This window comes from Tachypleus tridentatus, chromosome 4 (genome assembly GCF_004210375.1).
Source record: "Tachypleus tridentatus isolate NWPU-2018 chromosome 4, ASM421037v1, whole genome shotgun sequence".
NCBI classification, from domain to species: domain Eukaryota; kingdom Metazoa; phylum Arthropoda; class Merostomata; order Xiphosura; family Limulidae; genus Tachypleus; species Tachypleus tridentatus.
The window spans coordinates 109,265,472-109,336,195 of NC_134828.1; the positions used below are offsets into that span (position 1 = coordinate 109,265,472).

A 70,724-nucleotide genomic window follows, 5' to 3' on the forward strand; every position below is an offset into this window, starting at 1 on the left:
ACAAACTAGTGACTATTGTACCTCAACTTTTAAATTGAATGTTTAGAGTTTACGTACCGTTACCACATAGAATTGTTCCATAAACATGGTGGTCAAATCGCACCAAATCATTCAGACAAGAGTAGCCGAAACATTTGGTGGTAGAAGGTATTGTTCAGTTACCTTCACTTATAGTCTATTAATAAATTCTAAATTACAAACTACTGTGCGTAAAATTTTAACATGAAAACCTCTTTCATGTATGTCATTACATCAAATCTATTTACTTTTAATTTAGCGAATCCAGAATCAGTTTAACTGAGGTCTGAACTGACATATCTGTTGATTTTAATTTCATATTAGGAAGCTAAGTACTAGCTTCAGAAACTAAAATTACCCACATCTATTAATAGCAACGTTCACATTTAAAATGCTTTTCTGTACTCGTTTGAATTCAACAAGTGGAATTTCGTAGAGTTGAAAAGATTATTTCCAATCAAGTAAAACTAATGAACTATATGCTGAAATGTATTAAAAAATCTACAAAGAATTCAAAATAAACCTTTAACACAGGTGACATATCTGGCAAGGCGTACAAAGATGGGATCCTAATATCAAATCAAAATAAACCTTTAAAACAGGTGACATTTCTTGCCACACGTACAAAGATAGGATCCTAACACCAAATCAAAATAAACCTTTAACACAGGTGACATATCTGGCAAGACGTACAAAGATGGGATCCTAACACCAAATCAAAATAAACCTTTAACACAGGTGACATATCTGACCAAACGTACAAAGATAGGATCTTAATACTAAATCAAAATAAACCTTTAACACAGGTGACATATCTGACCAAACGTACAAAGATAGGATCTTAATACTAAATCAAAATAAACCTTTAACACAGGTGACATATCTGACCAAACGTACAAAGATAGGATCCTAATACCAAATCAAAATAAACCTTTAACACAGGTGACATATCTAACCAAACGTACAAAGATAGGATCCTAATAGCAAATCAAAATAAACCTTTAAAACAAGTGACATATCTGGCCAGACGTACAAAAATAGGATCCTAATACCAAATCAAAATAAACTTTTAACACAGGTGACTTATCTGGCCAGACGTACAAATATAGGATCCTAATATCAAATCAAAATAAACCTTTAACACAGGTGACATATCTGGCCAGACGTACAAAGACAGGATCCTAATACCAAATCAAAATAAACCTTTAACACGGGTGACATATCTGACCAGACGTACAAAGATAGGATCCTAATAGCAAATCAAAATAAGTCTTTAACACAGGTGACATATCTGGCCAGACGTACAAAGATAGGATCCTAATACCAAATCAAAATAAACCTTTAAAACAGGTGACATATCTGGCCATACGTACAAAGATGGGTTTCTAATGCCAAATCAAAATAAACCTTTAACACAGGTGGCATATCTGGTCAGACGTACAAAGATAGGATCCTAATACCAAATTTATGTGTGCTCGTATGTTAGTTCCGGTTTCACAGAGGCCAATAAAACAATGACTTGTTGAATGATGAAGTTATTAAAGATATAGAATATTCTAAACGGTTTATTTGTTTGTTTAGAATTAAGCACAAAGTTACATAATGGGCTATCTATGTTCTGCCCGGATTTTAGTGTGTAAGTTCACAGACATACCACTGTGCCACTGGGAGCATTCTAAATGGTTGCTAGACTTAAAACTCATAAGGCATGTCTTAGATGCTCCTGTAAATGTCTTTCAACCATTCAACATCTGTAAAACAATCTGAGGCTTTTATTAGGTTGTCCAGAAAAAAATGTCAGAATTCTCACAGTGACATTTAGAAGTGAATACTGAGTTTCTTATCCTTGGTTGGTTGGTTTAATCCAATGTTTGTTATTTACAAGGTGTCTTAATTGTCTGCTGTTCCAACTCCACTCAGAGTAAGTTTCACAACCTCCAAGGCAGCATGGACAAGAAGGACTTTCGTCTGATTTTCCTCTACGAGTTCAAACTTGGACTGAAAGCTATCTAAACTACATGGAACACCAACCAGGTATTCGGCCATAGATCTGTTACTGAACGTTGGAGATGGAAGTCTTGGAGACCATGAAGGCCGTGGAAGGAAGCCATCCTTAAATGAAAACACATTAAGGGAAACGCACAACAGCATATATGCTTGCAGAAAAGCTGGACACAGACAAATCAAGCATTACCAACCACTTGAGTGCGGCTGGAAATAAGAAAAGGTTGGATAAGTGGGTTCCGCATGAGCTGACTGAAGATCAACAAAATCAGCGTTATAAGACCTGTCAAGGATGACGCTCCAAAATTTGAACGAATTGGGAATGAAGATTTTGCCTCATCCACCTTATTCCCAGACTTTTCACCAACAGATTTTTATTTTTTCAAGCACTTTGACAACGTTTTGAGTTATAAGCGTTTTCAAAACCAGGCAGCTGCAGAAGAAGCTTTCAGGGAGTTCATTGACAATAGAAACTCTAATTTCTACAGCAGGGGCATAAACAGCATCGTTACACGTTGGCAAAAGTGTGTTGAAGCAACTAGCATTTACTTTAATTAAAGCATGTTTTACAACACTGGTTTATACTATTCCAAACTTCGCATTTCAAAAACGACATTTATTTCTAAACAACCTAACACATTACCTTAATACAGGTGCCCCCTAGTGGCACAGTGGTATATCTGCGGACTTATACACTAAAAACCGGGTTTCGATACCCTTGATGGGCAGAGCACAGATAGCCCATTGTGTCGCTTTGTGCTTAATTCTAACCAAACAAATTAATACAAGAATAGCCATATATTCTATAACTGATCAATGCATTAATTTAGAGTATGTCTTATCACTGTCTGATTTGAACTGCTTCCCAAGGAGACGACATTCTCTGTTTAAAATGCTTCTACTTAAACTAAGGGTTGAGAACATAATGTGGCCAATAAAGTGGAATCCACTGTTAGTTTAAATTGCACGTGACTGAAAGAGATGTGAAAATACGGTTGCAAGTTGTGTTTGCCACCAAAAAACTTTCTCTCCAGCAGGTGGGGCTTCCTACGACTCAAACAGAAAATTGGTATCCCTTGATGCAATAGTGAGCCTTCCTAATGAAAGAAATGGGCTATCAAAACTAACAAAGGTTATACAGACGCTCGAAATTAAGCAATTCTGCTAACTAGCGAATATAAAACCAAGGTATTTTGCTCTCCTAACCATATATCAGGAAATACAAATTCTCTAGACAATCAGAGGAGATCACATGTCTCTGGAGAAAGATACCTCAGCTTTCAGTTTGCTGGTAACGTACATTAACTACAATAAATTGATTGTTTTGAAATTAAGTAGAATAGTCAACAAACTTAACCTTTTAACTAAGTTGTACTTGGACTAGTTTTGCCTGGATTAGTTGAACTTGAGGAACTTTGATGTTGATTTGGAGTTTTTAAAATCGATGCATTCGATCATTTGGAATTAGAATAACTATACAAGTTCGAAAAATATTTAAAGTAAACTACACTGAAACTTCAACGAAGTAGAGAACAGAATCATGTATGAAGTAATGTTAGAAGCTTAAAAGCAAGGACACCAAAATAATTTGACCAATTATACATATGAGTTGTATTACTGACATGGTAAGAATTACCCAAACATGTTTTTAGCACATACTGCGAGACCTTCATGAAGAACCATGAAGTTCTACACGAATGTTTGAGCAACTGACTAAATGTATTTACGTAGCAATACGGTCTGAGACAAAACTAGTTACCAATAAGGGAAATCAATAGTTGTACCTGCAATAGTCCAACCTCAACAAGTTCGTGCTTCTGAGATCCAGTTATCTTGAAATACTTAAACACATTTTAAAACACCAATTGTTGCAGTACAGTTACATTGTTTAACTATCGTGACAGTGCTGTAGTTTATAACAGTATAAGCCTCACAGATCGCGCTTTGAGCGTGAGAAATATATGAAAGACAGTTGAATACAGTAGGAAAGCTGTTACGTATTATCGTACAACCATAGAAGTGTATTTCATGCTGACTTAGTTTCAGTCAACAACAAGAGAAGTGATGTCACATAATGGCTTCCAGTGCTTTGTCTGGCTTAAACTAGTATATCCGGGGATGGATACAATCTCTAATCTTGGACCCAGTCTGTTACCACTAGAATCAGATATCTTCTATTGGTTTACCGAATAAAAACCTAAAGACCTATGGAAAGTTTTTCTATGGTAAATGTTCAAAATTTTAAATCAAAGGATTATTAGAGTTGTTAGGTTTTTGTAATGAAATAAAAGGAAATAACGATGTTTACTTCTCTTTAGAAAATATCAACACTAGTATTTCCTATTGACAAATCAAATACTCAGAATAGGATGCATTATCTTACAAAGACATCGTAACCACCTCGCTCCTCATAAAAGAATCATCACATTATTTTTGAAAGATTACGTTTGTTTTTCTGCCCTGAAGGAAACAACCACGCTAACGTGTAGGTTAATACAGTTGTAAAAGATTTAAGTCGTATGTCATCTATGTACTGATTTTATTTAAACTAAGCATTCCCTGCTAAAATCAACACAGTGAATAGAAAATGTTCTTAAGATTTGTGTTAACTACACTTCTAAAGTATCAAGGATAATGGAAACATACTGTACACATACATCAGTCTTACAAACATTCACTTTCTTAACGTCTCTGATAATAAATAGAATAAGTTAAGAAAAAGTTCCTAATAGTTCTTTTGAAAGTAATTTGTTTAGATGTATGGAGAAACATTAATTTTAGTTACAGTGATTTTAGCGTAAAATTATTCATATATTTCTGTCCAAGGAACATTAGAAGTAACATACAGTTCGTAGTCTTTAAACCTGTTTTTTCCAAACAATATCTGTGGTTTTGTTAAACATTGAGAATAAATTCACGATCTGAGCAAAATTACGATTACTTTACTATTTCCCTTTTTGTCTAGACTACATGACAATAATTTGATGATGGTAGAACTAAACAGTATGAAAAGAGGCTACATATTTGATGTATAACAGAAAGAACAGAGGGGTGATTATGTTCTCCACTTTAACTAAATGAGTCCTGTTGTAAGTCACTGACGTCCGCTGGTAAAATATTAGTCTTTGCCTGGAGTGCGTTGCTGTTTTTTAGTTAGCATGTTAAATCACTACTATACGAAATCATATCACAAGAGTGAAGTCTCTGAACTTGGGCAGTACCTTAAGAATAAAGAGATCGGCTATTCTAGCGTTATTGAATTGCAAGAGGGTTGGGTTAACTTATGAAGTCTGTCCGTCCGGTCTTACGAGCCCCAACTCAGTGGGGTCCGTGCTAATTAAGAACGCCGATTGTTACTGTTTTTTGGACCACCGGGTGATGCATCTAATTACATCTTCTTTCTCTAGAAGGACCAAGAAGGCGGGTGTTGTTAAGTATTTCAACAGTAGATAAATAGAAGTTACGGAACATAAAAGAGTTTTTTGGTTTTTTTTTCCTTTGCTTTTACAAAGCTGGTGGGTAAATACCATTGCCAGAAAGTTCATTGTTGATGCGTAAAGTCCGTGACATCTAGCTAATTAATCTTTCATTAAGCTGTGTTAAAAGTTTTGATTAAAATATTTTCACAACACAAGAACCTGTAAGTATCAAAGAAGTCGAAGCGAACTGAAATGTTAACTTTTACTAGATAGAAAAAAACATAGTTTAAACATAATTTGGCATGTTATTATTTTGTTGTTGATAATCGTCTGGTTACAAAGACCATTTTATATCCACAGGGAAAGCCAAAGATCGTAAATCTTGTGATGTTAATATTGCAACGCATGAGCATAGGAATCGTTGAACTAAATGTGCATGACCAAACAACGTGTCCTAATATCTTTGTTTTGTACAAATCTACTCGCTTGAGTTACTAAAATTGTATTGGTACGTTTAGAATAGCTGACAGATGTCTTAACTGAAAAAAAACAAACAAACAAACCAGTTACGGCGTAAATAATTTGAATCAGAATCGACGAAATGCTTACGTATGTCTTGGTAGGCAGTTATGTGAAGACAGGAAGATTTGTGGAGATGTGGAACTCATTATAATCATTCGTGTTAATAGGCTGAACAGTATAAATCGCAGACTAATTTTAGCCAAGACTCGGTGGCGTGTAAGACTAGTGTAATCCACAACTCTACAGGAAAAGCTGATTTTCTAAAACTATAATTCTTTTGTTTAATGTTTAGGTTAGAAGTGAGAAAGGACTTCCTATGTTAACCGAAGAAAATGGAACGTATGAAAATCAGATAATTCAGTGATGAAAAAAACAAGATATTAAAGCAATTTACTTGTCAAGTATGTTCTGTTTGATGGACAACACTTTCAAACAAACTGCACCTGATGGTTATTTCTTGTTTCTTATTATATCTTCTAAACATATAATGATACTTATTAAGTGAGTAAGAATATAAATATTATGAACGATGTTTTGTAAGTTTCAAAGTGTCAAATATTTCGAGAAGCGATTCACAAGGATTATTTTTTTTTTCGAATGAGTCAGAAATAACAAAATTCAAAGCTGTCACATTTGTAGATAGAAGAAACAAGTGGTGTTTTAATTCGTGGAGCAATAAAAATATTAATACAATATTAAAAACAAAAACTCCTTTATTTCACGGTATTTACTGTTGCATGAACAACGTGTAAAAAATATATATTTGTTTGTTTGTTTTGAATTCCGTGTAAAGCTGCACGAGGGCTAACTGACTTAACCGTCCCTGATTTAGCAGTGTAAGACTAGAGGGAAGGCAGCTAGTCATCATCACCCACCGCCAACTCTTGAGCTACTCGTTTACAACGAACAGTGGGATTGTAGTAATGATATATCACTGATTAAATATACTGTTTTTACTTTATCTGTTTATAAAGATAGGAATACGTTATTTCGTCAGCTGGATGCTTTTATTGTTTTGGGCCGATAAGAGGAAGTTTTACCTTTCTGTATTGTTTTGTAGTTTGCCAAACTCTTTCTTTGTTCCTATTTTTATCGCACGGGTATGCAACAGGGAATCTACATATTGTCCATCACAAGGAGGCAAATCCTAGATTTTAGCATTTAAGTCTATAAAGTAGAAGCTTGAGGGGAGAGGTTGGAAAACGTAAATATAAGAAATGTATGACACAGTACTAGATTTTCAATAGGTTTAATTAAGTTTTCTTGCTATTTTTAACTATCAACAGCTTCGCGATACTAGGTTAAACTCAAGATAATATAACAATGGTTAATTTTAACCTTATATGTAACATTTTCACGGATGTAACCAGTAAAATGTTTGGTACCAGGTACGCAATGAGTAAAACAAACCGAAGATTCTGGCTTTGTTTAGTAATGATAAAAAAGCAACAAAATTTCATTGGCCATCGAGTGTCTTTAGTAAAACTTAGTTATTCCCAGAGGGTTAAATATAAGTCATTAGAGGGCGTTGACAGTCATGAACAACACACAACAGAAGATAATTAGAAGCATCACTTAGCGTTTTATGTTTTCTTGCTGTGTGCGTGCAGCTGGTTCAATCGATGTGTCTGATGTTGTAATTGGTATCACAACCCTACAAACGTCGTCCTCTCAGAATGAAATAGAAGGAAGTGTCAGTGTTAGTGGCCTGCTTTGCAACCAAGCCTATAATCTAAGAATCCTGATGCATTATGAACACCATTAAGAAGTGGCTCGCTGGCAGTAAAATCGTGAGTTTCGAAGCCCCTATTTCTGTCTTGTAGGTGAAGGGCCATCATCGGCGACTATCTATCATCACCTCCCATTTTTAATTTTTCGAGATCGACTCATTTAGTTACAGCAGTTTCAGAGCTCGTGACCCTGGGCAGGAGCCTTGCACGCTGATAACACTGAACCTTGAACTTTGAAGTTGTTCTCGAAGTATAACTGAATATTAGAATGTGTGGACCTATTAACCTAAAGATGTTACACGATTACTGCAGGTACAACTTCGTGATGTTTAAGGGCTTCCACTAGCGCAAAGTCAGGCTAGGAGAAAGAACTTTCAGTATTTTAAGGCGTTGAGGAATCCAATGTAAGCATGCTTGCATATAAGAAGCTTTATTTCAATAGATACATATTTTAATTTGGTAATACCGTTCTCAAAATAATGTTTGTGGTTGTTAAATGAACTCGAATATGCCCTAATGAATAATCAAGCCTGCTTGCTTACCTAGGCCCACATACTCGTCTGTCTGTTATTTAATACACATTCGCACCACGAGGTGGCAGTTGCTGAAACACAAGTTTCCAGTGGCCTCAGCTATATAGTATATTTATATAAAATCTCCTATTCTGCATTTAAATATATTTTGTGCTTTATTTGTTGTTAATATTACACCTGATTCTTGCATGACGTTCTGTTTGTTTGTTTTTAATTTCGCACAAAGCTACACGAGGGCGATGTGTGCTAGCCATCTCTAATTCAGCAGTGTAAGACTAGAGGGAAAGCAGCTGGCAATCACCACCCACCGCCAACTCTTAGGCTACTCTTTTACCAACAAATAGTGGGATTGGGCGTAACATTATGACATCCCAACGACTGAAAGGGCGACCATGTTTTTGGTGAGGAGGATTCGAACCTCGACCCTCACATTACGAGTCGAGTGCCTTACTCACCTGGCCATGCTGGGTCTTAGCCTAACATTCTACGTTTCCTGTTATTTACTGAAGTTTACATGACGGATAAATACAGGCATTAAACCAACTACAGAAACTCATTCGTGACGTCACCACCTACCCTACAGTATTAGCTTCGAAGGCCTAACTGTTTGAAAATACCCAGTTTTCAAGTACGATGATATGGTTATGTTAAGTCCTGTTTCAGATGAGCGTTAATGTTAATTTTATCTTATAAAAGAAAAATTTAAAATAACTTATTAACTGTATTCATTCTAGATTCCGCCTACCTTAAAAGGAAGTTCTGAGAAAAATGCTGTATTTATATATTTACGTAGTTTAACACGATATATATATGTGTGTAGACAATACATTGCTTTATTAATAGTTTATTGTAAAGAGTCCACTTCCCAAAAAATGAGAAAACTGAAACAGCGAGCGGTAAGACAAGTCTGTTATTGTGAGATTGTGTTTATAGCAGTGTACTCTTATGAAAAAATAAGAAAACTGAAACAGCGAGCGGTAAGACAAGTCTGTTATTGTGAGATTGTGTTTATAGCAGTGTGCTCTTATGAAAAAATAAGAAAACTGAAACAGCGAGCGGTAAGACAAGTCTGTTATTGTGAGATTGTGTTTATAGCAGTGTACTCTTATGATTAAACATTATTCACAAAAAATAAATTTACTTTAAAAACACAGCATGCTACTGAATATAATTTATAGGATAAAACGTAAACTTTCTGTTATCGAAATAATAAGGGGGCCTGGCATGGCCTAGCGCGTAAGGCGTGCGACTCGTAATCCGAGGGTCTCGGGTTCGCACCCACGTCGCGCCAAACATGCTCGCCCTCCCAGCCGTGAGAGCGTTATAATGTGACGGTCAATCCCACTATTCGTTGGTAAAAGAGTAGCCTAAGAGTTAGCGGTGGGTGGTGATGACTAACTGCCTTCCATCTAGTCTTACACCGCTAAATTAGGGACGGCTAGCACAGATAGCTCTCGAGTAGCTTTGTGCGAAATTCAAACAAACAAACGAAATAATAAAAAAACTTAAATGAAATTTACCAGTTTTCAATCTATGCTAATTATGAATTACATAAACTAGCTTTTTTTTCTTACACGGAGGTTATCTTTTTCCTGATATTTTTAATATATGTATAAACTTTTAAAATTTGAAGTTTTAAAAGCTGGCGAAGCAGTGTACTCCTTAGGCCTAACTATTGTGATAAAAAATGTGATTTTACCAACTTCAGATATAATTGTTTTCTTTCTTCTTTCTAGCTCTCTCCTTATTTAAATTAGATGGTTCCACAAAGTGTCTCTTTATCAGATATTTTGTAAAATCTTATAAACCAAAACTTCTATAAATACATAACTCAAATGATTAAAAAGATGTTTTTTTTTTCGTATTATTACTAAATATTTTATTAATATCAACAACAACAATGGAGTCCTTCGTTTAGTTCTAGTGATATTCTATGTATTATATTTTACACTTATGTACCAGATAAGAAGGACTTGAACTGTTTCTTTTATTTCAAATAATTAATATTTAGTTATTTTCATGGCTAATCGAAAACCAGCATTTTATCAAACTTGCTAGTCTAGAAACCCTCATATCACCAAGTTGAATCACAGCCTCTGGTTTGTCGAGTCTAGAGTTTCGTGGAACCAGAATAACATAATGTTTGTCCTTTTCACCATATGTCTCCTTCCCTTCAATAGGCCTAGTGATACTGTTGAAAAAAGAAAACTAAGTCACGAACTGACACAACAATTCCATTCTGAAGGAAATCTCAAGAATGTGACTTTTTTTGTTGTTAAAAGAAAAATGACACATTTGTTGGATAATAATGGCGTGACCTGGCGTTTGTTATGGGTAGAACATAATGGTATTAAAACTTTTTATGGCTACGCCTAAGTATTCAAACATAAACCTAACGTGGAAAAAAAAATTTAAACGCACCTCTAATATTTCCACGAGATTAGATACTCATAAAAGTATTACGAAGATTCCTGTTTAAGATTTAAGTAACTTATACTTTCTGACTAGTTTCTCAATAATTTTGGAATTTAGATAATTTCTAGTCGCTTTTTATTTAAAGCAGTTGGTTTTCTTTTTAGATCCAAAACAACATTCTTAGATTCTGTCCACGTTTATTATCATGGTTATTATTCACTGTGACAGATATTAAATGTCCTATATTTATGAGAGTACTAATAACATATTTACTTATTTTTTAAATAAAGTAATGTTATATGTCTGTATATCTTTCTCTTCACTTCTATTAAGCCTTATTTAACTTTTTTTTATATTATGTTGAAAGATGAAACCCTCTATAATATATGTCATTAATTGATTACACGATAAAAATATAAAGTATCTTGAAAATATTAAAAAAAGGTGTTAAATATACTATTAGAAGTTAACCACAGAAATATTTGTTTCTCTCCTGATAACTGTATTAAAACATGATATAAACTTTCACCCTGTAATGACCATCCTCAACACTATGCATTACACTACTGATACTTCAGCCTAGTCTCCTGACTCACCTAAAGGAGTCATAGACTCGTGTCTTATGTTATTCTTAGAGAGCCAGATGACTAAGCTTTGATACTCTAATAAAATTATTTGTTTGATAGATCAGGTGACTCGAACTCCACTCACTATTTGTAAGATGAAACTCTTTATCCAAGTCAAGCAAATCGCAACTAAAGTCAAATAACTCATCATTTGTGTTCAAAGACTGTATACTATGGTCAAATTATTCGTAAATGTGTAAAATGTAGATAACACGTACCCCGCTTGGGTTGTAAAGACCACAGTAAATCTGTAAAATGTGGATAACACGTATTCCGCTGCTTCTAAAGACCACAGTAAATCTGTAAAATGTGGATAACACGTACTCCGCTGCTTGTAAAGACCACAGTAAATCTGTAAAATGTGGATAACACGTATTCCGCTGCTTCTAAAGACCACAGTAAATATGTAAAATGTGGATAACACGTACTTCGCTGCTTGTAAAGACCACAGTAAATCTGTAAAATGTGGCGTACTCCGCTGTTTGTAAAGACCACAGTAAATCTGTAAAATGTGGATAACACGTACTCCGCTGCTTGTAAAGACCACAGTAAATCTGTAAAAAGTGGATAACACATACTCCGCTGCTTATAAAGTCCACAGTAAATGTGTAAAATGAGGATAACACATATTCCGCTGCTTGATTAAATTTAGAAAGAGTACTTATAATAATAAACGTGAGGACCTTCATTCTGGAGACATCTAAAGTATTTCATTCTTTCATAGTTATGGTCCCTTCACTCATACTTAAATAAGGTTTATGTGATGGCTTAAAAGTCAAATTATTTCAAAAGAAAATATTGTTGTAGAAGTCCAATTCTTTTACAATTGGAAAATTAAACCTTTATTAAAACGTACAATAGGTACCAACCTATAAACAACTGTTTTCTCACTGTTGGTAACACATTTGGAAACTTAATTGTTGTTTACATTTCAGTTTGTCTACAATAATTTTGTAATGAGGATAATTGGATAGGAAGATACCGGTATTTACAATGAGGTCATGACCTGAATGTTAAGATGATCCTCTTGCGGGTTCAAATTCCATCTCAAAATATAACGGTTATCGCAAAGAGACCTCGTGTAGCTTTTCGACAAATTTAACAGACAAATACTGCAAGACTGTTGCGGTTGGATATTACCCATCGTCACCATTAGTTGTCTGTACAAACACAAAACCCAAGTTGGTTGTTGTTGTTTTTTGCTGGTACACAAACTACCATTTAGTTCTGATCCTAATTTACGTCTGTTAATATTAAACTAATATTAAGGAGAAAAAATTGGTAAAGAAATAATTTTCTACTTTGATCTAACTGATATTACTGTAGGTGGAGCTTTGGACAGAAAAGACATTGTAGATTCGAGAACTTTAATGGATTGCAACAGTCTCTTGGCTGAATAGGGAACGACGTTTTGGCTTCTGTATTATAGCCTACGTTAATAAATGTGGAAAAAAAAACTATGCTTCGAACTAAGCAATGTATATTACATGTTCCTGAATAAGACATCTCATGTACAATATACCAGTACATCCTACTTTGTATTACACGTAAATCGATAAAGTATCAACCACAGAACGTATTTAGAAAGAGTATAGATATATATTATATATTACTAAATAAGGTATCCAACACAAAAGTAACCTTGACATGCATTACACGTTACTAAATCAAAAATTCACATCACAACAGACCCTTACCCACATTACGAGTTACCCAAAGAAATATTCATCACATAATGGACAAAAACCTTTATTATAATTCACAACTAAATTTTTAGTAATATAGACGTAAAATAATAAAATACGCCACTCAACAACGCAATAGACAATGAACTATGTTACCTCTTTAAAAGAAAATAAAAACATACAATATAACCTATATTACAAGTTATTAAATTAAATATCTACAATACACCTGTATTACATGTTAATAGATAAATCATCTACCACACTGTTAAACCCTGATATATATTACACGTGATTTGAAGAGACGTCCACCATATGATATACTTTACTGTGTATTATACTTTTCTGTGTATTCATTGAAACATTTGCCATACATCACACAGTATAACCTATATTACACTTTACACACTAAAGTATTAACAACACAGAATATATTACACGTTATTCGTTGGAACATCTACCATGCAGCAGACTCTACTCTGTAGCACAAATTGCCCAAAGAAACGTGTACCGTATAATAGACGTAACCTGTATTACATAATACGTGATAAAGTTCGAGGAAACGACAAACTCTGACCTATGAGACGTTACTCAAAAACACACCCTTCATAAACTAAACTAGAAAATACTTTACAGGGTATAAAAAGTATACCCTAATGTATATCACAAACAGAGAGTAGACCCTAAACTACATTAAACGTTACTCGATAAAACATATTACAACAAAGTATTATATAATTAACACCTTGTTTGTTTGTTTGTTTTGAATTTCGCGCAAAGCTACACGAGGGCTATCTGCGCTAGCCGTCCCGAATTTAGCAGTGTAAGACTAGAAGGAAAGCAACTAGTTATCACCACCCACCGCCAACTCTTGGACTACTCTTTTACTAACGAATAGTGGGAATGACCGATACATTATAACGCCCCCACAGTTAAAAGGGCGAGCATGTTTGGTCGATGGGTCCGCGACCCTCGAATTACAAGTCGAGTGCCTTAACCACCTGGCCATGCTGGGCCACATTACACCTTAATACATAAAACATACACCTCACACTATATCTGAGTCTACATTATAAATTTGTCAAGCAAACGTTCATAATACAGTAGACCTTGAACCGTTTTCCACATTACTGAATTGTATAAACCCACATCGCTCGTTACTCAAAGAACCATGAAGTATGTTGTATATTGCACAGAGAAAAGACCACCATTCAACATAATTTAATCTATATTATGTATCAGTAAATAAAAGTTCACCAGAGAGCAGTTTCTGACCTGTATTTTGTGTTACTAAAGAAAGAAATCCACACAGGTTTCTCTAAAACCTGTATTGGCCTCATTTCGTGAGTCCTATTTCTATTGTCTTGTTTAGCATCAATTTTTAATAACGTGTGTTTTTATAGGTTTGGATATACATTTTATTTCCTACATTACACAACTGAAGTGTTGTCAAAATGCGAGTTTAATTGTATTAGCTGGTATGGGTATTAAAAGTTTAATTAAAGTAAAGTACAGAACAAAGTTTCAACCTTCTTAGGTCATCTTCAGGTTAACAAAAAGAGTTTGAGTCATTTTTACTTCAAGAGGGTTTCTCGTCATCACGAAGAATGTGACTTTTATGGTCTAATATTAATTTAACTTTTGTCAGAACCTAGTCTTATTAATTTTGAGAAATTGTTAATATAGACTTAATTACATCATCAATTAATCTCCTTTTACTTCTAAAGCAAAGCCAATTTAACTCAAATTTCCTTAGAGTTAGGGTTACTTATGTCAAACAAATGTATACTCGCTAATCAGGAACCACCATTAGCCTTCTTCACTCAGCGGAACTGTCTGGCAGGTTTGCTTGTAAAGCTGTAAGAAGCTTTCAGAAGTTTCTCACAGCTTGTGATTTACTTTGAACGAACTGGAAGACGGGTTGAAGAAAGGGTGATTAATGAGGCTTCCACCCCTCACCATCATCATATAAGTCAGACTTTACTGTGTACTTAGATTCGGTCTTTCACGCACATTCATGAACCAAAGTTTCAGGTTGCTGTGGGAAAGTCACCAATTATTTGAGGAATGTCTCTGATAGTTTCAAATGTATACACCAAAAAGATGTCCTTGTTAGAATGGGCAACAAGTCTGTGAGCTAATTTTGGGTCACAAAGAATGTATTTCCAGAGTCGTAGGAAGCGATAAGTCCATTCAGATCGTAGACATGAATATTTTTTATGGCAAGTACAGCTACGCCTTATGTATTTAAACTTGCTTATTCTACATCAATACAAGAAATTTCCTCAGGTCTTCCTACAAATTACATGCTTAGGACACATCGTTTAGCAATGATTCCCCATCAACCTTTTTGCAACCTTCACCTGACCTGCAGCTTTACCTAGATCATGATCATAACATTTCAAATATAGCCAAAATACCCACACTGTATGTACTTTTGATACGCTTATTATAGACCATTCCAAGGGGGTCATCGTTCTTATGTTTATGGACTTTCAACCTGAAATCCAAGAGGTTCGATTTCACTAAAGGTGGACAGAGCGCATATAGACAGTTAACCAGCCAATTGTGTAGCTTTTCGCTAAGCAACAACTATTTATGCTGGATTAGTTTGGTGGATATTTCAAATTTATTATATTAGAATTTTTTTTAAAAAAAGAAGCCAGATAAAACTGTCGTAACTTAATAATAACAATTACGTAAACTTTTAAACACATTTAAACTTGAAAAACATTGAAACTTTCGATACAAATTATAAAAGTTCTTGTTAAGCAAATAGCTACCCAAAGGGCTATCCGTGTTCTGCCCATCACGGGTGTCTAAACCTGTGATTAATATGCTATTTAGGAGTGTGGTTAAATTTTACATCTGTGGTAATTAGTTTAAAACTTCATTAAAATATATTTTATGTGATAAGATGTTCACACGACTACATGGTCCGACATGACCAGGTGATGGAGGGCGCTCAACTAGTAATCTGTGGGTAGTGGGTTCAGATCCCTGTCACACCAAATATACTCGCCATTTCAGCCTTAGGGGCGTTTTAGTGTTACGGTCAATCCCACTATTCGTTTGTAAAAAGAGTAACCCAAGGGTTGACGGTGGGTGGTGATGACTAGCTGCCTTTTCTTTAGTCTTACACTGCTAAATTAGGGGCAGATATCCCTTTTGTAGCTTTGCACAAAAATAATGTCCACTTGCAATGATCGCTCAATGACCAGGTGGCTAAGGCATTCGACTCGCAATCTGAGGGTCGCGGGTTCAAATCTCCGTCACACCAAATATGTTTGCCATTTCAGCCGTGGGGGCGTTATAATATGACGGTAAATCCAACTATTTGTTGGTAAAAGAGTAGCCCAAGAGTTGGCGGTGGGTGGTGATTACCAGCTGCTTCCCTCTAGTATTACACTGCTAAATTAAGGACGGCTAGCGCAGATGGATCTCGTGTAATTTTGCGCGAAATTCAAAAAAACAAACAAACACAACTACCTAAAGCAGTGTTTGTTTGTATTAGATTACTGGTCAAAACAAAGTCTTCGACTGTACCAAAATATTAAAATATTTTGTAAAGACATTACTCTGTAACAAAAGATTCAGGCAGGGCTTTAGGAAGCGATAAGGCCAGTCAGACCACGGCCTGACCATTTTTCTATGGCATGTATAGTTAAAATTTATATATTAAAACTTGCATATTTTAATTTAGTACATTACGTCATGTATATGCAGTATTTATAGTTAAAATCCCTCAAGATTCAATCTCATAGATTGAATGTTCAAACATATTTAGGAGAGTAATGTGTTAATAGCCTGACAACTCCTAAAATGTTTTCTATGGCAATGTAATGAGGTATTAGAATTTTCAATCTAAATAGCACCTTTTGTGTACATTTATTAAACGAGCAGGTCTAAGACCCTAGAGTTCAAGTACAGATATCCTAAAATGTAACCATCGACTAGAGCAGTGGTTCCCAATCTTTTTTATGCTCCACACCCCTAAAAAAATTTAATATGTTCTCGCACCCCTCACAGTAATTATTTATTTAAGAATAAAGGTGAAGGTGGCCAAAACAAATGTTATCTCGCACCCCTTGGGGTTGCGAGCACCACTGGTTGGGAACCACTGGACAAGAGAAATGAGAAGAAAACTAGTCAATTGCACCGAGAGTCATAAGGGTCTTGTATAGCTTTAAGTCGAGAAAACCAAACTGACTGTCATTAGGAAAAAAATCCAATAACGAAACAAAGCAATGTATTCAGTGTCATCGCAGCGCGAACCTTAGACCTTCCTATCTAAAGCTAGGCCACACTTAACTTAAAATAGGTATAGATTACAGGTAAAAATACACGTAAGTAGATTTGTTTTTCAGACAGTTTGTAGTAAAAAGTTCATTCTTTTTCATAAACCTTTTGTCGGAAGATAATTTTTAAATTACTGGTGACGCAGTCTTGCTTTTATATGAATATTTAGATTAATGGTCAAGTAATCTTCCACATCGACACATGATGACATCAAATCCGGAGAACAGTTGCAGATCAGAGACATGATCAGATCAAATCAGCTCCAGAGAACAGTTGCAGATTCTACACCGAGACATGATCAGATCAGATCAGATGAGATCCAGAGAACAGTTGTAGATTGTACACCGAGACATGATCAGATCAGATCAGATCCAGAGAACAGTTGCAGATTCTACACTGAGACATGATCAGATCAGATCAAATCCAAAGAATAGTTGTAGATTCTATATCGAAACAGGACCAGGTCAGATCTAGCTGATACTTGGAATAAAACATTGGTAAAAATAACTAAATGAGAGTTTTGTATCTTGCCACTACACTACCACGTAAATGATCTCTCTCACTCTGATTAATGAATAATACAAGTTTCTATCTCTTCAAAAAACTGAAACATCTCTAAATTTAGTGTTAAAAATATGAAAGCTATAATGTTTAATTAATATTTTATAGTAAATAGAACAATGGGTAATTATCATACAATTTTACTTTAAAGTTTGAAATGTCTCACACGAAGTTCTGGTTCTATTCCTGTTCTCACGTTTTATTGTACATTCTATAATATTATTATTATTGGTTTAGTTTAATTTTAGAAAATTTGTACTTATTTTAACTGTACTTTCTGATGTTTCGATTGTGAATTTTAGTTTGTTTGGGTAATAAGGTCCATTATTAACTCTGATCAGGAAACAGCAGTAATATTTTGTTATTACAAGCTATATATCGTCTTATACTATTCGCTATAATTATTTAAAAAGAAGCTTTAACTTCGTGTATTATTTTATTTTAACCAGTAAGACTACTGCTAGTTTTCTGCAAGCTTGACACCGAGTTTTGTCTCTAAATAGTTCTTGTAAGTCTAGTATTTCTAGCTGTGTTATTTTACTAGTTTGTCCGAGTTTGGTAACCCCCAAACTGGCCTTGTAAGGTTACTGACTCAAGAATCGGGATAAACAGTTTGACAGTTTCACAAGTTAAATCTGTCTGCTTGTGATTAGTCAAATATTGAGTGACGCAACTTTTCGGGTCAGGCTTTTTTTTTAATATATAAAAGAAGAAAGGAAGAAATCCTTCTAGTTTAGTTTTAAAAGGATCATCGTGACCTGAATTAGTAGACTACATAATTTTCCTTTCAGTTGTGTAACTTCGATATGTCAAGCTTAACTTTGGTTGTAACCACTTTTAGAAATATCTTATTTTAGGTTTATTTATATTTCAGCTACAGTATTCTTACAATTGTTGGTTTTTTTTTGTTTGAGCCTTCCACTTAATATTGTGGTGTAAGGAATATGAAGCTAATGTTTGTTGTTTTTATTGTAGACCCACATGACATCCATCTTCCCTTGCATCACGAACATCATGTAAGGAACATGAAGCTAATGTTTGGTGTTTTTATTGTAGACCCACATGGCATCCATCTTCCCTTGCATCACGAACATCATGCAAGGAACATGAAGCTAATGTTTGTTGTTTTTATTGTAGACCCACATGGCATCCATCTTCCCTTGCATCACGAACATCATTCATGTAAGGAACATGAAGCTAATGTTTGGTGTTTTTATTGTAGACCCACATGGCATCCGTCTTCCCTTGCATCACGAACATCATGAAGGAACATGAAGCTAATGTTTGGTGTTTTTAAGACCCACATGGCATCCGAACGAACATCATGAAGGAACATGTTAATGTTTGTTTTTTATTGTAGACCCACATGGCATCCATCTTCCCTTGCATCACGAACATCAATCATGTAAGGAACATGAAGCTAATGTTTGGTGTTTTTATTGTAGACCCACATGGCATCCATCTTCCCTTGCATCATGAAAATTATGATGTAAAACCTATTTGCCTGAGCCCGTTATTTTCTGTAACTCAATAAATATGGTAAGCTTCTGTTTCTCTAACCAGGACATTTTGCTTTGTAGGAAAGTACGAGCCACTTCTTTTTACCCTAATGTAATTTGTACTGCATATACATTTAAACAACTGTACTTAGATCTTTTTTATATATATAAATTTGCATCTATTTTCTAAGTGTGGTTCATTACGGTTTAAATGTCGAAAGCCAGCAAGCTACTGGAAACTAATAGTTCTAAAATTGTTATAAAAACCAAGTTATATGCAGGTGTTTTTCATTTGTTTGCTAGTTTTGTCCTCACATTTCTGTTAATTTGTCCATTATAGAGTAAAATCATCACCTTTTGCCTCTGTGGTTGTATAACTCTACTAATGCATTCTGGTATTGAACAAATAGCTTCTCGGACAGCGAAATGTAGCAGACATAAGACAGATGTGAAATGCAATTTTTATTCACCTCTGATTTTGAACCATAGTAGATAAATCGAAAGGCCTGAGTTGACTGGTTGTTGAAAAGTCGTAACCAAAAATTAGCCATTTCACACAGGTAATAGTTAAATACTATAATTTAAGTCTAAACTTAGCACGTGACAAATCTATGCACGAACTTTTAGTCAAATATTCTTTCTAAACAGCTGATAGAGAAACCTATACAAATTGCCTGGAATAGTTTAAAATGAATAACACGTCGCCAGAGGGCGCGACGTGTATGTCGACCTCAGATAGTGTAAGGGACATAATGATTTCACTAGAAATTATGACGTCATAATTCCACAAATTTTCACCAGAAGACGCTACCGCCTACCAATGATGTTATCAAGACGACGACACCATATTTGCACAAAGTGTCATCAGAGGGTACATCGCTAGAACGTCATTACGAGCGGACGTCAGAGATGATGATGTCCAGAGGGTATGGGTATCTTAGGAAGAAGTGATATCATAGTTTGGTACCAGAAGGCCTGTCACTATAGAGGGATTCTGCTAGCATTGTTTATAGGTGGACTGTGTTTTTGTAAATAGAAAATATAGGAGGATGTGGTTGTTAGGTCAATTGTATTAATATAGGCGGATGGTCTTATGGAGGCAAAAGTCTTTAATTGATTGCATACACATTTCAACTTAACTTGGATCGTGTACGCTATACATTGATGTTACTGTATTTTGGTAGGACAGCATCCAAGTTTCAACATGTTTCATCTTACTTTTCACTTACTTGTGCATCTATAAGAAGATAGTGTTACTAACACATTTAACTTACTGCTAAAAATGTTTTACCAGACTAATGTTTTTATAAATATTGAACAATATGACCAGACAAGTTAGTATGATTTGGTACACGTTTGTCAGAAACTGATTATAGTTTATTTTTTATATTTAAGCATACTTTTTACAATGTCCTAAAAAGAACACTTACTTAGATGTCATGCAATAAATTAATGAAAATGCTTACAGTTTCACTAGTCCAACTCTGTACTATCCATATAACTATGCTCTTAGCAAAATATTTCGATTTGTTGTTTCTTACGGTAAAGAGCAAGAACATGTGTGTTTTCTTATAACAAAACCAAATTGGGCTACCTGCTGAGCCCACCGAGGGGAATTGAACCCCTGATTTTAGCGTTGTAAATCCGAGGACATACCGCTGTACTAGCGGGAGGCAAACAAAAACACACAGAACCGATTTTGATTTAACGCAGTTACTATATTTTCTGTAGTTAAGCATAGTTTTTCAGTTGATGTCCTGAAAAGGAAACTTATTTAAATATCAGGTGCTTTCAATAGTTTGTCTTTTTATATATACCTATGTTTTTGACAAAATATTTTATTTTATTTACATTCATGCAAACAGTGTTCTATAGGACATCTGATGTTTCACTTTTACAAGTCAATGAGATAACTATTATAGCATACATGTTATCCTTTGTTTGAGTAAGATAGCCATTATAACAAATAATTTATCTTACATGCTGTTATCGTCTTGAAACGAATACTTACTTTGCTACGACTAAATATAATAATTGAATGACTTACTTTTCACCCATACATTTTCTACAGAACATTCATTCACTTGAAGACAAAACTTTCTTCTTCAATAGACCTTGAGATTGTCTGATGTCAAAACAGTTATTTGTTGGAAGGTCATCACAGGATCGTTCATACGAATTGTGGGGACAGCGACATCAAGACTAGTGCCAGTCTTGATATACCTTGAGTGTTAAGAAATACAAAAGTCATCACATGGTCACAGACATATAGAAAGCGTAATTTCTCTAACTGAAGAATGAGGAACTCATTGTCTATGTAGAGATATAATTACATGCGAAACTATTATTAATTTTACATAATTAAAAGTTATTGACACAATATTTCTTTTCAATGCTATTAATTTTATCACAATAAAGATTTTGCAATCTAATCTTACATAAAAAGACATATCTATTAAGGAGCTATATACATGAAAACGTTTTACAACGAAATCATGAACAGACATATTAATATCTTGCTAATATCCAAGTTTAGGTAGGAGTTTTTATTTTTACACTTGTGTCGACAACAATAGTGAGCTTAACATATACAATATTGTCCACACACATACTACTTTAACAAAACCTCTGGTGCTGTAAACATCATAATTTATAATTTTACTGAATTAATTTTAACACAAATTATGCTCATTTCGTATCAGTTTGAAAGGTTTTATATAGACTGTAAACAACTGTACTGTAAACAACTGTAAACAATCAGTTAAAAGATCAGTTTAATTTTCTCGCGTTATAATTTACATACGGTCCAAAAAATAAAATTAACAGATACAAAACAATGTTATGATCACAACTAAAATCAGTGATGCTACACATCAGATGATTTTCTTGAAAAGGACGCTTATTTACATGTTTAGCTTTATAAGTCAGTTGAGTTTAAAGGAGGTATGTAAATAACAATAACTGTTGCTACTTCTTTGTCAAGTGGAGCTTATTTCTTACTAACTGTATTTAGTCTATACGTTTACCTGGTCATTTTCAGGCTATTTCTGAAATAAGTCACGTGTTTGATATTCAAGACCACTAATTGGTTTGATAATTTTTTTCTGTTTTAAAAATATACAGGGCAGGATGGCAAGGGGAAGAAAGCTTGTTGACCTTTTGTGTTTGCTAATCAGAAAATGCTTTCATTTAAATGTAGAAACTTCTATCTGACTCACGGTTTTACTAAACAAAGAGGGCAATCAGTATGGATAAAAAAACATTTTTATGAAAACAAAGGTTGAAAACATAATTATGACACATTGCTGCTATCAATGTGTTTACATTATACTCCAAAATAAACAGTTCACATTTTATATAATTATATATTTTCTGCATAAATTTAATATTCACTTGAAGTAGAGTTTCTGTATGTCAGTGAAATTTGAAAGCCACTAAATAATTAATGTGTAAAGTTTATGATTTTATTACAAGATGCAGATTTAGCTGTTTCTGATTTGTAGTGATAACCTCAATATAAGTTACAACATAACCTCCTGTTTAATATCCGTTTCAAATATAAATACCACACCTTTTTAACCACAATGATGAGAATGATACAGTTCTACTGAAAAGACGTAAAAATGATGAACCAACCTTTAAATGTAAGTATATTCTTCCGTATATCCTATAACTCTTATTTCTATGATTCTTTGACATAGAAATGTTTGTTTTCAGCCACATTCATTATATTAGTAAATAACGTAGCTGTGTTTTGTTTCTGTCTATCTAGTACATTAATGAAGTGGCCAAAAGAGATCAAACTCAGCAGTGAAAAAAAGCCAGTAAAGTAGGGAAGAAACGATAGTTAGGTTTCTCTACTGTTATACAACGTGAACAAGCACTTGGTTCATCTATTACCTATCTTACTAGAAACGACGATTATTCCAATTTATTACCTTACAAAACTACTTTGCACATTCATATTCGACAGCTACAGGACTTTAAATAGGAAAATATATTCAACTAAGGAAGGTGACAAACATTACTGCAGATGTTCTAAGTAGAAATGAACAATATTTTCTTCTATAAGGACGAAACCACATAACCCATGTGTGTGTGTGTGTGTTTTAATAACATCCCATTTATTTTGTTTAAATATTGGTTTGTTTATCATGGTATCGATATGGCATATATAATAAAGTTCTCCTTGTTTTATCAAATTCAGAATGGCAGAATTTATGTTCATGGATTTTTTATTTGAATACTTCTTTAAATGCTATGATTTATTATGAAATAAACTGAGTAAACAGATTAAATCAAATGTTATTAATATATGCGCTTAACCAGTGTGCCCTATTTTACGAGTTCTGAAGCACGTGAAATTAATGGTCTTAATCAACTCATCATTTTTTAACACGTTAAATCGTGTTAAATGTGTGTGTCTATATTTAAGATCTACATTGACACGAATGGATAAATTTATTGTTCAATTCGTGTTTAATCAAAGTGTAACAGTTAAATTTATCAGGTTCTATCAAAGAAACTTTCTGGTAGAGAAAGACGACTTTATCTGAGATTTATCAAATATAATGTGGTTTTGTCTTACCTTTGAGGATTTTAACAAAACCAAAACCTCTAAAATGACTTTGATAATAATAGAAAAATTCTTTACAAAATACTTTAACTTGTTTTTTTCTTAAGATGAAAGGTAAGAATTTACATAGTTATATCGATAAAGATAAATCGGTGAAAATGCACGATATTTAAGTAAGTGTCCTTTTCAGGACATTGACTGTGAAAAACGTTGTGCTTAAATACAGAAACTGAAATTATAACCAGCATGTTAAATCAAAATTGGTTGTGCATTTTCTTCTCCTTTATCATAAGAAACAACAAATTGAAATATTTTGACAAGAACATTGTTATACGGATAGCATAAAGTTAAACTAGTGAAAATGTAAGCATTTATGTCAAATTATTAATATTACAAAAATGCAAGCTATTTAAATGATAATTCTTTTCAGGAAAAATGCTTAAACATTGAAACTGAAACTATAACCAGTATATGTTAAATGTGTTAGCAACACTATTGTCCTATAGCAGCACTTTTACATCTGCATGTTGTCCTATCAAAATATACATCTTTGTAAAACATAACCAATTAAATGCAAGCTGAAATCTATATGTAATTCTCTTTAACACTATCCACCTTTATAAGATCATCCGTGTATAGTAAAACAAGCCGCCTAGCAACACCATTTGTCTACACAAACATTATATTTAGAAACACATTCTATTTATAAATATTAGTAATGCAATCGGCCTGCAGTAACAGGCTTTCTGACATCAAACTGATATCACATTTCCCTAATATAGCTAGCTACGTCTTCTGGTTCCACATCGTGGACATCACCATCTCAGACGTCGAGCTCGTCTGTCATGGTTGTCTAGCAATGCACCCTCTGATGACACTCTGATGACATCATTGTCTCTAGCTTATGACGTCATCTGCTCTGGTGACATCATCGCATGACTTCAACTTCTTTTGGTAAAACTTCGTAGGACTGTGACGTCATAGTTTCATTATAGTTTGCCCCAAGCCTGAGTTTGACACACTTGTTGCCCAGGTGCTAGAATACCTACTCATGTGGTTGAGGTATCTAACTTAATGTCTTATGGAATGTCTCACAAACGTTTTCCTAACCTAAAATTGGATCTAGGTACATGCTTGATCAGGTGGTTGGGTGTTCGTCTCGTAATCTGAGGGTTGGGTTCGAATCCCTGTTATACCAAAGATCCTAAACTTTTAATCGTGGGGGTTTTATAATGTTACATCAACCACACCATTTCTTGGTAAACGAATAGCCCAAGAATTGACGGTGGGTGGTGATGACTAGCTGCCCTCCCTCTTGTCTTACGTTGCTAAATTAGGAACTGTTAATACAAATAACCTTCTTGTAGCTTTGCACAAAATCACAATTTAAAAAACAAAACAAAAAACAGCACATGCTTTATTTTCCTGGTCTGTTGGTCTGGAGTTCTTCCTATTTCTGTGCAGATTTTCAAAAATCCGCCCATCCTCAACACCAAGTCGAGGTCACAACAAGAAGCCGGCGATATTGTAAACAATATACACAAGCCTTACAGTGTAGAAAGCCTTGTTTCGTTTGTTCACTTGTGTTTACTTTTCATTTGCTGCCTGTATTAATCTTAATATTGTCACATACATTACTGAAACTTGTTTATTGGATATCAGTAAAATATCTTACTGGTTAAACAACTCAGGTGTGGTACAAGAATTAGTCACGGTTGAATACAGTATGAACATATAAACATCCCCAATTTAGCAGTGTAAGACTAGAGGGAAGGCAGCTAGTCATAACCACCCACCGCCAACTCTTGGGCTTCTCTTTTACCAACGAATAGTAGGATTGAACATCACATTATAACGCATCAACGACTGAAAAGACGAGCATGTTTGGTGTGACGGGGATTCGAACCCGCGACCCTCAGATTACGAGTCGAGTGCGTTAACTACCTGGCCATGCCAGGCCTGAATCTAGTAAGGATTGTGTTGTGATACGAGTCTAGTAGGTAATAATCAAGGAGTCTCACCCGATTGTATATTGTAACCACGTAAAACATATGCAAATAAATTACTTGGATCTTTTGTAACTAATTCATTACAAAACTTTTTTTTAGTCGTTTACTAGCAATTTTTTAGTTTATTAATGTCGATTAAAATATGGGCTTCCTTTTATAACTAGCTAGACAGGAGACTTTATCGGTTTTCTTTGTTATATGATGTTTGTTCTTTTCAGGTGAACATTAAAATCCTCTGTGGAAAAATAAACTATTGTACAAGGAGTGCCTCCTCACAGCTCGACTCACAACAGTGAACTACATAACCCAAACCCAAGCCGTCCTTGAATGTACAAGATCATATTTTAATAACCCGCAGGAGGGCTGAAAGACGTCTGACCTTCGAATTTACCGAACCCTTCAACCAGCCCTGCCCTATGTGACCATCATACTACGGTTATAAGAATGCTTGGAGCGAAGTGTAAATGATTTATAGGCCACACCGCTTGGAAAGTGACCTCGTGCACTTACGAGTTAATATATAGTCAGGAGAAAGCGGCTTCTCTAAGATTTCTAAAGTGTTACAAAGTTGTGGAATTCATTTCATGCATCTTAATAGTAGCAACTTTTTGTAGCCGATGCTACGTGTTAACATATGTATCTGTTTTCATAATTATGTCTTATGTTCTCTCGTGTCAGTTTTCACGTTTCGACAATTTAATGTTTCTTTATATTCAACGTTTCGTACGTATATTAACATAACTTAATATGAAAATGTTTGTGATGGTACGTATATCCAGTTGTGATAGGTATACAAGGTTTTTGCCTAGAAAAAAAAAACAAACTCTATGTTTATATCTCTGTGTTTACCAAACAGACAGAGCTTATGACTTTATGTTGTATTTTTATTAGGAAAATGATTAAAACCAGAATCATATCCGTTCTGTACTCGTCTGATTTCGTTTTGTTTATGTTAGTTCTCTCTGATAAGAAGGCACAAAAATTGTGTCCAATAGAAGCGGATTTTGATATATTTCCAGCCATGAAATGTTCGTGTTGCTATTGATATATTTCAGACTTGATATCAATCAGTGACGTGTTGTTACATTCGTATCTCTTAGCCAGTTGTCTTGGTTTCGGTTTTCTTATAAAGGGAACCTAGACTTAGTTACATAGTTCATGTCATAAAATAATTCTAGCATTTTTGATAGCCACCGATACATTGTGGTGTTGTATCTCTTCTTTATTAAACAGGCAACATTTATTCCAGGAGTAGCGTTATCTTCAGGATATATCTTTGAATGGACTCACAAACATGTCTGTTAGGATTCACATCTTCAATATCACATTTAATAATCTGTGACTTCACTCGCTTTTTCTTTACGTGTACTAACCCTGACTACTAATCGAGAAATTAAACATGCTAATGCACCAGATCCATTTCTCTTTCACAACATGTGTATCCCATATCTTTTCCACAACACACTGATGTGTCAGGTTTTATTTCTCCTTCTCTCTACATACAGTGTTGTAAACTTGTTCTGTTCACTACTGAGATTTCCATAAAGAAGATTCTGATTCCAAAATATGAAATAACGATCTAGATGTGAAAATGATTACCGAACACATAACAGTCATCGAACGTGTCATACATTCAAATAGTGTAAAGATGACCTGTTTTAGGTGGACTTTACGAACGTGTCATACATTCAAATAGTGTAAAGATGACCTGTTTTAGGTGGACTTTACGAACGTGTCATACATTCAAATAGTGTAAAGATGACCTGTTTTCAAATAGGGTGGACTTTACGAACGTGTCATACATTCAAATAGTGTAAAGATGACCTGTTTTAGGTGGACTTTACGAACGTGTCATACATTCAAATAGTGTAAAGATGACCTGTTTTAGGTGGACTTTACGAACGTGTCATACATTCAAATAGTGTAAAGATGACCTGTTTTAGGTGGACTTTACGAACGTGTCATACATTCAAATAGTGTAAAGATGACCTGTTTTAGGTGGACTTTACGAACGTGTCATACATTCAAATAGTGTAAAGATGAAAGATGACCTGTTTTAGGTGGACTTTACGAACGTGTCATACATTCAAATAGTGTAAAGATGACCTGTTTTAGGTGGACTTTACGAACGTGTCATACATTCAAATAGTGTAAAGATGACCTGTTTTAGGTGGACTTTACGAACGTGTCATACATTCAAATAGTGTAAAGATGACCTGTTTTAGGTGGACTTTACGAACGTGTCATACATTCAAATAGTGTAAAGATGACCTGTTTTAGGTGGACTTTACGAACGTGTCATACATTCAAATAGTGTAAAGATGACCTGTTTTAGGTGGACTTTACGAACGTGTCATACATTCAAATAGTGTAAAGATGACCTGTTTTAGGTGGACTTTACGATTGTCATACAGACAAATAGTGTAAAGATGACACAAAACTTCATACACTCAAATTATTGTAAAGATGACCTGTTTTAGGTGGACTTTACGAACGTGTCATACATTCAAATAGTGTAACTGCAGAATTCAAATACCTGTTTTAGGTGGACTTTAATTACAAGAGACTAGCAGAGACACAAAACTTCCACACTCAAATTATTACCTTTATTGGTACAATACTTCGTTCACTGCAGCATTTATAGAATAATACTAAACAATTCTAACCGCAAACACCGAAATTTATAAGTCCATTTGTCTTAGGCCCAAGATTAGTTAAGCCTTTTTAAGTACGGCCTATATTCGTTAGAAAGATAAATTAATACTCTAGCTTGTGTACGTTTTTTTTTCCTTTGTTTAGTTAGGACTAAATATTACCGTACTTAAATTTATCATTAAACAAACTCCAAGGGTCGCGGGTTCGAATCCCGGTCCTACCAAACATGCTCGCCCTTTCAGTCGTGGGGGCATTATAATGTTACGGTCAATCCTACTATTCGTTGGTAAAAGGAGTAGCCCAAGAGTTGGCGGTGGGTGGTGATGACTAGCTGCCTTCCCTCTAGTCTTACACTACTAAATTAGGGACGGCTAGCACAGATAGCCCTCAAGTAGCTTTGTGCGAAATTCAAAAACAAACAAACAAACATATCTAAAGCTTTGTCTGCCCTTTTTTAACTTCGTTTTCTCAAAGACTTGAAACCTATTAGTATCACACCATGCTGACTCGTGCCCTATCGTGGTGTCCGTGCGTCAACAACTCGTGATTAACAATAATTTCTTAACATCGTGCATGATTCTTCAAATTTATCAAGTAGTTTATAAATATAAACTGACCTGTCACACAATTTCAACAAGTTAGAAGTTATGTACATTAAATGAAGATAGTGTTGTCTATACACTTCTTAAACTATAAGCTTAACATCACTTGTGTAGATTTTCGATGTAATTATTGTACATTCATTTGTTGGATTGTTGATCAAATGAACGAGAATAATTAAGAGTAGCCATCTGTGATGTCCAGATGATAGACTAGAGGGAAGGACTTGGTCACAGGAATTAATCATTGATACCTCCCTTCAGGGGGTAATGTGTCACCATTCTCATCAGCATAAGCCACAGGAGTTAAACATTGATACCTCCCTTCAAGGGGTAATGTGTCACTATTCTTATCAGCTTGAGCCACAGGAATTAATCATTGATACCTCCCTTCAAGGGGTAATGTGTCACCATTTATATTAGCTTGGGCCACAGGAATTAATCATTGATACCTCCCTTCAGGGAGTAATGTGTCATCATTCTTATTAACTTGGGCCACAGGAATTAATCATTGATACCTCCCTTCAAGAAGTAATGTGTCACCATTCTTAACTTGGGTCACAGAAGTTAATCATTGATAACTCCCTTCAGGGAGTAATGTGTCGCCATTCTTAACTTGGATCACAGGATTTAATCATTGATACCTCCCTTCAGGGAGTAATGTGTCACCATTCTTAACTTGGGTCACAGGAGTTAATCATTGATAACTCCCTTCAGGGAGTAATGTGTCGCCATTCTTAACTTGGATCATAGGATTTAATTATTGATACCTCTCTTCAGGGGGTAATGTGTCGTCATTCTTAACTTGGGTCACAGAAGTTAATCATTGATACCTCCCTTCAAGAAGTAATGTGTCACCATTCTTATCAACTTGGGCCACAGGAAAATCGGAGATGCGTTCTTGCGTTTCGTAGTTTTACTTGTACTCAAAAGGTGTTATTAACAGTTATTTATTCAAAAAAATAATTAATAGTGTATTTCACTTAAACTGGTATTTTTTTTCTACACAATGAACATTTTTGGTTTTAAAGACGAAACTGTAAAAGTAAGGACCTTGGTAGACTTATTCTAAAGCTGTAATTCAACTCACTGTGCACTTTGGTTTGAAATATACGGCAAACAGTAACAAACCTGATAAACCTCAGCATTAGTACAACACATTAAATTGTATTATAAATACTAGCTTAGTTTCTTCAGTGTTATAGTTAATAGATGTAATTTTTTTCAGTATACGCTAGGGTGTGTTCGTAAATGTTAGATAGAATATTTTAGTTGAAATTAAACTTTCTTAACTTTCCTTGCATGTAGTTTGTTTGGTAACTTACAATAAGATGTTAGATGTAACTTGTTTACGAAGTTATGAGTGGAAATTTCAGTATTTCTATCTGGAGTTATAAGTAAAGTCACTTGTTTGATATACCATGGATTTGAACAAACACCGTATCTGTTCAAAGAGAAAGTTTGTTCTGTATATACTATTGTTACACGAATAAGTGTTTGTTTGTTTTTGAATTTCGCGCAAAGCTACACGAGGGCTATCTGCGCTATCCGTCCCTAATTCAGTAGTGTAAGGCTGGAAGGAAAGCAGCTAGTCATCACCACCTACCGCCAACTCTTGGGTTACTCTTTTACTGACAAATAGTGGGATTGATTGTCACATTATAACGCCCCCACGGCTGAAAGGGCCAGCATGTTTCGTGTGATGGGGATTCGAACTCGAAACCCTCGGATTGAGAGTCGAGTGCCTTAACCCCTTACCTGGCCATGCCAAACATAATAAGTGTTGTCAATTTGAAATGTGAGAAATAAGATACTCATTTTATAAGATGACAATAGTAAAGTGTTTTTATCACGAATCGCCACGTCGAAAAATTGTGTAATTTAAACGTGTATGAGATTTGAAAACAAAGTATTGAAACAAAAGAGTGTTCGCGGTAATACCTGACAAAGCAATCAAAGAATAAAACAAAACAAAAAGGTTTTTAAAATAATAACCAACACGAAAGGTGTTTCTGTTATCCCGTTATAGCATCATAAGCAATAAGGCTACGGGTGTATAACACAGTGTTTCTCACTCATCAAAGTCGTGTACCATGTAAAACCACCACGTATATTCTGTTTTAAAGAATTATTTTCAAGTTTCTTGATAAAATATCTGTATGTACATAGCTTGCTCGATAGATGGACTACGAAACCTGGGATCTATGGTTCATGTATCGTAGCCGAAAACTTTCTCTCGTACTTTGAGACTATTTATAAGTTATAAGAATGACAGTCATACTTAGCAGTTGTACTTGCGTTCCTCGGCTCTATTAGAACAAAATTAGTATTGCTAAATCAGGTATTCCTTGTGTGTATTTCTGCGAACGTTCGAAACACACGAGCAAACAGATTAACGAAATAATTACCAAAACAATTAAGTATGATAGATACATATGTAGAAAAATACTTATGTTTACACCCCGACACTATAAAAATAAACCACAAACTCTATATAACATTTTCAAACATTATGGCTTATTTCATTAAATGTTTTAAAATGTTATCTGTAAAGGGAAGGAAACTGCTAACCAGACGTGTTAACATCATTCAACACCCGTACATATACACCGGCCTTCTCAATCACCAGTCTGTCATATAGTAACGTTCGCAAATACAGTGTTCTAATAAGCTCTCAATCGAAGAAATCATTGAACTTTGAACACGACCTCAAGAGGTGTCAGTTGAAAGTTTTCATCACAGCAGAACAGGGGCATTAAAAATTTCAATTTTCCAACGACTATCTCAGATACACGGGCTACATATATATATATATGTTTATAGATGTACATAATCAACAATATTTGTCCGAATATTATAATTCCACTTCAACTGTATATGGTCATCAGTGTATTCATTCCCCACCCCATTTCCCTGAAACTTACCCTAAACAAACAACGTAGACATTACGAATTTAACAAGGAACAAAACAAAGCAAAAGAAAAAAACGTAATGTTAAACGCAGCACTAAAATTCCACATAATTGCCTCAGAATGAAAAGGTTTCTCCGCCCCATCCGGCTAAAGGATGTTCAAATCCTCGTGGAGGGATATGGCCTTCCAATGTAAAGGTGTTGCAGCTGCACTCAGACAGGCGTTCATCGATAGATTAAATCTTACAACAGTCAGCGCTGTTCTTGAGAATGTTTAAACAGTGGTTTTGTTGAAACCTGCATGGTTGTTTTATTAGTCGGCCGTCACGGACTGGGTTATATAATTTTATTGTAACCAGCAAGACTTAGTTCCGGTCCAGAAATCACCATTTAATACTTGGGCAGGAAAAACTTTAAATTTTTGTACACGTATATCAAGAAATGATGAAATCAGACTTCGCCGTATATCATAACCAACTAACACTCCCAGAACTTTTAAGTGAACACACTAACGAACCGATTTGTAAAGCATGGCCGACCTGCACATGCGCAAATACCGCCAGTTTGTTATACACATGCACAATTAATTCTGCAGGTTCAGTTAAGATACGAATGGATGAGTTGAAATGTTTTATGGAAATTCTTCTTTGTTAAAACTGCTGATAATTTCAAACAAGCTGTCATATTCAACACAAATAACTCAATAAAACTGAAGCTTCCAAAAATGGATGGCTAATTGTGTAGCTAGCGGAAAGCCCCGGCATAGCCTGGTGGGTTAAAGCGCTCAACTCGTAACCTCAGGGTCGCGGGTTCGCATCCCTGTCGCACCAACTATGCTCGCCCTTTCAGCCGTGAGGGCGTTATAATGTGACGGTCAATCCCACTATTCGTTGGTAAAAGAGTAGCCCAAAAGTTGGCGGTGGGTGGTGATGACTAACTGCCTTCCCTCTAGTCTTACACTGCTAGTTTAGGGACGGCTAGCGCAGATAGCCCGTGAGTAGCTTCGCGCGAAATTCAAAAAACAAACAAACAAGCTAGGGGAAAAAATTATAATGTGAGGTTGATAGGAAACATTGAGATGTTTTAATACTATGCAGTTTAATCAAAGATAAACAACCTTTGTTTTAAATATTGTTTAGAAGTTGTCAAATTATTAAAGAGATTATTCTTGTGTTAGTGTGTGTGTTTCTTATGGCAAAGCCACATTGGGTTATCTGCTGAGTCCACCAAGTGGAATCGACCCTGATCTTAATATTGTAAATCTTGTGTTGGTTCCAGATGTTTTCTTAACCCTTGTCTACAAGTTTAAATGTCATGAATTAGTGGAAAAAGGTTGGTTGGTTGGTTGGTTTGGCGTTTTATGGCGCAAAGTAACTAGGCTATCTGTTCCAAACATCTGTAAAAAGTTAAAGTTAAAGTAAAAGTATTAAAATTCATAAAAATGAATCAAAGTAAAACAAAACAAAGTTTAATTTATAAATTAGAAACTTAAATAGTGTTAAAAAGGTCAATGGCCTTGAAAAAACTAAACACATTTGTAAAGTGGACAGTGTCCAACGTTAAGAAGACAGAACATGTTTAAAATGGTGCCGTCGTTGAAAGTTGTGATGACAGCAAGACAGTAAAATGTGGCTTATTGTGACATGAGTGTTACACAAACAATACTACACACTAATGCATCAGTCCCAGGTAAAAGAAAACAACGAGTTAAAAAACTGTGACCAATGCTTAGTCTAGTTAGAACAACTTCCTCCTTCCGATCCTTACGGAAGCAAGATGGCCAAAGTCAAATTGAGGGTTTTATTTGGAAAAACTTGTTTTCACATTGCTCACTCCAAGTCGACTTCCAGCTGGCACAGAGCTGAGCCTTAAATATATGACCATAGTCCATGTATGGAACAGACACAACAGTGATAGTGCCAGAGCAGATAGACTTAGCTGCGGTGTCGGCGAGCTTGTTCCCGCGAATACCAACGTGGCCTGGTATCCAGAAAAACTGGATAGAAGTAGATGTTAAAGAGAAATTGGCCAGTTGGGTTTGAATATCAGCAAGAACAGGGTGTGAACTAATGTGAAGTGATTTCAGGGCCAGTAAAGAACTAAGTGAGTCAGTATAAATAGTGCAGTTTGAGTACTAGTTGGCTTCTATGTGATCCAGGGCAAGAGAAATGGCATATAGTTCAACAGTGAACACAGAAGCTGTAGAGGGGATTCTGCATGCAACCACCAAACCACAACAAACCATGGCAGAGCCCACACAGTCACCTGATTTCGAATCATCTGTATAAATAGGAATTGAAAGATGGTTTGAAAGATGTTCAGCAAATAAAAGACGGTACTTCCAATCGGGAGTATCTGGTTTTGTCAGATGACTTAAAGAAAGAGCACATTTGGGAATTGTAATAAGCCGTGGTTGGATAGGCTGACCTGTAGATACAGCAATGTTATCCAAGGACAGACCCAATTCATCCAACTGCGTCTGAATACGAAGACCAAAAGGAACAAAGGCAGCTCATCTATTCTGTAAAAGCATGACCCTCTGAACGAGGAAAACACAACCCCAGGTGGGATGCTGTGGTAAGAATCAGAGGTTTGAAGTATACAGTAAAAACAGTTACAAACAACGGAGGTATACAGGAAGTTCATGAAACTCTGTGTACAAACTCTGGACTGGAAAAGTGAGGAAAGCTCCAGTGCAGAGCCAAAGCTCCTGATGATGAACGGGTTCCAGCATCTTCAAGGCCGAAGTCCTGAAAGAGCTATAGACCAGAGACCCATAGTCCAATTTCTATCGAATGACAGCACGATATCTCTTTAGCATAGAACATCAATCTGCTTCCCAGAAGAGAATTCACGAAAGAAGTTCAGTGCTCTTGTACACTTAACTCATGCTTAATGTGTGGTATAAAGGTTAACTTATGATCAAAGATATGCCCTACGAACTTTGACTCAGGGACCACAGGAAGCACAAATTCACAACATGGAATTCAGGATCGGAGTGAATATCTCGTTGGCTCAAAAGTGCTTCCAAATGGTTTTAGATAGAGGAAAGTTAATCCATGGTCCAGTTCAGTAAAGGACTGAGGGCAGTTTGTACCTGCCGCTCAATATACCTCATGTTTGACGACTGACATGAGATGTGGAAGCCATCAACATAGAGCCCATTTTCAATAGTAAGAGGCAGTTGTTCAGTGATGGCATTATTCTTTTACTGAAAAGTCTGACACTCAAAACAAAGTCTTGATGAACTTCAAGTTTCTGTAGAAAAGAACGAAAAAGTGTCGAAGCCACACGAACTTGGAATCGCCTGTCCATTAAAAAAAATTAATAAAAATTGGGCAAATGACCACTTAACACATGTAAGTGGAGGTTTCGCAAAATGTCATATGGAATTCGGAATATATAGCTGTACCTTGCAATTAAGATCACTTGCCTTGATGGTGGCAGGTGGACACGGTGACGTAAATGTTAAAATGAGAATATTGGTCAGCAACATAATTCTATCTTTGCAAATGGAGCTACTTATAACACCATAAACATGTGGCAGTACTTTTCTCACTACCATAAACATGTGGCAGTAGTTTTCTCACTACCATAAACATGTGGCAGTCCTTTCGTCAGTAACATAAACATGTAGCAGACCTTTCCTCACTATCATAAACATGCGACAGTCCTTCTCTCACTACCATAAATATGTAGCAGTCCTTTCCTTACTACCATAAACATGTGACAGTCCTTTCCTCACTACCATAAACATGTGGCAGTCCTTTCCTCACTACCATAAACATGTGGCAGTCCTTTCCTTACTGTCATAAACATGTGGCAGTCCTTTCCTTACTGTCATAAACATGTGACAGTCCTTTCCTCACTACCATAAACATGTGGCAGTCCTTCTCTCACTACCATAAATATGTAGCAGTCCTTTCCTTACTACCATAAACATGTTGCAGTCCTTCTCTCACTACTATAAACATGTGACAGTCCTTCCCTCATTACCATAAACACCTGGCAGTCCTTTCCTCACTATCATAAACATGCAACAGTCCTTCTCTCACTACCATAAATATGTAGCAGTCCTTTCCTTACTATCATAAACATGCGACAGTCCTTCTCTCACTACCATAAATATGTAGCAGTCCTTCCTCACTACCATAAACATGTGGCAGTCCTTTCCTTACTACCATAAACATGTGGCAGTCCTTTCCTTACTACCATAAACATGTGGCAGTCCTTTCGTCACTAACATAAACATGTAGCAGACCTTTCCTCACTATCATAAACATGCGACAGTCCTTCTCTCACTACCATAAACATGTAGCAGTTCTTTCCTTACTACAATAAAAATGTGGCAGTTCTTTCCTCACTACAATAAAAATGTGGCAGTTCTTTCCTCACTACCATAAACATGTGGCTGTCCTTTTCTTACTACCATAAACATGTAGCAGTCCTTTCGTCACTAACATAAACATGTAGCAGACCTTTCCTCACTATCATAAACATGCGACAGTCCTTCTCTCACTACCATAAATATGTAGCATTCCTTTGTCCTTTCCTCACTACCATAAACATGTGGCAGTCCTTTCCTCACTACCATAAACATGTGGCAGTCCTTTCCTTACTGTCATAAACATGTGACAGTCCTTTCCTCACTACCATAAACATGTGGCAGTCCTTCTCTCACTACCATAAATATGTAACAGTCCTTTCCTTACTACCATAAACATGTTGCAGTCCTTCTTTCACTACTATAAACATGTGGCAGTCCTTCCCTCATTACCATAAACACCTGGCAGTCCTTTCCTCACTATCATAAACATGCAACAGTCCTTCTCTCACTACCATAAATATGTAGCAGTCCTTTCTTCACTACCATAAACATGTGGCAGTCCTTTTCTCACTACCATAAACATGTAGCAGTCCTATCCTCACTACCATAAACATGTAGCAGACCTTTCCTCACTATCATAAAGATGCGACAGTCCTTCTCTCACTACCATAAATATGTAGCAGTCCTTCCTTACTACCATAAACATGTGGCAGTCCTTTCCTCACTACCATAAACATGTGGCAGTCCATCTCTCACTACCATAATTATGTAGCAGTCCTTTCCTTACTATCATAAATCATGTGGCAGTCCTGTCCTCACTACCATAAACATGTGTCAGTCCTTTTCCCACTACCATAAACATGTAGCAGACCTTTCCTCACTATCATAAACATGCGACAGTCCTTCTCACACTACCATAAATATGTAGCAGTCCTTTCCTTACTACAATAAACATGTGGCTGTCCTTCCCTCACTATCATAAACATGCGACAGTCCTTCTCTCACTACCATAAATATGTAGCAGTCCTTTCCTTACTACAATAAAAATGTGGCAGTTCTTTCCTCACTACAATAAAAATGTGGCAGTTCTTTCCTCACTACCATAAACATGTGGCAGTCCTTTCCTTACTACCATAAACATGTGGCAGTCCTTTCCTTACTATCATAAACATGTGGCAGTCCTTTCGTCACTAACATAAACATGTAGCAGACCTTTCCTCACTATCATAAACATGCGACAGTCCTTCTCTCACTACCATAAATATGTAGCAGTCCTTTCCTTACTACCATAAACATGTGACAGTCCTTTCCTCACTACCATAAACATGTGGCAGTCCTTTCCTCACTACCATAAACATGTGGCAGTCCTTCTCTCACTACCATAAATATGTAGCAGTCCTTTCCTTACTACCATAAACATGTTGCAGTCCTTCTCTCACTACTATAAACATGTGGCAGTCCTTCCATCATTACCATAAACACCTGGCAGTCCTTTTCTCACTATCATAAACATGTAGCAGTCCTTTCCTTACTGTCATAAACATGTGGCAGTCCTTTCCTTACTGTCATAAATATGTGACAGTCCTTTCCTCACTACCATAAACATGTGGCAGTCCTTCTCTCACTACCATAAATATGTAGCAGTCCTTTCCTTACTATCATAAACATGCGACAGTCCTTCTCTCACTACCATAAATATGTAGCAGTCCTTCCTTACTACCATAAACATGTGGCAGTCCTTTCCTCACTACCATAAACATGTGGCAGTCCATCTCTCACTACCATAATTATGTAGCAGTCCTTTCCTTACTATCATAAATCATGTGGCAGTCCTGTCCTCACTACCATAAACATGTGTCAGTCCTTTTCTCACTACCATAAACATGTAGCAGTTCTATCATCACTACCATAAACATGTACCAGACCTTTCCTCACTATCATAAACATGCGACAGTCCTTCTCACACTACCATAAATATGTAGCAGTCCTTTCCTTACTACAATAAAAATGTGGCAGTTCTTTCCTCACTACTATAAACATGTGGCTGTCCTTCTCTCACTATCATAAACATGTGGCAGTCCTTCCCTCACTACCATAAACATGTAGCAGTCCTTTCCTCACTATCATAAACATGTGACAGTCCTTCTCTCACTACCATAAACATGTGGCAGTTCTTCCCTCATTACCATAAACATGTAGCAGTACTTCCCTCATTACCATAAACATGTGAAAGTCCTTCTCTCATTACCATAAATATGTGAAAGTTCTTCTTTTACTATCATAAACATGTAGCAGTCCTTTCCTTACTATAAACATGTGGCAGTCCTTCCTTCATTACCATAAATATGTGACAGTTTTCTCCTCCTACCATAAACATGTGGCAGTCCTTCCCTCATTTACGAAAACATGTAGTGGTCCTTCTCTTATCACCATAAACAGGGAATCGAAATTCTAAATTTAGGGTTATAAATCCATGAACTTAATTAACACTGATCTAAAGGGAGACAATACAAGGCGATTAAACACTTTTTAAAAGTTTAGTTGCATAAAGACGGTTATATACTTTAAAGAAATTGAGGTAAAAATATTATTGTAAGACAAAATGTATAATTTAACGTTATTTTGTGTTATAGGTGCTTTAGATCTGGTTTGTTTGGTTTGTTTTGAATTTCGCACAAAGCTACACGAGGGCTATCTGCGCTAGCCGTTCCTAACTTAGCAATGAAAGACTAGAAGGAAAGAAGCTAGTCATCTCCACCCACCGCCAACACTTGGGCTACTCTTTTACCAACAAATAGAGGTATTAACCGTCACATTATAACGCCTTTGCGGCTGAAAGGGCAAGAATGTTTGGTGCAACGGGGATTTGAACCTGCGACCTTCAGATTACGAGTCGAACGCCATAACCCACCTGGTCATACTGAGCCACACATTATACTTTCTCTTTTACTTCAGTGACGCACATTTGCACTTCTCCGATTATGTTGTCATTATCCTTTGTTGGATTTTTTGTAACTTTATACAACTCATCTTTTACTCAAAACCTCCATCTTGTTCCTCTGTTAACCTCCGTGACTTTTAACCTTCTTCATGGCTTCTTTTTATTATTTTCTTTCTCTTTATTCTTGTTTCATCATTTTCAGCAAATTTTTGACGTCGGTTTTAGTATCTCTCGCCATCTTGAATTCATTTCAGTTGTTATTATATTTTGCCATAATAATCCCACTCCTGACGCCTTAATTGTAACGGTTTCTATTGTTGAACGAGTTTTCTTAGATTAATCGTTATAAAGGAGGAATTGAGATTCCACTCCAGTTAATATTTGATAAACATACATTTTATGTTATTTAACTACAAATTTTACAAGTTAACAAATACAGTATACATTAACAAAGCAATATTGTTTACTTTGTTTTTTCTTATAGATAACAATATTTTTTTCGTACATCTAGCACTTGGTTGAACCACAAACTCAGTATTGATAGTTGTGACATAACATATAACTGAAATAAACATAAGTTCCCTAACTTAACAAACAATTAATCAGTAAACTCATTAATTAATCACCTTTAGTTTAACTCACCTTTTTTTAGTCATTTTGCTCAAACCATTTTTTTGAAATCTTCAAGATTATATTCATTAAGCTATGCCTATCACGTGACTTTAAAACGCCCTCTAGAATTTGTAAAAACAATAATACAAAAGTTTGAATTAAAAACAACACTAATCGCATTTAAGGCCCAATTCGTGTCTTCCATGTTTACTGTTTTTAAACTACCATTAATACAACAGATTATGTTAATTCTTTTTAAAGATATAATGGTTTTATAATAATAACATTCGATACCCAATTCGTACTTAATAAACTCATGTTGTTCTCCAACGTAGTTTATTTATGCAATAATATTTAATAGTTACTAACACAATAATACTTTCATTTAATAATTTCACTATTTCTATGTTTTTGAGTTTGTAGTTGTGATTAAGTTACTCTATGTTTGTTACATAAATAATAGATAAAATGTATCAAGGTCAATGTGCTTTTTGCCAGAGTGTTCACTCCTTAACTTATATTTAAGTTTATATAACCCTGTTTGTTTGGTTTGAATTTCGCGTAAAGCTACACGAGGGCTATCTCCGTTAGCCGTCCTTAATTTAGCAGTGTAAGACTAGAGGGAAGGCAGCTAGTCATGAACACCCACCGCCAACTCTCGGGCTTCTTTATTACCAACAAATAGTAGGATTGACAATGACATTATAACGCCCCCACGGCTGAAGGAGCGAGCATGTTTGGAATGACAGGGATTCGAATCCGCGAATTACAAGTCGAGTTCCTTAACCACTTGACCATGCCAGGCCTTATATAACACTAATCACGAGTGTAACATATACCTCTGCGGTATTTCACATTCGGGACATTTTTGTTTTCTAACCCCAAAATAACCTCAGTAGCACGAAATAAAAATATATTCTTTAGTCGTCAATGCCAACTTTAAATCGCGACTAAAATCGGAAGTCCAGTTTGCTGGAAGACTGTACTTTTTCATGCTAATAATGAACAGTCAAGTATAACTGTATTGGGAAACCCTTCTTGCTGAACCCTAACACCTACGCACAGAACTCGGTGAAAACAAAGCAGAGAAAGTTAAACAGACATGAACAGGTGACTCCGTTAACAACTGGAATGTTAGATGGTATGTTTAGACAAAACAAATAGTTTTATAAGTAAGGCGTTAGGAAAACTATCGGACTGAGGAGAATAAAAGTATTTTATAAATAATGAAATAACGTATGGGAAAGAAATTTTGAGGTTCAATACAAGAATTACAAATCATTGTACAAATAACTATAAACAAATATCAGTTTTTATATATACCACTAGATAAAGTAAGCTACTCATTTCTTAGGCCCCTCATAGCCAGGTGGGTTAAGGCGTTCGACTCGTAATCTGAGGGTCGCGGGTTCGAATCCCCATCGCACCAAACATGCTCGCCCTTTCATTCGTAGGGGCGTTATAATGTGACGGTCAATCCTACTATTCGTCGGTAAAAGAGTAGCCCAAAAGTTGGCGGTGGGTGGTGATGACTAGCTGCCTTCCCTCTAGTCTTACACTGCTAAATTAGGGACGGCTAGCACAGATAGCTCTCGTGTAGCTTTGCGCTGAATTAAAAAAAAACAACAGCTAATTCCTTATCAGTGAACCACAGAATTTACTGTTTTCTTATTGATAATTTACTTGTTACTAAAGCTTGTACCAAACAAAACAAAAATATTCATATTGATATTCTTACGTTACATAACTCATTCACTCATTCATATACTTTATAAACATTCCGTGTAAGTTGCTTTAAAGTAATTCAGTTTCATTAAGTTTATCTCAATTCAAGCTCGATCGTGGCCGAAGGGTTAACCGTATTAAGCTGAATATATGAGTATGCTGAATAGTTCTAGGTGTGGTTCTACCGAAACACACGTCTCACTTTCATCTGTGGGTGTGTTATAAGAGACTTTCTATATCACAGTTCTGATCAGGTTAACCACTTCAGGGAGCCTGAGACGCTAACTCGTTGCCAGAAGCTCAAAATTGCGTCTACGTCTTAGCAGTAAAAGTCTGAACTTACCGTTTAACCCATGTGATGTCGTTCAGGTGAGCAAATAAACAAACATTTGTTAATTCATGTTCAAATCAAATAAAAAGGCTACTAATAAAACAAACCATCAACCGTACCAGTATTTACTTTCTATATGTTAAATTGTCACACGGATTTGTCTTTTCGTGTCTACTCAATTTAACGATTGTTCGAAAAGACAGTGATCGTAGAAGTCGTTCGAAATGTTGATTATTTTGTTAAAATCCGTATTAATTTCGAAACGAGACAGGATTGATGTTAATAGCATTTCTTGAGTCGCCGGATGATGTTTTAAGAAAGACGGATGTTACATGACTTTAAAAATATAATTTTATCAGCTATTAGAGCTATAGATTATTATCAGAACCAGGGTCTATGTGCTAGGACCTTCGGGCGTTACAAATAAGACGTGGTTTTACATGACTGCTGTGACTTTAGTTATCTGTGTTAAGGTCGTAAAGAAAAACGCTCTGCCTTACTTGGCTACTGCAAGGACGCTACCAATCACCGTGATAATGACAAGGTTAATGACCCGCATTCAGAACCCCGGGGCTCAAGACGTGGTCCCAACCCTACTTCTCTCTGGTGATAAAATACAACTAAGTCTAATCAGTAGTTGTATATCAGTTCTAGTTCTATCGCAAAGATTATTTGGTCTTGTACAAACTGACTTTAACTAATACAAAAACAACATACCCTAATCTGTCTCACAGTTTAACGTGTTAACGAGTTAAGTGAATCAATTTTAAGAGTTTAACGTTAACAGTTATACATAAGAAGCGACGCGGGAGTTCGAAGTTAGCCTGTGTAAGATGGCCTCGTGAGACCTCTGGGTCGTACTGGTCACGTGATCCTTCAGAAGTGGTTCCACAGGACACTGAACTCTTGACCTTACACTGTTGCTGTATATATGACACTTGGGAAGTCAGTACTACGTATTCCCTTCATTGGGAATAGAGTTCGAAAGCACAGACTGGCACTTTATAGATGTAATAAAAGAAACACATATGTGATACAAATTTATAAATATATTAACAATCAGGAACAAATAACTTCCACTGTCAGTTCTTCAAGGAAGCTAGGTAAAGACCAAATGTATATTTAATTGGTTCACCCGAGTTCGAAATTGTCACTAAAAATTAATCACTTGTAAAGGAGAGATAGGGACAAGCGAAAAAGTTCATTACTATTTGAACAGAACACGTTTACACTCCTGGGAACACTATAATTAAATGCAGGACATTAGTAAAGGCTTTGAAAAACAATAGATAAGCGACGTACATGACATTTCTTGTGAAAACGATGACAAATGACCTCAACAAAAAGGAGAAGTGTTAACTGTCTTATAGCTTTCAGAAGTCACATAAAGTCAGTATTAAAGACATTGGAATATTTTATTTCTTCGTATCTTGATTGTTTATTCGACTGTTACTGGATTTAATAATCAGTGATGTCGAGAAAACCCACTTGTAGAGAAATATATATGTAAAAAACGGCTCGTTTGGGTTGAGTCCCAAGGAATGTATAGTCCAGTATGGGTGTAAACAAGAAGAAAGCAATCAAATATCATTTCTTAACCTCAAAATTACAAGAACCGATACACAGTTTGAAACAGGAATTCACCGAAAAATCACCCATACTGGACTATGCATTCCTTGGGACTCAGCACATGAAACTAAACAAAAACTCAACATACTAAGAAAACAAATAAACACAGCCATAAAACTATGCTCACCAGATAAAATTAACGATGAATTAGACAAAATAAAACAATACTTCATCAACATCAATAAGTTTCCTCCACAAACCGTAGAAAACATTATACGCATACACCTAGACAGAAAGCAAAATCAACCAACAAAAGTAGGTAACCGTCACTGTATCATTGTAGTCAAATCAACCAAAATGCGTAACCATCATTGTTTTTTTAGACTAAATCAACGAAAGTGAAACTGATATTGCTTCATTATAATTAAATTAATCAAAGTGTGTAACCACCACTATTTTATTGTAGCAAGATTAACCAAATTGTAAAACCGCTACTTTTCATAACAGGAAAACCAACCAGAGTGTGTAACCTTAACAATCCGTTATAGCTGTGTAATCAAAGATGTAACCACCAATGTTTCATTACAACTAGATCAACAAAAGTGTGTAACCACAATTGTTTCATTAGAGCTAACTGAATTAAAGTGTAAAAAGACAGTTTCATTATAACGAAATCAACAAGAGTGTGTAACCATCAACATTTCATTACATCCAAACGAGAAAACTCTGTAACCATCGCTGTTCCGTTATAGCTATATCAACCAAAGTGTGTAACCATTATTGTTTCATTATAGCTATATTAACCAAAGTTTGTAACCATCATTGTTTCATTATAGTTACATCAACAAAAGTTTGTACCATCAATATTTCATTATAGCTATATCAACCAAAGTGTGTAACCATTATTGTTTCATTATAGCTATATCAACCAAAGTGTGTAACCATTATTGTTTCATTATAGCTATATCAACCAAAGTGTGTAACCATTATTGTTTCGTTATAGCTATATCAACCAAAGTTTGTAACCATCATTGTTTCATTATAGTTACATCAACAAAAGTGTCTAACCATCATTGTTTCATTATAGCTATATCAACCAAAGTGTGTAACCATTATTGTTTCGTTATAGCTATATCAACCAAAGTTTGTAACCATCATTGTTTCATTATAGCTATATCAACCAAAGTGTGTAACCATTATTGTTTCGTTATAGCTATATCAACCAAAGTGTGTAACCATTATTGTTTCGTTATAGCTATATCAACCAAAGTTTGTAACCATCATTGTTTCATTATAGCTATATCAACCAAAGTTTGTAACCATCATTGTTTCATTATAGTTACATCAACAAAAGTGTGTAACCATCATTGTTTCATTATAGCTATATCAACCAAAGTGTGTAACCATTATTGTTTCGTTATAGCTATATCAACCAAAGTTTGTAACCATCATTGTTTCATCATAGTTACATCAACAAAAGTGTGTAACCATCAATATTTCATTATAGCTATATCAACCAAAGTGTGTAACCATCACTGTTTCATTATAGCTATATCAACCAAAGTGTGTAACCATCATTATTTCATTATAGCTATATCAACCAAAGTGTGTAACCATTATTGTTTCGTTATAGCTATATCAACCAAAGTTTGTAGCCATCATTGTTTCATTATAGTTACATCAACAAAAGTGTGTAACCATCATTGTTTCATTATAGCTATATAAACCAAAGTGTGTAACCATCATTGTTTCATTATAGCTATTTAAACCAAAGTGTGTAACCATTATTGTTTCGTTATAGCTATATCAACCAAAGTTTGTAACCATCATTGTTTCATTATAGCTATATCAACCAAAGTGTGTAACCATTATTGTTTCGTTATAGCTATATCAACCAAAGTTTGTAACCATCATTGTTTCATTATAGCTATATCAACCAAAGTGTGTAACCATTATTGTTTCGTTATAGCTATATCAACCAAAGTTTGTAACCATCATTGTTTCATTATAGTTACATCAACAAAAGTGTCTAACCATCATTGTTTCATTATAGCTATATCAACCAAAGTGTGTAACCATTATTGTTTCGTTATAGCTATATCAACCAAAGTTTGTAACCATCATTGTTTCATTATAGCTATATCAACCAAAGTGTGTAACCATTATTGTTTCATTATAGCTATATCAACCAAAGTGTGTAACCATTATTGTTTCGTTATAGCTATATCAACCAAAGTTTGTAACCATCATTGTTTCATTATAGCTATATCAACCAAAGTTTGTAACCATCATTGTTTCATTATAGTTACATCAACAAAAGTGTGTAACCATCATTGTTTCATTATAGCTATATCAACCAAAGTGTGTAACCATTATTGTTTCGTTATAGCTATATCAACCAAAGTTTGTAACCATCATTGTTTCATCATAGTTACATCAACAAAAGTGTGTAACCATCAATATTTCATTATAGCTATATCAACCAAAGTGTGTAACCATCACTGTTTCATTATAGCTATATCAACCAAAGTGTGTAACCATCATTATTTCATTATAGCTATATCAACCAAAGTGTGTAACCATTATTGTTTCGTTATAGCTATATCAACCAAAGTTTGTAACCATCATTGTTTCATTATAGTTACATCAACAAAAGTGTGTAACCATCATTGTTTCATTATAGCTATATAAACCAAAGTGTGTAACCATCATTGTTTCATTATAGCTATTTAAACCAAAGTGTGTAACCATTATTGTTTCGTTATAGCTATATCAACCAAAGTTTGTAACCATCATTGTTTCATTATAGCTATATCAACCAAAGTGTGTAACCATTATTGTTTCGTTATAGCTATATCAACCAAAGTTTGTAACCATCATTGTTTCATTATAGCTATATCAACCAAAGTGTGTAACCATTATTGTTTCGTTATAGCTATATCAACCAAAGTTTGTAACCATCATTGTTTCATTATAGCTATATCAACCAAAGTTTGTAACCATCATTGTTTCATTATAGTTACATCAACAAAAGTGTGTAACCATCATTGTTTCATTATAGCTATATCAACCAAAGTGTGTAACCATTATTGTTTCGTTATAGCTATATCAACCAAAGTTTGTAACCATCATTGTTTCATTATAGCTATATCAACTAAAGTGTGTAACCATTATTGTTTCGTTATAGCTATATCAACCAAAGTTTGTAACCATCATTGTTTCATCATAGTTACATCAACAAAAGTGTGTAACCATCAATATTTCATTATAGCTATATCAACCAAAGTGTGTAACCATCACTGTTTCATTATAGCTATATCAACCAAAGTGTGTAACCATCATTATTTCATTATAGCTATATCAACCAAAGTGTGTAACCATCATTATTTCATTATAGCTATATCAACCAAAGTGTGTAACCATCACTGTTTCATTATAGCTATATCAACCAAAGTGTGTAACCATCATTGTTTCATTATAGCTATATCAACCAAAATGTGTACCCACCAATATTCATTGTACCAAAATTAATGAAACCATGCAACCACCAAAGTTTCATTATACCTAAATCAGTCAAAGTATTTAACCACCACTTTTTCGTAAAAGCTATATCTACCAAAGTGTGTAACCATCATTATAGCTAAATGAACCAAACACTGTAATGACCACTGACTGCTTCATTATATACAAATCAATAAAAGTGTGTAACCAACATTCAACATTATAGAAAAATGAACCACAGTATGCAACCACTATTGTTTCAGTATAGCTATAAAACCAACATGTGTAACCACCATTTTCTCAGTATAGTTAAATCAACGAAAATGTTTAATTAGCACTATTTTATTATGTCTGATTCAATCAAATTATATAACCACTAATTTATCATGATAGATATATCAGTCCCTACTGTTTGAAACTCCCACAGTTTTTTATAACTAAATCAAAGTATGTACAACCACTATTTCATAAAAGCAAAATAATATAAAGCGTTTAATCACCAATGTCTCATTATAGCTAATTCAACCAAGGTGAATAAATACCACTGTTTCATTATAGCTAATTCAACCAAGGTGTATAACTACTACTGTTTCATTATAGCTAATTCAACCAAGGTGTGTAAATACTACTGTTTCATTATAGTTAATTCAACCAAGGTGTATAAATACTACTGTTTCATTATAGCTAATTCAACCAAGGTGTATAAATACTACTGTTTCATTATAGCTAATTCAACCAAGGTGTATAAATACTACTGTTTCATTATAGCTAATTCAACCAAGGTGTATAAATACCACTGTTTTATTATAGCTAATTCAACCAAGATGTATAAATACTACTGTTTCATTATAGCTAATTCAACCAAGGTGTATAAATACTACTGTTTCATTATAGCTAAATCAACGAAACTGCGTAATCGCAACTGTTTGGTCAGAGCTAAATCAATGAATTTGTAAAACTCAAGTGCCTTCAAAACAAAATCAACCAACTCATATAACCACCACAGGTACATTATACCTATGTGAATAAAAATATGTAATTACAGTTGTTACATTATCAAATTGTGTAACCTACACTCTTTCATGATAGCGAAATCTATTAAAGAGGGTAACCACCACTGTTAAACTACAACTAAGCATAATATACAACTGTTTGAAATTATAAATTTATAATTTACCTAATTAATATATTTTACAGATAAGAGAATCAGAAATTATAAAACAAAAACATTCCTTGTAGTTAATAGCATTGGGAAACAAAAGCATATGGTTCAACTTGGGACACCAGAGTCATCCGGAAAGAGACCTGCGATAAGTCATTCCCAGCAAAGTGCATCTGGTTTCATAAACACAAAATTCAGTGGCAAAGCCATTCACATGTCCTGGGCAGCTGTATGAAGATTCCTCGCATGTAACAGCAACGTACGTCGCGTGTACACGTCCTGACTCCACGACATATCAGTTCAACCATTGTATACCTTAAAAAAAGCAACAATAGAACGAAGCGAGTATCCATGCGAAGACGTACCGGCCACAGCTCCTATTTATTTCTTGTGAGATTGGGCACTAAGAAATAGTCGTCCTCTTACGTTACATGGATTATTGATAGCATGCAGGGAAGAGTGGTATGCTTTAGATATTACTTTCTTACGCGCGGTACAATTTCGAAGAAAATTAAACTGTAAATATATTGTTTAAGCACGCAGTCGTCACACAAAGTGCATAACGAGACAATATATACTGCAATAATGTGGAGAGGCTTCATTATCCTTTTAGCATACGGTACTGAACTTCGGAAATGTCTGATATAAATTACTTCCTTCAAACTATTTTACTTGTTTAGCTTGAGAAACACTAAGTTATACAATATCCTATCAGTGCTCCACCCACTGCATGCATCTAGACCAGAGTTTTAGAGTTTTAAGCCAACGAGGATTCCATTATGGCTAATATAACAGTACAATGTAGTCATAATTTATTTGGTCCTGGCTTAGAAAACAAAACGTATGTTCACAAAATGAATAGCTTTATAAACGTTTCGGTTAAATATACTGTATAATATTACCAAATCTTTTTATAAACGTTTCGGTTAAATATACTGTATAATATTACCAAATCGTTTTATAAACGTTTCGGTTAAATATACTGTATAATATTACCAAATCGCTTTATAAACGTTTCGGTTAAATATACTGTATAATATTACCAAATCGTTTTATAAACGTTTCGGTTAAATATACTGTATAATATTATCAAATCGCTTTATAAACGTTTCGGTTAAATATACTGTATAATATTACCAAATCGCTTCATAAACGTTTCGGTTAAGTATACTGTATAATATTACCAAATCGCTTCATAAACGTTTAGGTTAAGTATACTGTATAATATTACCAAATCGTTTATTTCAGACATTTTTTTAAGTTCTTACATGATTTAACTGCACTAGACGAATATTAAATACTATCTTACATCATATAGGCCTGGCATGGCCAAGCGCGTAAGGCGTGCGACTCGTAATCCGAGGGTCGCGGGTTCGCGCAAAACATGCTCGCCCTCCCAGCCGTGTGGGCGTTATAATGTGACGGTCAATCCCACTATTCGTTGGTAAAAGAGTAGCCCAAAAGTTGGCGGTGGGTGGTGATGGCTAGTTGCCTTCCCTCTAGTCTTACACTGCTAAATTAGGGACGGCTAGCACAGATAGCCCTCGAGTAGCTTTGTGCGAAATTCCAAAAACAAACAAACAAACAAACAATCTTATATCACAATTTGCCCCCGCTAGTAGAGCAGTAAATATGTGGATTAACAGCGCTAAAATCAGGGGTTCGATTCCTCTCGGTGGGCTCAGCAGATACCCCGATGTAGCTTTGCTATAAGTAGCACACACACATATATCACAATTTATTTGTTCGGATATCATTACCTTGGTGTTGATAACACTATATAACACAAATTTTGTTCGTGGATAGTTTCTTAATTGCTTATGTTATAAAAGTACAGAAAATGACCATTATTCTCTTCAAACTTTGCTTTTGTGACCTGGATATGAAATTTAGAAATTAAACTAATTTCTATGTAAAAACGGACAAATTTACACATTTTCATTTACATAAGGTCTGAATAAAACAACTTATGAATCAAGATTTACATGTATTTATACTAAAGTTATACAAAAATGTTTAGAAGTGAGTAGTTTTTCGAAACTTGCGACTGTAATGTAAATCACTTTCACGTATCAGCCCCCAAATATAGTCTCCCATCATGTTTTCGTTATACACTTCCAGGTTACAAAAGCAAAGTTTGAAGAGAAAAAAATTGGTCTTTTTTAATTTATTTTAGACATAAGGAATTGGGAAATAACACTTTCTGTCCAGGAACAAGAAAAATAAACATTTTGTTACATAGTGTAATCACGTCTGTACATTACTACAATTCATTCGTTAGAAATCTTGGTAGAGACAGTAGTGAAGCTTAAAATGAACAATGATGAATTACTCAGGCCTGAACAATGGTGTATTACCCAAATCTGAATAATGAAAAATTAGTGAGTCTAAACAATGATGAATTACTCAGGTCTGAATAATTATGAATTACTGAATTTCAACAATAAAGTATTAATCAGGTCTGAACAATAATGAATTGCTGAGGCTCAACAGTGAGACACTACTGAATTTGAACAATGATGAATTACTCAGGCCTGAACAATGGTGTATTACCCAAATCTGAACAATGAAAAATTAGTGAGTCTAAACAATGATGAATTACTCAGGTCTGAATAATTATGAATAACAGTCTGTACAATAATGAATTATTGAGTCTGATAATTCACGAAATACTGATTCAGAACAATAAAGAATTAATGAAATCTGTACAAAGATGAATTACTCAGGTGTGAGTAGTGATGAATTACTTACTCTGAAGGAAAAGAATTACTCAGAACAAAACAAAGGTGGATTAATAAAGCTGAACAATTACGAATTACTGAGTATAACAAATGAGGAATTACTGTGTTTGAACAGTAACAAATCACTGAGTCTGAACAATTAAAAATTATTCAGGTTTGAGCAGTGATGAATTACGGAGTATGAACAATGAAAAATAACCTGAGTCTGAATAATGATGAATTTCATGGCTGAACAGCGTTGAATTACTGAGTCTGACAAAAAATAAATTAGTAAGTCTGAACAAAGAAGAATTACTCAGATTTGTACAATGCTGAATTATTAAGTCTGAGTAATGAAGGATTATTCAGCTCTGAAAAGTGATGAACTACTGAATCTGAACAATGAAGAATTACTCAGGTATTAAAAATGATGAATTACTGAGTCCGAGGAATAAAGAATTACTCTTGTCTGAACAGTGATGAATTACTGAGTCTGAACAATGAAAAAAATAGTTAAGTATGAAAATAATGAAGTACTGAGTTTGAGCAAAGATGAAATATTGTGTCTCAATAATGAACAATGAAGAATTAGTCAGGTCTGAACAATGGTGAATTACTTAGTCTCAACAATGATGAATTATCGATTATGAACAATGAATAATTATTCAGTTCTGACCAGTGATGAATTTCTGTGTCTGAACAATAAAGAATTACTGAGTATGAACGATGAGGAATTACAAAGATCTGATCAGTGATGAATTACTGAGTCTGAACAATAGAGAATTACCCAATTTGATTTTCAAAACATTCATGAGGACAATCTGCAGCAAATACGAAATGAGGCTCGTCAAACCGTAACCTTTTTATCCAGCGCAACAATCCATGAGCTTGACCTGAGTTTCTTAACTTCTTTTGAGTTCAGACAGTTCACTGTACTTCCTATTTTTTCCCTATCAGTGGTCACAGAATTCGATTAAACGTCAGTCAAATGTTTAAGTGAGAAAGAGGAAATAAATATGGAAAAAATACAATTATTTATTGATAACGATATGTTCGAAAACTCTATTATTATTATTTCCTAAATACATCTGAAATAAGATGTTACGATATGAGTTGATTTGTACAAAATGAAATAATTTATTAACCTTACGAAGAAGAAAATATAACTAAAGACCAAAAAACGGGAAACATCGTAAAGAACTTTCTTTAATAGATTTTTCAGGCAGAGTATTCATGATGAAACGTTACAGAATGGACGGCAACTGCCTGTTGTGGAACACAAGTGTAGAGGACGTTTTGAAAGTCTTCCGTCTTTACTGCCCAAAAGACGAAAGGCGGAAGGCTTTCGAAAAGTCGTCCTCTACACTTGTGTCTCCACAACAGGCAGTTGCCGTCCATTCTGTAACGTTTCATCATTGTAAAAAAACATGATTTGTAAATACATGACGCAAAGAGGTGTAAGGTGAACGTATTTATAAGTTTATCTTAAAGGCTTTCAAATAAATGAGCTATTTGTTTATTTCCTTATATTTTATAACACAAGACTATGATGTTTTAATGGGGTTTGGCTCGTTTTGAATTTGGTGCAGAGCTACATGAGGGCTATCTGCGTTAGCTGTCCTTAACATAACCGTGTAAGACTAGAAGGAAGGCAGCTAGTCATCACCACCTACTGCCAACTCTTGGGCTACTTTTTTACCAATGAATAGTGAGATTGACTGTCACATTATAACGTCCCAACGGCTGAAAGGGCGAGCACGTTTGGTTTCGCGAGGATTCGAACCTGGAACCCTCGGAGTAGGTGTTGAGTGCTTTAACCACCTGGCCATGCCGGACCGTTTTAATGGACGTCAGAATATGTGCTGATATTCAATAGTTTTGTAGGAGGTACATGAGCACGTCGTGTTCTTACAGCTTGTGTGTTAGTTGTTCTAGTTATCTTTAAAGTTATTATATTAAAACAGGAACTTTTATTTAAATATTCAAGTGTTTTCTAAACACAGTTTTATATTAATTCGTTAAAGCTAGTTTACGGGTCATACTGATCAGATTATATGCTGAGCTGCTCAGTTTCCTTGAAGAGTACTTCTGAACTTCATACCAGTCACGGTTATAAAGTTGTGTTGTGACTGTAACAGAATATCCCCGATGTTGAATAGTTTTTTCAGACTTTATGTAGCTCAATGTTTGACTCAACGTTACACTTCACAGAAACTAAATATGGTAACCCAACTACCCTGTAATATAAATTACCATGTTAAACCTTCTCATTTTGAATCGAAGTAAAATCTATATATGTACTAGGAGAACTTCCCATTTCAAATCTTTTTTTAGTTTGTGCAATATCAGAATATATAAGTCTGCGCGTGACATCTTCTAGTTGTTTGACCCGCAATGATATACTCAAGCACGTTAAGCACGTGCATGTGACGTCTCTTATTCAGCCACGAAGTTTCCTGTTTGAAGAACGAAGTGTTTATGGTTATTACCTGAAGACAAGTTTCCAGATTTTTACCATCTTTTGCAGGTCATATATAAAAGAACAAGTCATTCAATTAAAAATAGCCTTGTCCCATATTTGATGCCTTATTTCTGAAACTATGTTAACTTATAGACAAGTAGGTCACCTATAGATTAGACATAAAAATATATCGATAAATCAAACGTACTGTTTTTAGATACGTGTACTTCATTCTTATGTTTGGAAATCTGGTTGTCGAACTGTTTTTTTTTTTCCTGTGTGTTTGTTTTTCTTCTTGTTTTGTATCATGAGCTACTAATTACGATAAGAAATGACTAAGCTAACGAGTTTAAGAGATTTGTCACATAATATCGTGACATGAACTTATGAACAAGCGAGAGAATTCTGTACCATGTGATTCTTTGTAACGTCAAGCTCAATGTATTCTCAACACGGTGCCACGTGCTCTAGATTACGTACTAACACACTCCACAACACCTCGTGACGCCGATTTTTTTTTTAATTCCAGGAATATCTACAATTTTACCATTTAAGCATCTTTTGCATGCAGTCAAGTCACATCCGAAGATTTCTTGACCCAAATTCTAACATAGTTTCAAAATTAAAAAAAAACAAACAACGTACATCAATATGTTAAAATCTGGTCTTACAAGGTAACACCCTTCCCAAGTTAAACACTTCTTTTCTGCCTCGAAGTTCTTAAGTAATCTTTGTTTCATGTTAGGCGAAAAGGAATGAAATTGATTTCTTTATTCTGAAAGCCACTTTCGCGTTGTTTCATGCGTTGCAAAGAAATTCAAGAGAAGATTTAACTTTCTAAGTCATACTCTCAAGTCAAACGTTTTGGCTCAAGTATTTCGAAACACTGAGCATATTCCATTAACATATTGTACAGATTACTTCCTTAAAGTTTGAAAAGGTTCATCATTCATACCGTCCCCTTATTGCTATAGTTTCACGACTCACAATCCCAGCAATTTGTTTGTTTGTATGTTAAGCACAACGCTAGAAATTCGGTATCTGTGCTCCACCCACCACAGGTATCGAAACTCATGATAAGTCCACTGACTTATTGCTGTGCCAGTGGGCGATCACCGAACTATATATTAAATTCAATAATACTTTATCGCCAACCATCCGCAGCTAACAAGGGTGTGTGTTTCCTGGTAGCAAAGCCACACTGGACTATCTGCTGAGTCTACCGAGGGGAATCGAACCCCTTATTGTAGCGTTGTAAATCCGTAGACTTACCGGAGTACGCTAACAAGGGAAGAACTTTTCCTTAGTTGTAAGTCATAAAAAATTAAACACATTATATCATAACGTACTTACTGTAATATAGGACATTGATCTCAACAATAGTCTATATAACTGGGTAAGTCTAATTAATAATTAATTATTAATATAATTTTACACTTTTATTTCTATATATTAATTAATAACTACCTCGTGTTCTAAGTTTCGGTTCCTAACTTACTGTGGCACGGTAGTTAGGGTGCTCGATTCGCAATCTAAGAGTCACTTCTTCGAATCCCCGTCGCATTTGTTTGTTTGTTTGTTTTGGAATTTCGCACAAAGCTACTCGAGGGCTATTTGTGCTAGCCGTCCCTAATTTAGCAGTGTAAGACTAGAGGGAAGGCAGCTAGTCATCACTACCCACCGCCACTCTTGGGCTACTCTTTTACCAACGAATAGTGGGATTGACCGTCACATTATACACCCCCACGGCTGGGAGGGCGAGCATGTTTAGCGCGACGCGGGCGCGAACCCACGACCCTCGGATTACGAGTCGCACGTCTTACGCGCTTGGCCATGCCGGGCTCCCCGTCGCACCAAACACGCTTGCCTTTTCAGCAAAAATACGGTCAATCCTACTATTTGATAGTACAAAAGTAGCCCAAGACTTGAAGGTGGGTGGTGATGACTAGCTGCTTTCCCTCTAGTCTTACACTGCTAAATTGGGGACGACTAGCGCAGATAGCCCTCGTGTAGCTTTGCGCGAAATTCAAAAACAAACCAAAGAAAGGTAATATTTTTATATGAAAGGATGCTTCTTTATTTAATATATAAACGACTAGAATAAATTATATACAGTCTTGGATTTGTGAAACTGTTTTCTTTAAAAGTGAAAGAAAGTAATAATTTTTACATATTTAAATTTATTATTCTTTGTATCAATGTTAAACATACTCACTTCTTATTTTAGTAATATAATCTTCAGTTAGAAGAAATCCACATAAAGATTACCTTTACCAGCCTTGTGGTAATCAAACTGCTTAAAATCACTTCACTTTCAGGTTCCAAGTTTTTACCAGCCCGCCATGGCCAGGTGGTTAAAGCACTCGACTCGTAATCTGAGGGTCGCCAGGCTGGAATCCCCATCACACCAACAATGCTCGTCCTTTCAGCCGTGGTGGCGTTATAATGTGACGATCAATCCCACTATTCGTTGGTAAAAGAGTAGCCCAAGAGTTGGCGGTGGATTGTGATGACTAGCTGCCCTCCCTCTAGTCTTACACTACTAAATTAGGGACGGCTAGCACAGATAGGCCTCGTGTAGCTTTGCGCGAAATTCAAAACAAACCAAACCCGAAGAAGCTGTAGAGTGGAACATTGAGTGTCTAATTAAATAAAGACATTTCAATGTTATAAGGTCGCTTACTTACAGTATTAATGCGTCTTATGAACACCAACATGCATTACAGGAATTAATTAAATAATATGCTAGGCCTAAATGTTTAAAGCTGTGGGTAAGGGTTATTCGTGTGTGATTTTATGAAATTCTCCCCCGGTTAATATGTTAGTTAGAGCCCAATATTCCGAGGGTCAGTGTTCTGAAAGTTTGATGTAATTTAACGTGTAGTCCTCATGTAGTTTTGCGCAAACTTCAAAAACAAATAAACAAACTTATCCTTTCATTTCTGTAAGTCTCAGTAACTGTTTCTGCGGTTTCACAGTTTCTACCGACTTTACATAACCAATTACTTCTGTCCTCTTACTAGTGTCTATTTAAGGTGGCACGAAAACATTGAAAAAAAAATATTATTCGGAAAATAATCTTATATGTTTTACATTATTCTAAAAAGTGAATACGTGTAAATATGATTCTTTTAGAATCTTAAATTTATTAAAGATACATTCATTAAAATGTTTACTGTTATATATACATAAAAAAACAGTCCCATAATCAAAGCGTAGACGACCATGTTTCTTATTGCCATGGGAACATCTGATGGATAACCGAAAATGAGTAGAAGACCGCCCGTAAAAGTCACCTATTTAAACCACTCTCACCACTATATTTTAGTATGTTGTCTGTCAGTACACACTAAAATGAGGTCGCATAAGGGATGATTAACTTTTCAATTTGTTCTATCGTTAATTAGTAAAACGTGCGCATGACATGAATCATGAGAAGAATTATGCATCCTGCAGACTACAGTACAACGCGATATATGAATTGAAAAGCAAGAAATAAAAATATTTGTTACTCTTAATTATAGTTGCCCCCCGCTAGTACAGCGGTATGTCTCCGAATTTACAACGCTACAATCAGCGGTTCGATTCCCCAAGGTGGGCTGAGCAGATAGCCTGATGTGGCTTTGCTATAAGAAAAACACACATACACACTTAATTATAGTTTTATTTACTCTTGAAACAGTAAACTATTGCAACCCTGAAGAAATACATAGAATTAATATCTGTTTTTAAATGTGTTTAATAAAGACTTTCTTTGTTTGATTTTTGTACAAAGCTACAAAGAGGGCTATCTGCCCCTAATTTAACAATGTAAGATTAGAGGGAAGGCAGCTAGTCATCGCCAAACACCGCCAAATCTTCGGCTACTCTTTACCAATGAACAGTGGGGTTAGCAGTCAGATTATAACGCCCCCACGACTGAAAGGGCAAGCTTGTTCGGTGAGACGGTATTCAAACCGGAGACACTCAGATTACGAGTCGAGTGCCCTAACCACCTGGCTAAGCCGAGTCTGTTTAATAAATAAACCAGAATTTAATTGTTTAAGTATTCAATTTTATCGTATCACGTGTCTTTTACGAAGAAACTACTGCTCTAATTGTGTCTTAGAAATGTTGTTTGGGGTAATAGTACATTAAACCTCTTGGATACGAAAGAGAAAGACGAAAAATATATTGTACAAGGATTATATTTACATATAGCATGTAATACTCATTGAAAATATTCAGAAATCATCTATAAGAGTAGTTGCGGTTATAAACTTGGAACTTGATGCGTTCAGAGATCCTCAATCTGCGTGATTCAGCATGCCAACCTAGAAGAGTCAGGCAGATAGGCGAGTCACTTAATATAATCTATTGATCGTCACTTCTACCACAATGTCAATGTTATTATGTACGCGTGTGTGTTGAAACGGTGTCTCCTCAGACCACTGTAAAACACGCAGCAATGATAATCGGCCATCTGTTGTCGTTAAAATCATTGTTGGGTTGATTACTCACTAGAGGGAGCCGCTCAAATGGATAATTTTACATTTTGACGGACCGCCCAACACTATATAGTTGAGCAACAAAAAAACTGGAATTAAAACGTTTCAACTCATACAGTCTTTACAGAAAATTTATTTGCATGAAAAATCCACAAAGAGTCCTTAAAAAACAAGAAGCCAAGACGATAAAGTGCACTGATATCTTTTCTTGTTAAATAAGTAACAGTATCGGTGTGAAAAAGTAATTGTAACGGTGTGAAAGGTAACAGTAACGGTGTGAAAAAGTAACAATAACGGTGTGAAAAAGTAACAGTAACGGTGTGAAAAAGTAACAATAACGGTGTGAAAAAGTAGCAATAACGGTGTGAAAGGTAACAGTAATGGTGTGAAAGTAACAGTAACGGTGTGAAAAAGTAACAATAATGGTGTGAAAGTAACAGTAGCGGTGCGAAAGTAACAGTAACGGTGTGAAAAAGTAACAATAACAGTGTGAAAGTAACAGTAGCGGTGCGAAAGTAACAGTAACGGTGTGAAAAAGTAACAATAACGGTGTGAAAGGTAACAGTAACGGTGTGAAAGAGTAACAATAACAGTGTGAAAGGTAACAGTAATGGTGTGAAAGTAACAGTAACGGTGTGAAAAAGTAACAGTAGCGGTGCGAAAAAGTAACAATAACGGTGTGAAAGGTAACAGTAACGGTGTGAAAGGTAACAATAACGGTGTGAAAGGTAACAGTAACGGTGTGAAAGGTAACAATAACGGTGTGAAAAAGTAACAAGAAATAAAGTAAAAATAAAAATATTCCTGTGTTCGGGAATTGTTTGTGCATTCTGCTTCTTTTGTTACTTAATAAACAGTAGAATGTGTCATTCTACAAAATACAACAAATGTGTTTTTGTTATTTTTATTCAAATCGTACCATCAAAATTATAAATGTAGTTCACTCTTGGTGGCTATTAAAACTACTGAGTTTATCTTCTTATCTGCAGCTTTCTCTGGTGAATTCATGCTACTGACGTCATTCAAAACCCGATTTCAAAAACAATAAATTATACAAGAATAAACAGTTGGCCTGTGGCAATAATACACCCTGAGGTATCTTTGTCATCTTCATATAGGTATGGTTCTTATGTGTGATAATTCCAGATCTCTTTGAAATAAATATGAATGTTCATTTTAAAAACCGTGTGAAAGGCTCAAGCACTTTGTTGGAAAAATAAGAAATTGCTTTAATAATACTTTTAGTGAATAAGCAAGCCATTTTAACAGAGAAACCTAGACTAAATATAGCACCCACTCAGAACTCTCACTTTCAAGACACCAGCCTTTGAATCTAGTATCGCTCACCATGAGAGGTCACCTTAAACCTTTGTTTGATTTGACCCGTGTCCAACCAAATTTTCTTCGTGGACGCACCATATCACACAATTCAACATGCTACAAGCTGTTTAACAGTAGAATGTTCCGGTTACGTTTGTAGAAAAGCAGCCTTGCACCGATCTTGTTGTCTCGAATCAAGTACTCATTTGGCAAGGAAGGGGGGGAGAGTTACAGACACCCCACGCGCTGCTTTTGTAATACGCAGACACGAGAGATTCGGAGAAGAAAATAAATAGGCCCATCATTGTTTGCAGGCGTTGACCAGGGTAATTTTCTCTATTATATCCAAGCATTTGTGCTGGATTGTGTTTTCCAGAGAATATCTTTCTACAAAACAAGCTGTTATTAGGAAAGATAAATCGGTCTTGGTTCTTCTATCTTAAAACAACCCGCTGCACATAGGTTTTTAGCCGTAATGCACATACATCCAACCAAACTTGAGGCCAAGTTATTAACAGTTATTTCCTCCTGCGTTAGTTGTGACTTTTGAGTCGTCTTGCGTGAAGAAAGATGGAAGGTTTCTATTTTGTAATGAATGTTGACTTTTTAGGGTGTCTGAACTAGAAAACGTCTCTTGTGAGCTAAATCTTTACAACCCAACAATTATTTAGAGGTATGAAATATCATCATGTATCTCTAGAGGTATGAAATATCACCATGTATCTCTAGAAGTATAAATATCACCATGTATATCTAGAGGTATGAAATATCACCATGTATCTCTAGAGGTATGAAATATCACCATGTATCTCTGGAGGTATGAAATATCACCATGTATCTCTAGAGGTATGAAATATCACCATGTATATCTAGAGGTATGAAATATCACCATGTATCTTTAGAGGTATGAAATATCATCATGTATCTCTAGAGCTATGAAATATCACCATGTATCTCTAGAGGTATGAAATATCACCATGTATCTCTAGAGGTATGAAATATCATCATGTATCTCTAGAGCTATGAAATATCACCATGTATCTCTAGAGGTATGAAATATCACCATGTATCTCTAGAGGTATGAAATATCACCATGTATCTTTAGAGGTATGAAATATCACCATGTATCTCTAGAGGTATGAAATATCACCATGTATCTCTAGAGGTATGAAATATCACCATGTATCTCTAGAGGTATGAAATATCACCATGTATCTCAGGAACATCACACCTATTCCTAAATTTAAAGACTCCAAAACAAAACTGTAAGTGACAGCTCGAATATAATAAATAAATTGTTTAAAGAAGGTTTAAAGGGTTAGCTAGAGGCTTTGTAATAAAAAGTAAATATAACCTTCTTATGAATAGAGCCGTTCCAATACCTAAGTTCATGTTTCTTTGCACGTAACCTTGAAACCAACCTATGAGCGTAAAAACAATCTTCTAAGGTGTGGTTTTCTATCAGGTAAAACGTAAGCAAACTTTCTATTTGTTAGGTAGCAAACAACTAACATTGTGCTGTAACATTTATTCTATCGTGATGCTAGAGAAATATGTTTCGAAATTTGAACACATAGAGCAGCGGTTCCCAACCTTATCTATGCCCCACACCCCTAAAATTTTTTAATATGTTCTCGCACCCCTCACGGTAATTATTTATTTAAGAATAAAGGTGAAGGTGGCCAAAACAAATTTTTATAATGTTATCTCGCACCCCTGGTTGGAAACCACTGACATAGAGCACTATTATAAAAATTCTGATAAATAAATACATTGCCCTATTATAGTGCTAACTAATATGTGGGCGTTTGCTATTGATAAATAAATAATTCGTACAGTAGTGAGACCAAGGAAACAGGTTTATAACGTCTGAAAGCTATTTTATATGTATGGACTTTCGGTCCAGTTCTTCTTAATGATTCAGACTTGTTATTTATTTGTTCTCACTTTTATATTTCCCATACGAATGAGTTTTGTTCAGCCATACTGTTTAGCCTACAGTATTTCAGAACGTTGTGTTTTTCTACGCTGTTACATATTTTACAATTCCATATACTTTATGATGATTAGACGGCTTGAAGACAGACACGACAACACGATAGAAAGTTCGTTATTAAACATAACACATACCAAGAGCACTGTTTCAGAATTTAACTTGGACTTTTTTTGTAGTTCCTGAAGAGTTAGTTAGAGTCCATTTTTGGATCATTTCTTTGATTATTTAATAACTGTTCAAATAACGTAAACTACACTTTATGGCTTTTCTCATTGCTCTGTCTAAAACAGGCCAGGTGTTTAGAGCAGTCGATTCACAATCTGAGGGTCGTGGGTTCGAACCCCTCCATATCCCACCACATATGCTCGCACTTTCAGGGGAATTGTAATGTGACGATAAATCCTACTGTTCGTTGGTAAGAGAGTAGTCATGATGTGGCGGTGGGTGGTGATAACTAGCTGCCTTTTCTCTAGTTTTTCACTGCTGAATTAGGGACTGCTAGCACAGATATAGCTTGTATAGCTTTGGGCAAAATTAAAAACAAATGTCGCCATGTCTAGAAGTCTTATTTTACATGTCTTACCGTATACAAAATGACATCCAATCTTTATATTTGTTGTGAATTATATATATTTTACTTCATCTGTTATTAACTGCATTTTAGGAAGCTTGTCACTAATTTTGTTTTAGGCACAAGAAAAACTAACCTTTCTTAACTTTTGTTTTTGGTTATTTCTCGCTAAGTTACAAAAATGTTCATATTAACGTTTGGCGGAAGTTAGTATTAATTATTAAATATAAATACTAGAATGCATCACTTATTAACTTGTGATACAAAACACTACTTGGTAAATCGCGGGACGGATCGTTATCTGCTAACTTCGGATAGAAAATGTTGCTTTTCACGAAAAGGAACTGATCGGTTTTCATTAGTTTGCAATACAGAATGTTACTTGTTAAGTGATGGAACACTATTCATTAGCTTGTAATACATGATGTTACGTCATCAGTGAAACAATAGACCGCACGACCAATCGACTTCATTACAAGTGTTTACTCACTAAGTGTTCTAACAGGAGTGTCCTAAAGGAGTTTGATAAGGGTTATAATCACCACTTGTACAGTTTTGAAACCGGTCTTTATTCTGCTACTTTCACATAGGTCGTTACCCCTTAGGTTAGATATCAAGGTAGGTCCATTACTCGATAAGTTTCGGAACGGGTGGTCTCTCATTAAATTTTCTTAAAATGTTTATATAATGTATTCAGGGTGCATTTTTTATAACTTTGTAACATGGATTTTTTATTAAAGGTTTTTTTTTTTCCCTGGGCCCCTTTTTACATGTAGGTCTAAAAAGTGAAACGAAAAGCCACTTTTGTCGCTATAGTTCCAAGTTTTATAAACACATTATAAAAACAATAATTGTGGTTCCATGATCAACTTTGTTTTCGTGCGAGCAAGAGAGACTATCCTTCATTGAATCTATCACTTGGGTGTCTGGTGTGAGTAATTGTTATCTGACACAAGGCCAAACGTATGAACAATTTGAGATTGAAAATGACTTCTATAACGGAGATTGGTCAAGATGTAATAGTACTGTACTGTACATGTGTACTGTAGACATCAACCCGCACTGCAATACATATCAACCTACTCTACAGTACATATCAACCCACACTACAGTACACATCAACTCACACTACAGTACACATCAACCCACACTACAGTACACATCAACCCACACTACAGTCGACATCAGTGTTATGACAGACATTTCACGGAAGGATTCATTTAACTAAATATTATTAAAAACTCTAATTAAGGTAAATCACTTTACAAAAGTATTAGTATCAATATAACTTATACTTGTAGCTATTGCGCTAGGATGCTATTGCTCGGATAAAAGTTTGGTCCTCAAGTGGGAATCTTATAGATTAGATGGATGCCATTAACAACATTTGATATATCCATTACTTCCAGACTGTGAAGATGCGTAAACCGAAAGGTGATGCTTACCACATGCAAGTGCAAAGTTTATGTTGCGTCGAATAGAGAATCAATGCGAAGAGTGGTAAATATGAGATTTCTGTAGAACAGCCAAAGAGGATCTCATTTCTTTGCTTATGCGTTGAAGCAGTTTCGTGCTTGAAATTCATTGATATCAGCCAGGTGTTGCAAGATTTCTGGTTTGTTCCGATTATTTCGTGACTGACGTTGCTAGGTGACTCAATATAGCATGACTCAACTGAGTAGTAGTGACATATTAATTGAAAACCTTGAATACTATTTTAATCTGGTAGAGAATGAAGCCATACACCAGGCTGGTTTTGAAACTTAAACAATGTACTACTGAAAACTTTGCTATAAAAACAAATGAGTGTGGTTATGGCAGACTGAAAAGTCATACGTATAGAGAAGTTCACATAAAGCATACTCAGTGAAACTCTATGTCGTCACATGGGAGTCAGGTATCTCTGACTTCTTTCTGGCAGAGGAGTTCACTGCAGTAATACAATTTGTAATTGTTACCTTTTATCTTCCAGAAAGAAGATGCCATCTCTAATAGCACGTATGCAACGTTGAATTGTACAACATCCTGAAGAGGCACAAGAAACCCTGGAAGGATGAGGTTCGACCCAACCACCAAAACTATCTATGCAAGTCTGGTTTAGACGAGAGGGGTAGTTGGTATTCAAAATGACAAACACTATAGAGCTTCCATTTTAACAGGGCTTAAGTAGGTAGCTATTTTAACAGTAGCAGCCAAAGGCGCTAAACTAATGATTGCCTCTGTTCAGTAATGGCCAGAAATGGCATCAAAGTTTATCTAAATCACGAGATGAGCAATGGTTGTAATATTCCCAGCTGTTCTTCAACTTGGTTAGGGGATAAGAGGCTAGCAACCTTATTGATGTGTAGACCTATCTGGATCATCTTCTCAGTGACTGATACGAACAGCACAAAGGAAGACTTGAAACATGAAAGTAAATATGTGATGTAAAGTTACTAATTGCTATAAAGACCACAAGGAATCTTGCACCGTATTAGCTACTGTTAACGGATGTCATATAGTTAATAGAAATAGACTATATAAGCTAGGTGGAGATATTGGCCCTATCTATCCACGGGAGATTTGGTGGCTCAAACAAAGGTGTACTTAATATTGAAGTGTTTGCCAGCATGACCTCCTAGATGACACGACGCAGCCATATATGCGTAACGTTCAGAGCCACCTAACTCTGAGAACTAATGAGTGGTTTGCAAGAAGAATATATTTGGATTAGGATGTAATCCAATTACTGATAATCAATCACAATACCCAGAAAGTCTGTGAGAGTAATAAAAGGAGTGATTCTTGATGGTGCACTGATTAAACCAGTATCCGAGATTCATTGTCGCTTGCTCCAGTCTGAGTATGTACTAAAACTGGATATTCTAGAGCACAGAAATGTTTTAACCAATGTTGTGGGTGATAAAGTATTTGAAGGTGATATAGTAGATTTAAGCTGGACGGCAAGTATTTTCACAAATGAAATGCCTTTGCAATATCCTCAAACTCAGTACACAATTGAAATTGTTGACTTACTTTTGCCAAATAGATCGTATGATCTTAGTCTGATATATATACAAGAGATAACTTACCCAATAGTTAGTTATTACAAAGATTTAGACTGACAAGAAAGCAAATATTTGCGGATAGAAATACACAAAATATTTCAAGAATGGCTTGTGATAGACGTCTCAAGAAATTTAAGTATCTTTATATTTGCAATACATGGACCAAAGGGTAAATACAAATATGCAAAGAAGATATTTGAATACAAGAAACCGCTTTCCGAATTAAATTCGTACCACAAGTAAGGAGTTGCTTTCAACATGCATGTTGTTAAGTATATGCTTCATTGTTATTATAAGAAGGATTTTAATAATAGAGTGGGTCATGCATCTATCAATGACTAGTACTTTAACTGGAAGATATAATTGTATGTTGGATCACAACAATGCAAGAATACTATGATATCAATCTATTTCATCTGAAAGACTACAGTACGGTATGGACTATCACGTTGTTTTGTGAAATGTCTCTAGCTTTTAAACTAGCAACAGTACTTCTAAAGATATAGGATGCCATGAAAAACGGCTGAAGGTACATACAGAGCTCACAAACTGACAGTCGAGAGACTGTTGAAAGCTAAATAACATAATAATAAGTAACCACCAAGAAAGAGTATAGATCCATATGCACTCTGTCCGCTGTTCAATCAACTGAAGTGTGAAGTTAGAGATATCAGGCAGTTGTAATTTAGTTAACAAAAACTCCAATACCTTGCGGAATGTCTGATCAATACAAGTCACACTATCTATCACTAATCTGTGTTCATATTTGAACTGACTGCCTGCAGAGCAACATATGAATGTAGTATTTGGATATTTCACTGCATAGTTGTAATGTATCCGTCGTGGAGTTATTATCTACCAGTGCATAGTTGTAATGTATCCATAGTAAAGTTATTATCTACCAGTGCATAGTTGTAATGTATCCATAGTGGAGTTATTATCTACCAGTGCATAGTTGTAATGTATCCATAGTGGAGTTATTATCTACCAGTGCATAGTTGTAATGTATCCATAGTAAAGTGCATATTATCTACCAGTGCATAGTTGTAATGTATCCATAGTAAAGTTATTATCTACCAGTGCATAGTTGTAATGTATCCATAGTAAAGTTATTATCTACCAGTGCATAGTTGTAATGTATCCATAGTAAAGTTATTATCTACCAGTGCACAGTTGTAATGTATCCATAGTAAAGTTATTATCTACCAGTGCATAGTTGTAATGTATCCATAGTAAAGTTATTATCTACCAGTGCATAGTTGTAATGTATCCATAGTAAAGTTATTATCTACCAGTGCATAGTTGTAATGTATCCATAGTAAAGTTATTATCTACCAGTGCATAGTTGTAATGTATCCATAGTAAAGTTATTATCTACCAGTGCATAGTTGTAATGTATCCATAGTAAAGTTATTATCTACCAGTGCATAGTTGTAATGTATCCATAGTAAAGTTATTATCTACCAGTGCATAGTTGTAATGTATTCATAGTAAAGTTATTATCTACCAGTGCATAGTTGTAATGTATCCCATAGTAATGTAGTTTATTATCTACCAGTGCATAGTTGTAATGTATCCATAGTAAAGTTATTATCTACCAGTGCATAGTTGTAATGTATCCATAGTAAAGTTATTATCTACCAGTGCATAGTTGTAATGTATCCATAGTAAAGTTATTATCTACCAGTGCATAGTTGTAATGTATCCATAGTAAAGTTATTATCTACCAGTGCATAGTTGTAATGTATCCATAGTAAAGTTATTATCTACCAGTGCATAGTTGTAATGTATCCATAGTAAAGTTATTATCTAGTTATTATCTACCAGTGCATAGTTGTAATGTATCCATAGTGGAGTTATTATCTACCAGTGCATAGTTGTAATGTATCCATAGTAAAGTTATTATCTACCAGTGCATAGTTGTAATGTATCCATAGTGGAGTTATTATCTACCAGTGCATAGTTGTAATGTATCCATAGTAAAGTTATTATCTACCAGTGCATAGTTGTAATGTATCCATAGTAAAGTTATTATCTACCAGTGCATAGTTGTAATGTATCCATAGTATTATTATCTACCAGTGCATAGTTGTAATGTATCCATAGTAAAGTTATTATCTACCAGTGCATAGTTGTAATGTATCCATAGTAAAGTTATTATCTACCAGTGCATAGTTGTAATGTATCCATAGTGGAGTTATTATCCCATAGTAATGTAGTTATTATCTACCAGTGCATAGTTGTAATGTATCCATAGTAAAGTTATTATCTACCAGTGCATAGTTGTAATGTATCCATAGTAAAGTTATTATCTACCAGTGCATAGTGTGTAATGTATCCAGTGCATAGTTGTAATGTAGTTATTATCTACCAGTGCATAGTTGTAATGTATCCATAGTAAAGTTATTATCTACCAGTGCATAGTTGTAATGTATCCATAGTAAAGTTATTATCTACCAGTGCATAGTTGTAATGTATCCATAGTAAAGTTATTATCTACCAGTGCATAGTTGTAATGTATCCATAGTAAAGTTATTATCTACCAGTGCATAGTTGTAATGTATCCATAGTAAAGTTATTATCTACCAGTGCATAGTTGTAATGTATCCATAGTGGAGTTATTATCTACCAGTGCATAGTTGTAATGTATCCATAGTAAAGTTATTATCTACCAGTGCATAGTTGTAATGTATCCATAGTGGAGTTATTATCTACCAGTGCATAGTTGTAATGTATCCATAGTGGAGTTATTATCTACCAGTGCATAGTTGTAATGTATCCATAGTAAAGTTATTATCTACCAGTGCATAGTTGTAATGTATCCATAGTAAAGTTATTATCTACCAGTGCATAGTTGTAATGTATCCATAGTGGAGTTATTATCTACCAGTGCATAGTTGTAATGTATCCATAGTAAAGTTATTATCTACCAGTGCATAGTTGTAATGTATCCATAGTGGAGTTATTATCTACCAGTGCATAGTTGTAATGTATCCATAGTAAAGTTATTATCTACCAGTGCATAGTTGTAATGTATCCATAGTGGAGTTATTATCTACCAGTGCATAGTTGTAATGTATCCATAGTAAAGTTATTATCTACCAGTGCATAGTTGTAATGTATCCATAGTAAAGTTATTATCTACCAGTGCATAGTTGTAATGTATCCATAGTAAAGTTATTATCTACCAGTGCATAGTTGTAATGTATCCATAGTGGAGTTATTATCTACCAGTGCATAGTTGTAATGTATCCATAGTAAAGTTATTATCTACCAGTGCATAGTTGTAATGTATCCATAGTAAAGTTATTATCTACCAGTGCATAGTTGTAATGTATCCATAGTAAAGTTATTATCTACCAGTGCATAGTTGTAATGTATCCATAGTGGAGTTATTATCTACCAGTGCATAGTTGTAATGTATCCATAGTAAAGTTATTATCTACCAGTGCATAGTTGTAATGTATCCATAGTGGAGTTATTATCTACCAGTGCATAGTTGTAATGTATCCATAGTGGAGTTATTATCTACCAGTGCATAGTTGTAATGTATCCATAGTGGAGTTATTATCTACCAGTGCATAGTTGTAATGTATCCATAGTGGAGTTATTATCTACCAGTGCATAGTTGTAATGTATCCATAGTGGAGTTATTATCTACCAGTGCATAGTTGTAATGTATCCATAGTAAAGTTATTATCTACCAGTGCATAGTTGTAATGTATCCATAGTGGAGTTATTATCTACCAGTGCATAGTTGTAATGTATCCATAGTAAAGTTATTATCTACCAGTGCATAGTTGTAATGTATCCATAGTAAAGTTATTATCTACCAGTGCATAGTTGTAATGTATCCATAGTGGAGTTATTATCTACCAGTGCATAGTTGTAATGTATCCATAGTGGAGTTATTATCTACCAGTGCATAGTTGTAATGTATCCATAGTAAAGTTATTATCTACCAGTGCATAGTTGTAATGTATCCATAGTGGAGTTATTATCTACCAGTGCATAGTTGTAATGTATCCATAGTAAAGTTATTATCTACCAGTGCATAGTTGTAATGTATCCATAGTAAAGTTATTATCTACCAGTGCATAGTTGTAATGTATCCATAGTAAAGTTATTATCTACCAGTGCATAGTTGTAATGTATCCATAGTGGAGTTATTATATACCAGTGCATAGTTGTAATGTATCCATAGTGGAGTTATTATCTACCAGTGCATAGTTGTAATGTATCCATAGTGGAGTTATTATCTACCAGTGCATAGTTGTAATGTATCCATAGTAAAGTTATTATCTACCAGTGCATAGTTGTAATGTATCCATAGTGGAGTTATTATCTACCAGTGCATAGTTGTAATGTATCCATAGTAAAGTTATTATCTACCAGTGCATAGTTGTAATGTATCCATAGAGGAGTTATTATCTACCAGTGCATAATTGTAATGTATCCATAGTAAAGTTATTATCTACCAGTGGATAGTTGTAATGTATCCATAGTGGAGTTATTATCTACCAGTGCATAGTTGTAATGTATCCATAGTAAAGTTATTATCTACCAGTGCATAGTTGTAATGTATCCATAGTGGAGTTATTATCTACCAGTGCATAGTTGTAATGTATCCATAGTGGAGTTATTATCTACCAGTGCATAGTTGTAATGTATCCATAGTAAAGTTATTATCTACCAGTGCATAGTTGTAATGTATCCATAGTAAAGTTATTATCTACCAGTGCATAGTTGTAATGTATCCATAGTAAAGTTATTATCTACCAGTGCATAGTTGTAATGTATCCATAGTGGAGTTATTATCTACCAGCGCATAGTTGTAATGTATCCATAGTAAAGTTATTATCTACCAGTGCATAGTTGTAATGTATCCATAGTAAAGTTATTATCTACCAGTGCATAGTTGTAATGTATCCATAGTAAAGTTATTATCTACCAGCGCATAGTTGTAATGTATCCATAGTGGAGTTATTATCTACCAGTGCATAGTTGTAATGTATCCATAGTAAAGTTATTATCTACCAGTGCATAGTTGTAATGTATCCATAGTAAAGTTATTATCTACCAGTGCATAGTTGTAATGTATCCATAGTGGAGTTATTATCTACCAGTGCATAGTTGTAATGTATCCATAGTAAAGTTATTATCTACCAGTGCATAGTTGTAATGTATCCATAGTAAAGTTATTATCTACCAGTGCATAGTTGTAATGTATCCATAGTGGAGTTATTATCTACCAGTGCATAGTTGTAATGTATCCATAGTAAAGTTATTATCTACCAGTGCATAGCTGTAATGTATCCATAGTGGAGTTATTATCTACCAGTGCATAGTTGTAATGTATCCATAGTAAAGTTATTATCTACCAGTGCATAGTTGTAATGTATCCATAGTGGAGTTATTATCTACCAGTTCATAGTTGTAATGTATCCATAGTAAAGTTATTATCTACCAGTGCATAGTTGTAATGTATCCATAGTGTCATTAAACCATAAGGATATGTTGATGTTTGTTTCATTTTAGCATCCTAACAGTTTGTTTGTATCATTAAACCATGAGAATATGTTGATGTTTGTTTCATTTTAGCATCCTAACAGTTTGTTTGTATCATTAAACCATGAGAATATGTTGATGTTTGTTTCATTTTAGCATCCTAACAGTTTGTTCGTATCATTAAACCATAAGAATATGTTGATGTTTGTTTCATTTTAGCATCCTAACAGTTTGTTCGTGTCATTAAACCATAAGAATATGTTGATGTTTGTTTCATTTTAGCATCCTAACAGTTTGTTCGTATCATTAAACCATAAGGATATGTTAATGTTTGTTTCATTTTAGCATCCTAACAGTTTGTTCGTATCATTAAACCATAAGGATA

At 35.0% G+C, this 70,724-nt stretch overlaps 1 long non-coding RNA gene across 1 annotated transcript; it reads right to left on the minus strand.

Moving 5' to 3' along the window:
• Positions 1 to 9,984: 9,984 nt before the first annotated feature.
• Positions 9,985 to 40,040, minus strand: LOC143248401 (uncharacterized). Its single transcript, XR_013026969.1, has 3 exons — positions 39,972 to 40,040; positions 21,359 to 21,534; positions 9,985 to 10,417 (listed from the first exon to the last, which is right to left on the minus strand). It is a non-coding gene; the product is annotated as an uncharacterized LOC143248401 (long non-coding RNA).
• Between the last annotated feature and the right edge of the window lie 30,684 nt (positions 40,041 to 70,724).